This window comes from Strix uralensis, chromosome 1, assembly GCF_047716275.1.
Source record: "Strix uralensis isolate ZFMK-TIS-50842 chromosome 1, bStrUra1, whole genome shotgun sequence".
Lineage (NCBI taxonomy): Eukaryota > Metazoa > Chordata > Aves > Strigiformes > Strigidae > Strix > Strix uralensis.
Genome location: NC_133972.1, coordinates 164,385,977 through 164,458,065, shown reverse-complemented (window position 1 = coordinate 164,458,065; position 72,089 = coordinate 164,385,977). Strand labels below are relative to the sequence as shown.

The 72,089-nt window shown below is 38.5% G+C and overlaps 1 long non-coding RNA gene across 1 annotated transcript; it reads left to right on the top strand.

Annotated features, from left to right (window-relative positions):
- Positions 1-13,536: 13,536 nt before the first annotated feature.
- On the top strand, positions 13,537-32,107 carry LOC141954737 (uncharacterized). The gene is made up of 3 exons (XR_012632231.1): positions 13,537-13,660; positions 29,252-29,381; positions 31,882-32,107. It is a non-coding gene; the product is annotated as an uncharacterized LOC141954737 (long non-coding RNA).
- Positions 32,108-72,089: the final 39,982 nt, after the last annotated feature.

Genomic DNA, 72,089 nt, shown 5'->3' with positions numbered 1-72,089 from the left:
TTGTCCTCCCATCAGGGAGTTCAGCAAGGAAGCAAGCTGTAGGGTGTCTCCATCTCTTGTACCTTTGCTCTCCAAGTTTTTAGTCAATGAGCAGAACACGCTCTTACAGGACATGCTTTTGCAGTGACAAGGCATCATCAGAGCCTGAAGCTTCCAATCACAGATCACAAAGTCCGCACTGGTATTGTTAAATATGTGAATACATCAAATATATTTTCATACATTTGATTCACCCTTATGCATTTTAACACTGGACAAGCTGATTGGTGTTTTTCAGCCAAGCAAAAAGCTAAAGTATTTGGAGACTATATTGGAAAACTGTTGAGAAGAAAAGCAGAAATCTAGGATGAAAACTGCAAACATATGCTATTACTCTCTTATCCTTGCTCTCAGTTATGAAAACACCTCATAGCCCTTCCCTGCCATAGATGAGAATCAACTTTTCTTAACTTTGCCTCAGAGAAAAAGTCTTTCAGAGTTGACAAAACCCGAGTCCTCTCTTGCAGTTACACACAAAAGTAATTCACATTTTAAGCAGTCCCTGTGGTCTCTATTTTTCATTTCTTCTAACAAGTTAGTATTAATGGAATCTGCTGCCTTAGCTCTTTTGATTTGTTCTTAATCTTTATGACAACATGAATAAAATAACGTTTCAGATTACTTATTTCTGACCAGTCTTTGGAATACACTGACACCAGTGTGTTGTTTTCTTTCACTGGGCTTTTGTTCCTCAAGGACTGCCATTAAAACCACAGTTAGTAGACTGGGGTATCTCAGTTTGTTAGTTTGGTCAGTCTCAGGCTTTTGGCATGGCGTGTAAGGGATGGAAGAATTACCATCTCCAGTGTCAGCACTGAATTCTGTCTTGTCCCATGTCCAAGAGTGCTAAAACCAGGTCTTTTAGAACCAAATATAAGTAGATTCTTCATATATAATTAGTAAATCACACAAAATTGTGAAGCCAGTCTGAGGCTGGAACTGTATTTAATAGTTGAATAACATTTGAAAGATGCTTTTCATCCTAGCAGAACTATAAATAATTTCTATAGTCACAGAAACATTGAATTCTACTCTTTGCCCTCAATACTCTTGCCACTATGATAGACAAGTACAAATCTTGTACATAAAAAAGAAATTGAGAGGCTTAGAAGTGGAAAAGAGATTATTAAAATTAATGCGTAATAAATGCTTTTAACACACTAATAACTTGGGACTTACCTCTTGTAATAGTGTTCAAAAAGAGTCTTTAACCGTTTCATGGCAACTTAAATTCTCAAAATCAATGGGCATCATTATCGTGCTGTAAGACCACAGACGCCAATGATGACTCTCCCTTAGCAGTTGGTAGTACAGGTCTTTAATGTAAACAGATGCTGTTCTCCCCTGACAGACAGATGCAGTAAACTCACGTTCTAACTCCCTGACTCCAGGACACAAGTCAAGAAGTATGCAAAGTATTTGCAGTGATACATAAAATAAGAAATCTGAACATCCAAATGTTTTTGCTTATCCAAATTTGTCACCTTATCATGTTCTTGTCATACAAAGAAATTATCTTCTCTGTGAAAACACATGGGATAAACACCAGAAATCATTATGCTTTTGACACATATAGACAAACACACTCACAAAAGGGTCTCCGTTCTTCACAGACAGTCGATCATTTAATTCTGTAAGTCTAGACAGTATCAAAGCACTACCAAACACACTGTCAGGAACAATCTCACATAGTCAAAGTGATGGATTAGCAAATTTCATCACTCTTTTCTAACACCGCAATTTTATGAATTGTGCATTGTGGTTTTTGATTTGATGTTATGAAAGATGGACTTGATAAATGCCTTGTTTGTGTGTATTTATTTTTTCACTATAGTTCTAGCTGGAGCATGGATAATGATTTCTTTAGAGCACATGTGAAGATAGCACTGTTGAGGGTATCTAACAGTATGATATATATGCAAAGTGTCTAATTTGGGGGGGGGAAACAGCTGCTCATTTCAGGATCAATCTCAGGTATCAAGAGTGTGAATTACTACTTTCTAATCTCCTCAGTCATGCCCCTAGACTGTAAAACCAAAGGCTTTACTGTAGAATTACTCCTAGAGAACCATCTAATAATTATCTGATCTTTGAAATGGATACAAACTCACCATATCCTTGGGAGCAGCAGGTGAAGGTCACACACTGAAATTGCTTGCTAGTACACATAACCAGACATGATGACTATTGATAGCTTAAAGATATTTATAATGACTACTCATATCTTACTGAACCATCAAAACTGTGTAAAATATTATGGTTAGAATCTGGTCAGGAAATTACTGCAAGTAACCCTGATGAAATTAATGGCAGATATTACAAGAGGATGATACTATTCTGTAAGTACTTTCCAAAAAAATGATACTACATCTTTGCCTCTAGGATTCCACTGTATTCAAAGGAAAGAGTAAGGCTCCCACAAAAAATGGTTCAAAGCAAGAGCCTTCCTTTGATACTTTGAATACCCCTCTGAGAAGCCCTTCCCTCTGGATAGTGGTGTGTCGTGAATATTTCATTAAGTGTCTTGCAAAGCTGTTGTACTCTGTGCTGGGAACACCCACACCAAAGTGCAGCTAGTGCTTTTTAAATCCACACCCTTGCTCTCTGGTGCTAATTTCTCTCCAGAGCCAGCATAAAGCTTCTTGGTGAAGGCAAAGCTTCATTTTGCAGTGGTAGGGCTGATGGTTCAGACCTGGCCAGAAGAGCCAGACTTCCTTTTCCTATTGCCCCTGCAAGAACATGGCATGGCTGAGGGGGCTGAGACTGAGAAATGCCATCCCAAGTTTCACACATCGTGTAGATACTACTGCTTCAGGCACTCTCACATACGTACCTGACATGCGTGGTGGGGACAGACGAATCATGCTGCTTGGCTTTACCAGTCCCGTTTGCCAGAATGCTTTCCTTGAAACATGTGGAGCAGAGCTGTGCCCTTCTGTTTTATAAAAATCCATTCAAAGACAATGCAAGAAACATTCCAATGGTTTACTACAGCTGTGGCTGAAATTACCTCACTAGTGATAAGTGCCCCTTCCTTTACAGACTTTCCATTGGTTGGGAAGAGGGTATTACTGGGAGAAAAGAATTCACCTGACTAAAGGCTCATGATGTTGATTTTTGCTCATTAAGTTTTGTCCTCTGAGATTTGATCAACAGAAACTACAGACATCCAGTAAGAGAAAAAAAAAAAAAAAAAAAAAAAAAGAAGAGACTGTAAGAGATAAAACAATAACTCAAAGCACATGCAGGAAACATGTCAGAAGACTTTGATGTCCTGCTGCAGGGAAGCAGGCTCTGTTTGGACAGGCAGTGCACTAGGGAGAGTAGGAAGTTTGCTTCTGAGTATCTCTGTCTTGTAGGAGAATTATCTAAAATCTGTGTAAATAACGAAAGGAGGGGGCACGGTGAAAAGGGCAAAGTGGGGTAAGACAACTAAAACAAAGGGCCAGATGAGAAAGTAATCATTAGCTCACACTTGAAGAAGATCTGTGGGAGTGCTCTGCCCCTGAACAGAAAGTACACTGCGAGTCTCTTTTTATTGTCCGAGGTTTCCAAAGGATTTCTGAGCAAACAACCACGGGTAGTTCGACATCCTAATTATAGCCTGCTCACCATCCATTTCTGAAGTGTTGCTGAGTTCCCTGGCACAACAGCTGTTTGAGCATACTTCCCAGAAGTCTTGGGCTCCCTGCCACAGTAACACATTTGATTTATGTCAGACTTTTACCAGGAGATCTAGGGGAGACTTGATTGTGCAGCTGATGATGATTTTTTCCTTCAGACTCAGGAGCCGAGAGCTGCCCTTGTCCTGTTTGTTCCCGTAGGTGTCCGAGCAAAGGCCCTGGAATCAGCTGCTCCATTGAGTGCTCTCTGGGAAAGCCAAATCTGACTCCACGTGGGATGAAGAGCTTTTTTTTCCTCTTGCTAGTTCACTTGACAAAGTGCTAGACTTGTTAAAAAGGACTTCTTTTTTATGAGCTTATTGGAGGGTTTAAAGGTGCTAAGCACAAAACACATTTTTTTAAAACTATTTTTTTAAAGAAAGAAGTAGAAACATGGGGCCAAAACACCTCACAGTTCCCCGGGGTGCAAGCCCCTGGCCTCAGTCCATGGAGTGAACGAGACTGAGTCCCTCCACACTGGCAGCAGTGGGATTAAGAACAGTGAGTTTTGGCCCTGTGTATAGTGCAGCCCCTATGTTTTCTGCATGCCACAGAGCCAACCTATTGAAAAAGTTTACAGCTTGGATGAAGCTGGATAAGGCAGGTTTTCTTCTTTCTGTATGCGGAGTATCCCTTATGTTTCCACTGCATCAAGATTATTTGTTTCTAGGAGGCATGGAAACACATTCGACAAATAGTGCAGGCAAATGACACGGCTTGAAACTTTCTTGGCTGGAAGCTCCAGAGTGGGACTGTAACTGATTAATGTTTCTTTTATATTCTGAGAAGGCTCAACAGTCCTTAATCCAGCTTCATAAATAAGAGCTGATCTTTACTTTCCAGTAAATAAAATTGATTTTAAAGTTGTGACTATCAGGATTCTAGCGACCATAGCTTATTTATGAACACAATACGGGCTAAATGCTTCATTGCAAAGAATGTGTGTAGAATAAATATCTAAAATGTGAATGAACTGTGATTGCAAAGTGCCATCAATCTCAAAGCTAAGTGCTCTTCTGAGTTAAGCACCGTTCAATTGTTTGCTTCTGCACTCCACAAGTGGAGGTAGCAACTGCAGTGATGATGTAAGAAAAAGAAAACTGACAAAACCTTTTGGTAGCGGTTGTGTAGTTGACCTCAAAAGTAAGAGCTGGTCGTGATAGGCAGTCAAAAGCCAAGATGCAAGGAGGTTCAAATTCATGTTTTTCTCTTTCAGAAATATATATCAGTAATATCTAAAGCAGAAAACACAGGATATGAGGATTGGTGGCCAGATTTTTAAAATTTACAACTAACTTTGGGTGTCTACTTTAGGAATATTTGATAACCTGGTTTGGAGATGGAAAATATCAAATGCTGTCTGGAAAATCAAACCCAAGATAAGCCATCCAAACCTGGGTAAGTATCCAGTGAAATTACAGCACAGTTATCAACAGTCTGCCCTAGCATATGGAAGACCTCCAATATCTTTTCTCCAATCCCACCCAAATACGTGCTCCAGGGTGTGGTATAAAGATGGACTTTTCCAGAAAAATGTCATCATGAGAGATTCAGTCTGATCAGAGAACATGCTACTACAGGGTAATTCATTTTAGCAAGTATACTAGATTCTTATCCTTGAATAAGATCAATAAAACTTTCCCCTTCTTCTTTGGCTTTACAAACAAAAAGGAAAAGTTTCAGTCAGAATAAACCTCAATAATTAAATCAGATCCTTTAGTTAAATGATAAATATATGCATGTATTAGAGACACGCATGGTTTATACACCTCTGACTAGTACCAAAAATCAGTACTGGCTCCTCCATTACCAGCAGAGGGTTATGCCCAACACTTTTCTGTGAAAATGCCAACTGAAATACAGATGAGACCAGCTGATGTCAGTAACCTGAACATGTACCCTGTTAACAAAACTGAGAAGTGAACAAGAGTAATGTTAAAGGACAGTGATTGAATGAAAATTAGACTGTATTTTTCTTGACTTTCTATAACTGTACAGCTGCAGACTAGTAGAATGAATTTGAATCATGTAGGGATTATGCTACATTGTTTTAAATTATGGTAAATGAAATTATTAACAGCTTATTACATTACCAGTATTCTGTGTAGTGGTAACTGTTCAAATGCCCCTGAAGCACCAGGTGTAGGCTAATGCTGTAGGGAAAGATACTTACAATCATTGGTCTGTTTCAGTATGACGTCTTTCTTGAGTGCGTAACTTGAAACATTTATCTAGGATCATAAGACTGAATATCCTTAAAATAAGAATCGACAGAGGTCAAGTAGCATAATCTGAAGGAGGGTGAATGGAAAAAAACCAAAACATTGGCTTTTGTCTAAAAAATTGCTAAAGACATGAAATGCTTCAAAATGTTAGAGGAATCTACTGTGGGATGCATTTTAAGGGTGTTAGTGGTCGACCTTTGGTATTTACAGAGAATTAATATTTTTCCTCTGACAGATCAATCTTTAGTTAGCGAACTTTTGTTCTCAGGAAGACGTTAAAAACACCATTTGGGTGACATTCAGCACCAGCTGGTCCATACAGATGTTTATCAATGCCCTGTGGCCACCCATCTCAGAAATAACCTAGGTACAAGGCTACTGATGGAAGTACTGTCTCAAGTCTGACTACTGTGTTAACCTAATCATATGCCTTGCATTTGTGGAATCACAGTAGCTACTTCTCTGTAAGCATTTTCTCAGTCCACCTAAATAAAGTTTTCTGAATTGTCAGGTTACATTACATTATTTTGTGAGATCTTACAGGATATATGATGAAGTTTTCTCTACTTGAGTCAAGACTAGTAAAATTGTTCAAAGAGCAACCAAAGGTAGGAACATTTTTTCCCATGGCATATATTTTGGCATCAAGTTGTACTTGGCTAGTGAATGTTAGTGCAAAAGAATGATGGTGGAGAGAGCCAAAACATCCTTTTAGGAGAGAGATTTCCCAGTTCTGAAGATTGTAACTATACAGTTGCCTTTAACCACAGTCAAATTTCAGCTAGTAGAGATTAGTACATTTGAAAAACGGTCACCGATAAGGGCTAGATAAAAAATTTGGAACAAAAGGATTTCCTGTTAGGGTGGACCTGATTTCACTGTGCTGGGGATGTTTGGGGTCAAGTGGAGAGTCAAAATTCTCTGTTCTCTGATTCCAGTGAGCTAGATGACCTCTGCATCTAGTAGTCTAAAAGTCTCTGAAGTAGGAGCAGCTGTAGGGCTGGAGCTGAAGTCAAGGTCAGGAATAGTGAAGGACTTGAACACTTCTAAAATTGATTTCTTCGTCTTCAAAAAGTTGAAAAAAAATGTTTTGCTGATTTATTCAATCTGATGCACAAGAGAGGAAAATATTTATATCAGAGCTTCAGTCATTCAAGTTCTGAGTTATGTGAGTAGCAATTTATTCCTGTTAATTCAGTAAATGCATCAACTTCACAGAGATCACTCACATGACTCCAGATTTGAAGGATCAGGTCTTATTTATGTAATAGCTTGAAAAGTGAGAAAATGAAGAACTGTCTTTTCTAATATTCCCTTCCTGTATAATTTATTTATATTTTTTATAAACATTGATTAGCACAGATGTTCCTAATAAGATCTTCACATCTGATCTAAATACATTTTTCTATTATTTTGCCCTAGAAAAGCTAGAAAAGAGGAAAAAAGATTCCCTACTCCTCAATTTCCTTTAAAGAAAAAGAGAGGTTTTATTTATTATATGAAAAAAAATAAAAGATATTTGTGGGTAGATCCTGTGCATGTTCTTTGGCTGAACTACGTTTTAGTCAGAAACAAAGACGTAACTCCAGAAACCAAATCTTAATCAACACATGTATAGCATTACTTTACCAAGTTATTTTTATTATGTATGAGATGGAATAAATATTAATACTAACCCTGGGCAAGAGACTTTAAAATAATTTCAAAAATCACAGTGTAAGTAAGCACAGTGACAATGAGCTCATTGTCTAGCCTTAAGTGTCTTTTAAGAAGCCAGTTTAATCAGGAAATACTAGCAGGCTTTCCCACAAAGAAACAGTCCAAGGACTACTAGTGCAGCACTGCAAATTTCTCTCCTACACAGATACTGGCTCACTGCAACACAGTTCCCTCTGTGACTGGGCTCTAGCGAACACATGGCAAAATGGTCAGTGGATCTAGCTTCATGTGTGTACTTAAAAATTTGCAGGATTTTTTTTCCTATGGACTGTGTTAATCAGGATCAAGGAAAAAGGCTCCAGGGAATTTATAGCTCCTGGGTTTCATTTCTAGAAGAGCAGAGAAGTACCTTTTGCATTGTAAAAGTCTCTTTTCCATGCCTGAAAACTTATCTGCAGTCCAGCTAGGCTCAGAACATTGAATTGTAACTTTTATTTCTGAGGGGCAAAGAGTAAAACATATTATAAAGGCCACTACTTAGATTATTAGACTTTTATTGGAAACATCTGCTTAATTGCTAAATATCTGATACACATGAAAACAGCTTTAATTGTAGAGACATTGGAAACCCAGTTTCAGAACAAGTCATTATCCACGTGTTCTGCTACTCACTTGGGTAGACGAACATCCAAGATAAGATGAGGTCTGAACCATGGTCTGTCATTCCATATAAAGATTTTAGGATATTCTGGGAAAGTCCTAATGATTCTTCCAGTTTGGGCTTGCTTTGCTTATTGGCTTAAAAGGATATGTAGGGGCCTGTGTGAGGCTGAACAGATTGTGTTCCTCAGGACAGGAAAACTAAAATATCCTTGCACCTGAGGTTAAGTTATATGCACTGAGGGTCAACTAGTAGCTCAGACTTGGTCCTCCTCAAGATCTTCAGCTGGGCAACAGAGCACCTGGGCTCCATGTCCAGCCCTAGTCAAGGGTTAATTATTCATACAAAGTGGAAGGGACATCATTAACAATAGTGAGCATCAGTTCTGAGCCAACCTCTTCCTCCCACCCCCACATTATAATGATGTTTGAAATGAGAAAATGGAAATTAAAGTCAGTATCCACCCTTTGTCTATAACAAGCTGAAATCACTTCAGAGTGTAGAAGGAAATGTAGCAGGTTCTCCTACATCCAGGGAAAATGTTCTAACTGCTCAGCTAATAGACAATAAAAGGACAGCATCTTCATTGTACATATTTTATCGATCGGATCGAAGGATAAAAAATATTTGGTAAATTTAGACTGAATACAGTTTGATCTTTTTTGCTATATTGCAGACCTGAAATTTGCAGAGTACAATCCCTCATCTACCCCCTATATGCATGCATGCATACACTGAATAAAGCTTCCATTCAAACAAATATGAATCCTGAAAAATTTGACAGCCCAAGCTGTCAATGAACCAGATCAGATGATCATAATGGTTTCTTCTGGATAAATTACTTCTCCCCTTTTGACTTGTTTTTTGCATCCTGTGAGGTAGACAAAGGAGGCAAGTTTTAGTCTAAGTAGGTTTGGGATTACCAAAAAAAACTTCTTTCAGAAAACAGGGAAAATCCTTATTACCATGGTCATTTAAGTTCCTTACTGGACTCTTTACAGGATTGATGTAACAAGCAAATTATGAACTAAGAGAAAAGTGCCCCTTTCCTTCTAGATACAAGATAACGTACAGCAAAATGTGACACAAATAATCTCTGGTCAACTGAGGCATCATTCCAGTAATCAAAACACGTGGATATTCACAGACCCATATTCTCAGAACTTTTTAAATAGTTTTCTTGGGCTCTTTGTTAGCAAAAAAGAGCAGCAAGCTTCCTGCACTGCCCTTTGGAAGTGTTAGTTTTGCAGTAATAGCACTTGGACCTGGGACACTGATATTTTGTTTGTGTGCTTGGATCATGTACCTTAAGTTAGATAGTGTCAATATCTCCAGGATGTCCAGGCATGACACAATATGCCATTTTAGGATCAATATGTCAGCAAAATCAAGTCATATAACAAAGTAACAGTTTTAACAGTATACTAGGTAGTACACCTTCATCTTCTACAAAACCTAATTATCAAATGAAAATTAACATATCTTTCAGATTTCAATGAATTAATTTCAATTAATGAGAATTGAGATGGAGTTTATGCTTGCTGACTCTGGTCTGGCACTTTTTCTATATACTGGAGAAGAGTCTTGCACCTACTCTGGATTTGCAGAGCAATAGCTTAATATCAGGCTTAAACAAGTAGTTGTAAATCTCACTGTTGATCTCCATCTCACCAGCTGGCATTGACTGTGGGGCCAGGAGACCATGGCGGTGTTAATGGCATTGAGATCTAAACGCAATACAGAGTAGTCATGAGCCTGCCGACTTTAGAAAAAATAAAGATGACTTAATATTTACTTGAACAGGATCTTCAATTCAATGCCTGTATTTTTTTATTTGAAACATTATACTATTCCACCAGGTCAGCTCTGAATCACATGCAGTAATGTGTGAAGCTGAAATTTACCTTATTTTAGTTTTACTGGGACACAACTTGCACAGCAAGAGTTTGAAGTTCTAACTCAAAAACTGATGATTAGGGGAGCGCACTGAAGTATAACATTTTATAGACATCATTGTACTTAAATTGCTTCAGGAACAAACCAGGCTTCTAGGCTGGCTAAATGGAGTGGAAAATATAACTTAATTATGCAACTGAGGGCAAAGGCAAATTTACTTCACCTAATTTTAAACAAAGAGAGAAGAAGTAATATTTAAAATTTGAAAAGGACTCAAGTTATAAGCTTCAAACTTCAGTGTTAGGGTGCTTCTTAAATGTCTCTCTGTTTCTTAAGAAAGCACATCATTAAGCTTTCTAGTTGTCTTAATATTAGAAGCTAAGATTCACCCTCTGTTCACATTTGAATGCAATTTTTCTTGTTAATAGCCTATTTGGGAAATTTAGTGTCGTGCTTTCCAAGAAGAATGTGGAACCAAGAACAAGAGTCTCTGTGTAAATAAATACTAGAGAAAACCTGAAAGGCATAGAATTTCATGAGTATTTCTCCAACTTATTGTATTAAGAAGGTGAGGTCATGTTCAAAGAAACAACTCTTGTGTCTGTCTCTGCAACCTTATGCTGCTGACAGAGGAGTCATGGAAAGGAAGACCTGTTAGAAAATAGGGATGGAGGAATTAACTCCTAGCATCTGAGAAATACATACAGTATACAGCTGGGTCAGAAGCTGAAGAACAAGACATGAGGATAGCATAGTACCAGCATACATTTGCTGTTTGTTTATTATGATGCTCCAAAAGGCACGAGAGGTTATGTTTATCACAGGTACACACTACAGTCTAACAGAAAAAACTGAGCAAGATAAATGTGATAATTATTTAAAACTGTAGTCAGATAAGGAATAGGGAAACCTTTGCCCAGGCTCAAGATTTCCCCATTTTCCAAGCATGCAGTTTTGTTTCACTTTTTTAAAGGTTCTTACAACAAGGCCTGAAGTCCAGCTACAATAATGGAAACAAAATGTTTAGCAATTATTTTAAACTTCACTTACTACGTATTGAGGTAGATCCATTTATCTTTATGATTGAGGGATGACTACAAAATTCACAAGTGGTGAAGCGCAGAGAAACCATCAGTGCCAATTACACAAGGCTATATCCCTTGAGTGAAAATAAATTGGTTATTCCAACCACCTCACATTGCATGTTTGATTTATATCATTTCATCCTCACTTTTTATATTTATTATAATAGTTTCAATATTTTCAATTACTAGTGCTGGCTGCTGTCCTTGGGTTGGCATCTGAAATAATTTTGTATCTAACTGATAAAACATTGACAGGAGAGATTTACATTAGTAATAATAAATATTTGTGCATAGTGTTTTAACTGTTGCCCCCTGAAGACCTCAAAGCACTTTATAAATGTTGATTAAGCTTCATACTTGGACCCTTTGTGAGGTAGCAAAATTCATCTCACAACAGGCCTGTCAGCTTAACTTCGGTGCCCGGGAAGCTGATGGAGCAGCTCATCCTGAGTACCATCATACAACACATGCGGGACAACCAGATGATCAGGCCCAGTCAGCATGGGTTTATGAAAGGCAGGTCCTGCTTGACAAACCTGATCTCCTTCTATGACAGGACAACCTGCTTATTGGATGAGGGAAAGGCTGTGCGTGTTGTTTACCTTGACTTCAGTAAGGCCTTTGACACTGTTTCCCACATTCTCCTGGCAAAACTGGCTGCTCGCAGCTTGGATGATCGCACGCTTTGCTGGGTAAAAAACTGGCTGGATGGCTGGGCCCAAAGAGTTGTGGTGAACAGAGTTAAATCCAGTTGGTGGCTGGTCACGAGTGGTGTCCCCCAGGGCTCGGTTTTGGGGCCACTCCTGTTTAACATCTTTATTGATGATCTAGACGAGAGGATAGAGTGCATCCTCAGTAAGTTTGCAGATGACACCAAGTTGGGTGGGAGTGTTGAACTGCTGGAGGGTAGGGAGGCTCTGCAGAGAGACCTGGACAGGCTGGAGTGATGGGCTAAGGCCAACTGCATGAGTTTCAATAAGGCCAAATGCCAGGTGCTGCACTTGGGCCACAACAACCCCCAGCAGCGCTACAGGCTTGGGGAGCAGTGGCTGGAGAGCTGCCAGTCAGAGAGGGACCTGGGGGTGTTGATTGACAGCTGGATGAACATGAGCCAGCAGTGTGCCCAGGTGGCCAAGAAGGCCAATGGCATCCTGGCTTGTATCAGAAATAGTGTGGCCAGCAGGGACAGGGAAGGGATCTTACCCCTGTACTCAGCACTGGTGAGGCCGCACCTCGATGACTGTGTTTAGTTTTGGGCCCCTCACCTCAAAAAGGACATTAATGACTCGAGCGTGTCCAGAGAAGGGCAACGAAGCTGGTGAAGGGTCTGGAGCACAGGTCGTACAAGGAGCGGCTGAGGGAACTGGGGTTGTTTAGTCTGGAGAGGAAGAGGCTGAGGGGAGACCTCATCACCCTCTACAACTACCTGAAAGGACAGTGCAGAGAGCTGAGGATGAGTCTCTTTAACCAAATAATAAGTGATAGGACAAGAGGGAATGGCCTCAAGTTGCGCCAGGGAAGGTTCAGACTAGATATTAGGAAGCATTTCTTTACAGAACGGGTTGTTAGGCGTTGGAATGGTCTGTCCAGGGAGGTGGTGGAGTCCCCATCCCTGGAGGTGTTAAGAGTAGGGTTGACATAACGCTTAGGGATATGGTGTAGTTGGGAACTGTGAATTTTAGGTTAATGGTTGGACTGGATGATCTTCAAGGTCTTTTCCAACCTAGACAATTCTGTGATTCTGTGGTTTACCAGTACACACGAAACCCCTATACTAAGGAACCCTAAATTATGGTAACTCCTTGGTGGATACAGTAAATTGTGTATTATGCATGGACTTGTTATGATACACTGACACATGCTCTGCAAGGATAAATTATAGCAGAGCTAGGCAGATTCAAAGTAAAAATAGTCTTAGGAAAATGCTTGATAAAAAAAAAAATAAAAACTATTTGAGTATAAAGAGAATACTATTACCGATATTGACCAAATTTGCCTTCAAATGAGTAAGATGAAGTTTTCTGAATGACATTGGGTTTCTTTGGGGTTTTTTTTGTCAGCATAAACATCTTGTAAATTAGTTTCAAGAGAAATAAGAAAAAATATTTTGAAAAACTGGAAAACATCTCATTATATGAGTTACTTTTACAACTTCAGTCTGCAGGACATAGTCAACAAAGATACATCAAAGATGGAATTAAGCTGTTTAAGTGGTATTAAAGATTAACCAAGCCCCATGGCAAAACAAATATTTGGATACAGCCTGCTTTCCACATGACTTTGAATATGAGGTGTCCCAAAGAGCAGCAGTGAGACCAGTGTATTGTTTGAATCATCTCTTGCTATCAGTGAGGTTGGACTGAGTCAGGAACATCCTTGGGTAATAATTACAGCTGTGAAAATTTGCAACAGGCCTTAAAGCAGCATTGCAAGGTAGGTGACTGAGCAGTTGGTGGACTGATATATGTTCCTGTCTCCCTGATGTCAGTGGGACTTTTGCCATTGATCTCAGTGATGCCAGGAGTTGTCTCATCCTATTTTGTTTTCTAAGTTTTATCTATAGTTTCCATTAGGCTGGCTGCAGTTCAGGAAAATTATTGAACCAGTGGATGGTTTCTCATAGATTTGCCTTCCTAATTCATCTCAGTAAGACTGTTCTTAATAAAAAACTCTTGCAATCACTTTAGCACAGAGCAATACTTGTTACTAAGGCACTTTTTGTAAGAGAGAGAAGTATTCAAACTAAGATTCAATCTTCTTCTTCCAGAACAAATCTTTACACCTTCTGTCTACCCTTTCCTTTAAGGTTTATTCCCCTCTTATAGCAGTCCCATCTCACACTTCTAACTGACTGAGAATGATGTTTTTCTTTAGGAAAGGGGAAAAAAAAAAAAAAGTCATTTTGTCTTTAGAGTTGGGTCTCTTTATAAAGGGTTGGCTGAACTTTGCAAACTTTACCGAAGGGGGAACCCTTTCCCACAATCCATTTCAAGACCAACCCCTTTGATGTCACAGCTGGCTCAAGTAAACTCATTTCCTCCTTCCCTAATGTGTGTCTGATGCAATTTTGGCAAGCTGTCTCTCCCTGCTGTTACTGCTGCCTGTTTTGAAATAAGGCCAAGTGCAATGTTTAATGTGAATGTTTGGTTTGGCCTAATCATTTGTGCTTTGTTTCACTGGTACTCCACTTTATATATGTATATATCCAGATCTATCTATAGAGATCTATAGGCAATTTTTTCCCTCTTTCCTCCTCCTTTGCAAATAATTCACACCACATGTTTTCAGTTTATTCATTTGTGGTCTACTCCACCCAGTTCCTAAATCAGTAAATCATTTTCATGCTTCTTCCCACACTGAATGAAAGCAAGTCCTCAATTATAGAGACAGAATAGAGTTTTCAAGCCTTTGTGGTGAATATTGATTAATTTCTTGGTAAAACTTGAAGGTGCTTGAAAACAGTAGAGAACGTTTCGGAATGGCAAGATTTACCCAGTATTATACATACTGCTTTAATATCACAAGCAGTTGGAAGATATGAGGGGCAAGTCTGGAGGATCCTGTGAAAGAAATGATGTGGCTCATCAAAACTGTGGGGATCATTTGCTTTCCCTGACAGGAAGATGTTGATAACCAGGGGACCTCACCCACTTCAAGAAATGGACTGAGCAGCTCCAGAATAGGAGATATGAGCCTGCAGGGCAATGGGTGTTGTCGGTCATGGGGGATTCACACTCTTGTGGCCTCCTGCAAAACCTCTTTGAATCAATACATTTATTCAAATTTGATGCAGGGATTAAAATTTGACTCTAAAGTTAAACTTGTATTAGTAAATTAAACAGTACCAGGGGGTGTTCCCAGGCCCTGGGGCTTGATTGCTTATACTGCTGTACTGTTAGAATGGCCCTTGGCATTACTTTGGCCCAAGCCAGCCCAGGCTCTTCCAAACAATACTATGTATTGTTTAGGGAACAGTGGCCAAAGGCCATTCACATTAAATAAAAAGAATACAGCCCTTAGTGTTTTAAAAGATAAGGGAATTTAATACTATAGCCCTATAATCTTCCATATTGCTTTGCATCTGTGCCAGTGAAGGTGCTGGGAATGTTTAGTTTACCAACGCAGACAGCCTAAGAGGTATTTTTACAGTATCTGGGATAGAGTGCTCCCTCAGTAAATTTGCAGATGACACCAAGTTGGGTGGGAGTGTTGATGTGGGAGTTCCCATCCCTGGAGGTGTTTAAGAGTAGGGTCGACTTAGTGCTGAGAGATATGGTGTAGTTGGGAACTGTTAATGTTGGGTTAATGGTTGGACTGGATGATCTTCATGGTCTTTTCCAACCTAGACGATTCTGTGATTCTGTGATTCTGTGAATGAATGCTTCCCTCTGCATGTAGTTCAGAAACACATCCTCTGTCTCTTCTTCTTCTCTGGAAGGAAATTCTGAGTATCTGAGGTAGTTTGCACTGAATCACCAAGTCTGTTCTGGAGAACCCTCCTCCTCTTCACTGACTGGAGAATGAGTAGGCTCCAGCTCTCAGCCAGTAACCTTGGGATCTAAAAGACATGCTGCAATTGAAGTCTTTGACAAATCAGTAATGAGACAGAAAATAGGGATGTTCCTGAATATGGATAAATAATATGATACACCAATGTGGCAGGTTGACCTTGGTCAGCTGTCAGATACCCAGCCAGCTGCTCTCTCACTCCCCTTCCTCAAGAGGATGGGGGAGAAAATAGGGTGAAAAAGGTCATGGGTCAAGATAAAGACAAGGAGATTCACTTATGAATTACGATCAGGGACAAAACAGACTTGACTTGGGGAAAAATAATTTAGTTCATTGGCAATTAAAATAAGTTTGGATGGTGAGAAGCAAAAAAAAAATAAAGCCACACCTTCTCCCCACACTTTATTTCCTGCCCCACCTTTACCCCTTCACTCCTGACTCCTATACTATAGCTTGTGTTTTCTTCTGGAAGTCAAGCTAGCTTTGCCCACACATCCAAACAAATCTTAATACCATGCTCAACTGAACAGAAATAGCAAGTGCCCATCATGATTTCAGGGAAATAGGAAGGACTTACAGGTTCAGGTCACATACAAAAGTCTATCAATATTGCCAGTCTTTGATATAAAGATCATGAGTCAGAGCCCTAAGATTATTAGTTGGGTTTGAAGTCTTCTAGATTTCCTTTTTTAATGGGTACCTTTGAGGAAATACTGACACCACTAGTGCATTAGAGGATGCGTACAGACCACATTCCCAAGCTCTTCTGAATAACAGGAGAGAAAGGAGAGTGAAGGTGAGAAGCTGGGAGAGTTGACAGAAACTTATTACAGTTAGAAGGTCAGTGTGTTTACGTAGTGCCAAGGATTAGTTCTTAAAATAAACCAAAAAATCACGGACTACTGAATACCAAAGAACCAAAGAACAATACAAAGAACAAAGGTTAACGGTTGGACTAGATGATCTTCAAGGTCCTTTCCAACCTAGATGATTCTGTGATTCTGTGAACTGTGATAGAGCAAGGCACTAGTGCTCTACTTCAGGTCAACTAGCCAAATACATTTTCTATTATCTTTAAAGTGGTTATTTACATTCGTATACACTCACCATCTTCAGTTGGCATCAGGAAGGGATTAGTGTGAGAGAAATGTGAGCTCAGAGAGTGAGGTCCTCAGCTGTGAATGAAGAATATGAGTGCATATGTGTCCACAGAGCAGGCAGAACAAAAAGTCTTAAAGGATAAATATAGAAATAGTCACTTTTAATTGGCTAATTGCATCCGACAGATTATTTTTGATGAGTCAGTCCTGCCTGTTAATCTAATTTACTTTTCATTGGTTATATAAAATGTAAAGCGACACAGTGAATTTTTTGACTAGCCTCTACAGGAAAAAATACTTTAATAAAAATCACAACATTTAATTGGACATATCATTTTTGATAATTTAAATAGAAAAATTATTAAAGAGAATTGGCCTTTTCATTTTAATAAGGTGACTGTGTTTCTGATTTATGCACAGAGTATACTTAATGTATTTTAAATAATTTCAATTTCATTCTGACATTAGAACACCAACTGCAATAGAAAGATAGCTATTTTATTATATTGAATATTTGGATTTTACTAGATTAATAATATCAAAGAAAAAAGGTTTCCTGAATTAGGTTCTTGGGAGCTATTTGCAGCTGTATTTTAGACTTCAGCTTTAATTCAGGAAAAAATATTGAATTTTGGAATTTCCTGCAGAATAGACATTTCTGCTTTTGACAAGGCATACTGGGAAACTCTTTGGGACAGGAACTGTTATTTATAGCAGATTTGCTTAGCACATAGTGACTGCAGTCATACTGATCACTAGGAATGATTGGAATGGATATAGATCAAATAAGAATTTTTGAATTGGGTAGATGTTCAGCAGATGTCATACCTGACAATTTTAATTATCTGATGTAGTTCTTGTAACTCCTGTAAGTCAGTAGCAGTGACTGTATCATCCTTATTGCTGTTAAGCATGAGACATTTTAAAGAGACTTGCAGAAAGAAAAGTATATATGACTTCGTGGTGACATTACCTACATTTGTGAGGTTGGAATCAGACTCGGGTTTGTGACATAGAAGTCAGTGCACAAATGTGGTCTGTTTATGGTGTGAGGAAGAAATTAACCTAATGTCATTCTTGCACTGAAATCAGTCTTATTTGTTTTTCATAGACACGTAACTGATCACAGCCTGTGAAACAGAATTAAGGAAGATATGTTTTTGAAAGAATTTGCAGTTTTCTAACATATGATATTAAAGATACAAGAACAAGCTGTGCAAATACAAAAAAAAAAAAAAAAAAAAGGAATCTAGAGAGATTCAAACTTGGTTAAACCATGTGTTCTTCAAAGAACATGAGCCCCACAACCAAACAGAGAAAAGTAGAAATGGCATCAAAGTTCCCAAGACCAAATGCAAATGTGATGGAAGAAAAATCAGAAAAAATTCAGAAGAAAAAAGACAAGAACTAGATCCAACTGTAAATGAATGCAGGGCAATATTCCATAATGCGTTATTGTAAGAGAAGGGCATAATGTTGATATGATACTTGATAGAGAGGGAAAATGATTGGCAGATGGAGTTGGGAAAGCTTAAGCCCTTTTTTTCTAAATTCTGATTATGACACTGAATGAACTGCCTGGTCGGACTTGTATGAGTTGGGTACCTCCTACCCAGGCCTTATGAAATTCTTCCTAGGATACTCAGGTGACTGACCAAAGAGATTTCCAAGGAGGTCTCAAGGAAGTGGAAAATGATTTCATGTTGTTTTGTGAAGAATTAATAATATTTTAGACCTACCTACTTTCCTTTTACATTAGAAAAGAAAAAAAATATTGTTGTTGCCTAGTGGGGATGGTACAAAAAGAAACTCTTAAATCACAGTGAGGGTGATTTCAGTTTGGCAATAGGAAAAGGCTTTTAAGAGTAAGGAAAGTTAAGTTCTGGAATAGATTGCCTGGGGAAATTGTGATGTCTTCACCACAAGGAAGTTTTAAAGGATATGGAAGACATACCAGGAGAAATTCAGACCCTGTTAATCTGGCATTTGGAATACACCTGACTACATAATTTATAATCCTTTGTCAGCTTTACTCTACACTTGGTCAAATCATATTACTTTGTGTGCTGCTGGGGAACTGGCAGAATACAAATCTGCTTTATGTTTTCTAAAATGTATATTCCTATACACTTACAGAGAGAGAGAGTATGGGGGGAAATTTGCCAGGATATTGCTATTTCCACATATACACACACATATATATGTTTCCATATATATGGAAATAACAATATCATGACACAGTAATATTTTTACATGGAAGTGGCAGCTGCTTTTACCTACAAGAGGAATGTTTAGCAGGGCTTTCATTATGTACACATATATACCAGGGACTTTTAATAACTCAGTTACTGAACTTAAACAGCTTGGTTTATTTCATCTATCAGACACAGCTTTCCTAGTTTCATCATGTTTCTTTATTTTTTACCTAAAGAAAAGGTGGTTCTTTTTGAAAATAATACAGCATCAAAATTACTTTTACTCTGAACTTTCAATAAGACTTGAAAACTCCCAAACTCTGCAGTGGCTTAAGCCCTATTGTGTACAGAAGCTCAACATGAAAATCTCCAGTAGCAGCAAGAAATTCACACACATGTTGAAGAGAAGATCTGAGAATTTTGCAGCTTTGTCACTGGTGGATAAATTGATTTGGAAAAAATGGAAATAATCTGAATTTTCACCACTTTAAATTGAAATCAGACTGAATCTGTCAGTAACAGGTTCTAGAGAATTTCAGTCTCTTCATTTACCAGATACCTCAAATTGCCTGGGCAGAGCTGGCTTCACTTGATTCACATCTGAGCACCAGGTGGTATTACTGCAATGAAATAAATGAATTGTGAAATTCTGAGTGAAAATACATGTTAATACTAACAGTGAGGGGAGTAAAAGTGTAAAGGGAAAACCTGAAATGTCACTTAGATAACAAAAGTACCATCTAGGCAGGTTGTAGCCACTAACTTCAGAAGATCCAGCTCCGCATATGCCGATCCACTACAGTCCCTACAGCTGTGCTATAGCGGTGTCCAGCTGTGAGCCAAGCTGGGTACTAGGACTTCAAAGCATGGTCCTTCCTGTGAACACCCATGTCTGTCTCAGCTCTCTTGTCCTTCAAGTGGGAGAGCTGGCTCCTAGGCCTGTCTTTGGAGCTTAGCACCAGGAGGTCTTCTCAGCACAGAGTTTGCAACCTGCCTGTGCTCTTCCCTCTATAAGAAATCCTGTAGACCCACCCACTGCTTAACTTTCCGACCTCACTGCCATGTTGCAGTACACTATATGGAAGTTAACTGTGTTTTTGAAGATATAGCCCAGGCTCTGCCAATACCTGGATGCATGTCTTGAGGCAACTGAACCTCTCTGTATCTATTCCTTTATCTTTTACAAATAACAAAGAGCTTACCCACTTTACAGGACTGTTGTGAGACTGAAGTAGTTGTTACTTGACTGTGACTTTTAAGGTAAATGGTAAGCATTGTTTGAGCATCACTCAAGCTACAAAAAAACCCCAAACTCTCCTGTAGTCAGGGTGCTCAAAAGAAGAGATAAATGCTGTGATGAAAGAGAGGCCTTGAGCACAGATGTGAAATCACTCTTGAAACCTGTGTGATCTCCCCACCTGCACATCTCTCTCCACCTGCTCAGCAGCCCCTGCTGTCACCAAACAGAAAACATTTGGCTTTTCTGCCAGTGCAACGAAGTGAAACAGTGTGCGCTAACTATCCTCAACCCCTCCTCTACATCTGTCCTTACTGTCTCTGATATATAGACTGTGTAAACCCCTCTGAGGACATTTTTCTTACCTCCTGAATAGGTGTTGTAAGAAACGCTATGGACTACATCACCTCACGGGAATCTGTGAGTGTTCTCAGTATGTGCAAAGGGGGCAGCAACATCAACATTTTGATTATCACTGTGAGAACAAAATGAATTTCTATTCATTTTCAACAGGATTCAGACACAGTTGAAATCAGACCTCCAGCAAGTATTCTGCATAGTAGGTGATCACTCATACCACAGGTGCTTTAATCAGGATTATTGAGTTGTGAGTTCATTTTAATCCATCAGTAAGGACACATTAAGAAGGTAGTGACCAAAGAAATGGATACATAGCCATAAACATGCAAGGTTTCCCCATGGACTATTCCTGCTTGGGGTGAGATTGTCAAGGACAACAAATACACTGATATTTTGGCCAATTGCCATGCACAGTGAGGAGGCCACAGACTCTCTTTGGCCAAGTACTTCAGAAAGGGGACTATTTTCTGTCACAGTTATGGGGCAGTGTTTTGTACTAACAACATGGGAATATGTTGCCAGAAGCATGGGAACAGATCTATGGAAAAGCATTAATGCTGCCTGAGCTCCTGTACCATTAAACCATGACCTCAGACTCTTATGAGGTTATAACTTGATTAGTCCTCCATCACCACAAAGCCTTTTAAGGTAGACAGGACAAGACTTTAGTTGCTGATACAAAACATTTGTGTTTTCTCATCTCGTATGAAAGAAAACTAGAACAAAACCACACAATTTTTATTTCATTGCAAGTCATTTATAAGGGTTCAGCTGATTGCAATGAAATTAGAAAATGTATCTTCATCTATTCTTTTAGTAGATAACAGATTAAGGTTCTTTCTAGTATTTATAACTGTAAAATTAACTCAGTAATCTGGTTTCTTATCTGGGTCCTACCTCCCATGCCTACCTCTTCTTGTACATGGGAGAAGTCAATAGCACTTAACTTCTCTAATTGAAATCAGCCTGCTGACTGAGTCTGCCCATGGATACAGGAGCTGGACTGTAATAATCTGTTCTGCAGAGAATTAATCTCCTGGGAGTGAGGCAGACCTAATTACCAACCTCAGTGAAAAGTCTGGATTTGCTATCGCTGCTTGTGGGCCCAGCTGGAGGAAAAGGTCCAGCATACCATTTAACTAATCTCTTCCTGAAATGTTTTAAACATGCCTAATATTGCGTCTTGTGCAATTGGTTTTAGCAGCTCCAGTAACAGGGTAGAAGCTCTCTTTCAATCAACTCAACATTAAAAGAATCTGGGCCTCCCATCTGGCTCAGGGCAAACAGTCTGAAAGTCTCTAGAACTTATGAGTCACCACAGGCTTACGAATGGCATTTAGACCATGCGTTTTACAATTACAAGTCAGCATTTCTGTGGGCGACAGCTATTTTGCTAGAAAGAAAAGAAGAGTCTCTGCCAATGGCAAACTGGAAGCATAAACTGTTTCCCTTGCATAAATGGTGTATCAGCATATCTTTTCAGCTTCGGTCAAGTGATGTATCCTGCAGGATAAAAGACAGGGAGGGTGCAGCCGGCACAGGGTTAGCTGGGTTATTTTCCATGAAGGACTCACTTCTTCCTGAGTTTGCTTTCATATTTGTCCACAGTAGTCTGTTGAGCACTGTGAAGACTAATTGCTAACATTAAAAAAGAGTATTGAATCCAGTTTCCTAAGTGTAAAATGAGAAGTCAAATGCAAAAGCCAGTTTATGGCAGGCACTCCAGGAAATAAAACTAACAGCTTTTATACGAGCTACCCCGTGTCTTTTAGAAAGTATTGTCTTGACGTAAAGAGCCCAAATTTGAACTTTAGAGGAAACTAACATAAACCCAATGTCTTTTAAAGGTGTAGTAATGGTAAATATGACATCAAATGCCTCATATGTTATAACATATAATTCTTTATGCGAATATGAAATCCATGCAGGATTTATTTACCCTGTCTGGACTGTGAGAACCATATTGTTGAACACCTCATACAGTTTCAATATTTTTGTCCTGATCTCAGTTCAACAAATTGTAGACACTTAATTTTGCAATATAGTACAGTAGATGCAGGTGGCAGTGGAGCAGCACATCTGACATTTCTCTTGATCCTTACCTGCACTGACTTTAGCTAGATTCTGGGAAGTTTCTTGTACGAGAGGAACATGTTTTATCCCAAGCCTCCAGAGTAAAGATACAATATAAAATCAGTAGTTCTGCTGATCAGTTGTTAATGAAATGCTGGAGTCTGGCTGATGTTGTGTGGTGAGTGCAGTGGCAGTCAGAAACAATGACAGATGTCAGCTAAGCAGTATGCATCATGGATGTGTTCATGTAAGTATAGATGAACCTTTTTTACCACTAGGCACTGCTGTATTGATGAACTGACAGCAACCAAAGCCAGCGTTTTGGAATGACATGATAATTCAGAACACATTTTCTGCTGCTCTTTCCCCAGTGGTGAAATTGCCCTCTATTCTCCCTCTGAGGTCCAAGATCTCACAACCCCCCTGTTAGAAACAGGAACTCTGTGTGTGAATGGAAATCAGAGACTTGCATCCTGCTGTGGCCATGCAGAGGCTTCAGCTGAAAGCAGACAAGATGTCAAATAGGAGGCAGCTTGCAAAGCAAGGAAAAGAAAAGTAGAAGGAAGAGAGTCTGAAGACCTCTTTAAGTAATTGTCTTAACTAATTATGACTCCATTAGCTAGAGGCACTACTGAGCCTAAAAGCTAGAAACTCCTTAAGACTGCTGTATACAGCTACTAATGCTACTGGAGTTCCTTTTCCACATTTTGCTACAATGACCAGCTTGTGTGAGGATAGTAATATTAGTTCCCTTAATGGGAACTTGCAAAACGTCCACAGAACAGGGCACTGATCCACAAATCAGACTAGCATGTTCATTATGTCGAGTTCAGAATCAGCAAGTTTCGTAGTGATACAACTATGTAGTAAGTTTTTCCCTCCCCAACAGACATGTCTGTGAAACCAGTCTTTTATTTTTCCCTTAGTGAGCAAATACTGCTTTTGCATCCATGTTTTACTTAGTTTGTTTTACTTGGCTGTATGCAAATCAGACCTCAGCTACCTCAAGTGCCAGCTCTCATTTTACAGTCTGCTCTCCCATGTGCATTTATATGACTGCAGGTATCAGATGAAAGTTGGTTTTAATATTTTACTTTATCAATAAAAATATGACATCTCTTGTCACATGAGAAGGTCATAATTCATTCTGGATTGCCCTATTACTGAGTCAACACTCAGGCATCTGAAATAAACTTCAAACACCTTATTTATGAACTTGGAGAGATTTGCTTCCAATTTTAGGCTGGAGTGAGGAGCCTTGAGATAAGGCTTTGTCCAAGGTGAGCCAAGGCATGAGTTCTTTGATTTGTCCAGGGGTCCCAGTCCCTAAGATAGGACCTGTAGGTCTGAGTGAGATGTATTTCCCATTCAGGGCATCCTTGAAAGTTGCGACATGGCAGAAGAAGGTATCCCAGAGGGTAGCAGTTGGTAGCTTATGCACAGCTGATAGACTCAAGAGAAATATGAGGACTAAGAGACATAGGTCCATGGCAGTGCATTTTTTTTTAGATTGAAGACATACTTTGCAACAACAATGGTTCAGATTTTACTTTGATTTACAATGGTCAGATCTTGTTAAGTTCACTGAAAGTGCTTAATTTTATTGAGGCCATACTGATACCCCAGTTTTCTCCTCTTTATGCTGGTTCACAAATGTTCTATGATTTTACAGATATGTGGAAACACAGGAAGACAATCCTCTACATGTCCCAAGTTCATTACAGTCTCTCCAACCTCTTTCTCCTACACACAGAGATGCTACCCTGGACACATCCCTAATCTTTCCATGAAACAATTCAAATATCATTAGCAAAATGATCTTTTAAAGCAAAAATGGATATTAACTTGCTTCATGGAAGAGTATATTGTCCTAATAAACTGGTCTTAACCATGCTGTTAGACACAGTTGCAACACAAGTGATAGAAATGAACCAGTAAATTTATCATTTATTTTCTCTGGCTTCAAGGGAAATTGATTGTATGCTTTGGAAATAAAACCCTCATTGTGCTGAAACATGATCAGAGGAGACCATGGGAGAACACACTAAGGTTTTACTGAGGCTTTCTTCTGTTGAAGTCCCTCTAGAATTTAAGTAAAATAAAAGCTTGTTGCAGTTTTCTGGAAGAAAATGAAATAATAAGAGAAAATAATGTGACTATGACTGAAAGCAGGGGAGAGCTGACAGAGTTGCTCTTTGGAGGGTAAGCATATTTGTGATGAAAGAAAAATTATGGTCAATGTTTTTCAGCTAAGAAGCACATAAATTATCAGGGTTGTTGATAAAAGAAGTCTAGTGTTCAATAACTACCTGAAAGCCAACTAAAGCTCTTGTGGGGAAAAAAAATACAGACAATCCTTTATATCCTTTTACAAACATATGCATATTAAAGTCTGATTTTATCAGACTGAGGTAAATACTAGTTGAGATATAGAATCAAAAGTCTCTATCAGTGTCAATGCTCAAATATTAACGACTAGTGCTACAGAAATTCATAAAATAATTATGAAGATGCATAAATATTATAAGATTGAAGAGGACATGTGAATGTGGCGTACTTATACAGAAGTAATTTCAATAATGGCTTTTAAAGTAAAAGATCCTAAATCTAAAAAGCATACAGAGAAGACCAAGAAGATATAGATGTGGATTTTTATGAAGAAACAACAGTAATTGTTTTGACTCAGAAAAGATTATTTGATCCAAGCACTTTGGCCAGTGCTTTCTTTCCCTAGTAAAATCTTCCCCTCAGAACAGAACAAAAAAAAGAAAGAATATTCAGAATTCAGAAAGAAAATTCAAAACCAATGAAAAGAATATAATAAAACAAATAAAAAGTTCTGAAATAAAAAATTAAAAGATGATTAAAATTACTGAGTAGAAATGAGCCATTATCTTGAAGGACCTTCCTCTATCCCCTGTTTTCACAGTCCATTTCTTCCCTTTTTTTGTGGCAGAAACCACTCACCATTTCCTAATTGCTTCAGTGACCTCTGGAAACTGCATTTTTTTGTCAAATTACTATTCAGTGAAAACATATCACCGAACTCTAATTATAAAAGCATTTATTAATGTCAACTACTAATACCACACTTTTCATTGTTGCGTTACATCATCTTAAACTGTAAGGCCTTTGTAACAGAGACCATTTCTCTGTACAGGGACCTGAGCTCCCAAGAGCACAATGGGGTCCAGGGCTCCCATCCTGGAGACCTTGTATAAGGCTGCACAAATGGGAGAAAGATTGTCACATCTCACTTCCTTGTGGGATTTCTCCCTTGGATTTGAAAGGGGCTCTGATTGTGATTAAACCTTCTCACTATTTACGTCTTTCTGGTGTAGGTAGGAGAAGAATTGGAATAAAAGATTTAAATTTACTCTTGGCCTTTTGTAAGAACACACTAATCTTTGCTTAGTTACCTTTGGTTTTCTTCACTGACTTTCTCTGAGATGTGTCTGTGCATCCACCCTTCATTCCAAAGCAGACAAACAATGGCTTGTTGCTGCTTAAGCACAACGATAGAATATTTTCAGGTAGCATTTAGAAAACAGGTTTAGTGGGAGCTGAGAAAGAAAGGAGAGTCCTCTCCTTCCCTACTCCTTATCTTCGAGGGAAGGTGGGGCTGCATTTTATATATTTTAAACAATCTAGCTACAGCTGTGAAACTGGTGATAGAAATGCTTATCAAAGGACCTTGAAAATGCTTGCAATTTGTGCAAGTCTCCCCAAGGAGAGGAGGGGGAGGAAGGAATTCCATGATAATCCATGTTATAGAAAATGCTCAAATGTATGTAATGCTGATTATTACCACCTGCTCAGCCTCTTCTATGTTACAACCCTCTTGGGAAAGGCATACTTAAGGGTCTTGTCAAGAAATGTCAACTTTATTTTTTTCACCAGATGCAATAATTTTCCTTGAAGACCGCCTGCTTTGGATCCCACGTGAAAATACCATTAAGCCTTCAGAGAAGGGGTTTGGGGATGGCAATCGATTTGGGACTACTTTACGGCTGTTGCAGAGCTTTGAAGGGCCCATTGCTCTCCTCTGCCCCTTACAGAAAAGACAAGGTTGGGGAAAATACTGTCTCTGTCGTTCCTTCTTTATTAAATAAAATGCAAATAGGAAGCACTTGATTTGACTGTCTATGATTTCTTTTAATTAGAACCCTGAAGACATCCTTCTCCCAGAGGCTAATGCTGTTAAATAATCTTGAAAAATGTGTGTGTGTACATTACAAAACCAGCAATTCAACCACTTTTCGACTACGGTTATGTGTCACAAATGAGTTGACAGCAGGCATTAGGAGGTACCTCCCATGAGCCAGGAACAAGGATGTTATACGTTTGTACATAAAGAATTCAGGCAAGGTTTTTCTGGCCTCAGTACCTTAGAAACAAAGAGAGTGTGTTACCAGGATTTCCGGCAGCTATAAAAAAGTTCTTTCACCTTTGTGCTTTACAATGATGCTGTAAGTGATATTCACAGTGAAAACTGTTCTGTTGAAATCCATTGTTTTTCTTGCTTTTTTGCTTGGTAGTCCTTTTTGACTTCTGTAGCTGTTCAAGACAAAGAAAGTTGGAGAAGTAGTTTATGTCTGTTTAAAGAGTTTCAAGTAGTAGCCAAATTCCAAAGAATAGATCAGACAAGAGCATCTTTGGTGTTCACATGTCTGTCCCTAGCACACTGCATGCTATTGTTGATCCATGCTTCAGACCAGCCCCTTGCAAGGTTTTAGTTCTTTGGCTGGTTAATGTTTAATGTTACATGCATTTGAAATGAAGGTCAGGGTGCGGTCACTGCTGGTAACTAAGTGGGTTTTCTTCAGGCTTGTGATGGGTTCACACTGGCAAGCTTTGAAAAGTCCTTTCCTTTGAGCCAGGAGGAGACAACTGCAGGCGGAAGGCTTAGATCGATGTACCTGGGGGCCCCATGCTCAGATCCTGATGCTGATGTTTCATGTGGCCTGAGGCAAAAGATCCCACTGTCTCAGGATCATGCACATAAAAATCCAGCAATTTTTGCTTCTTTCCCTTTATATTTTGTCTTGCCAGTTATATCATCAGCTTCTCAGGTCTCAGATGGAGGCCTTGAAGTTAGTTTTAGCATCTTATACACTGTTGTAGTCAAATAGCAAATGGAAAGACAGGAACTCATAAGCTTTGAGGGAGTTAAACAAATTCTTCCATCTCTAAGCAGCCAGGGGACTTTCTGGCTTTCTTTTCAGTCTTGAGGGCTAATGTGATTTCTGTAAACCATAAAAAAAGATTTGTTGAGAAAGCTGTGTTATATCTTTTCAGAAGATAGAGAGGAGGAAAAGTAATTTCTGCATGAATGAGATATGTAAAAGGTCTTGATTGAGCAATAATGGTGAAGTACCTGATACTGAGTTAGTACACTCATCTTTATGGTAGAAGATGGAAATAGAGTCTGTGATGGGTTACTAACCACTGATCCAGTAACAATAAAAAGGTGTTCTCTGTTATTTTCTGCTAAGTACTGAGTGCCAGTGAAATCAGGTGAAATTGTGTGGGTAATATTTAAAAGGTTTAAAGTTTTCAATCATCTGGGTTATAGTCAGAGGTTGGCAGAGCCCTTCAGAAATCTACAGGAGCACTTCTTATGAGACAGTCTTCCAGAGCTACCCACAAATGCTTGGGAGAAACTTCAATGCGTAAATCAGTTAGTTACTGCATCATTACCCTGTACTGTTAGTTCAAGGTTAATTGTAATTTGACAATAAGTATTTCCTTTTTTATCAAGCCTCCCGTAAACCCTGACTCTTCTGCACATGCTTTCCTAATAATTTTTTCCATTTCAGCCAGCTGTCTGCAGTGTTGCCAGTTATTTTTAGAAAGGAAAGAAGGTAAGAAGGAAAATCACCCTTCCTTCATATAACCTATGACTTATGCCACTAGATAACTACCAGAAAGCTGATTTTCCTGGATACAAACTACAGCCAGAGACTGTTGCTGGGTTGACTGTCAGGGGTTTGCTGTGTCCTCTGAGAAAGGAAGGATGCAGTGTGTTGTTCAGCTGTTTGAAAGAAGTGGGGAAAATTTAATTTGATGCCTCCCAAAGAGCATTTCTGTGATCATCCCAAATGGCTTATGGCTAAATTACTGTGGGAATTAATGGAGTTCTCTGTGAACCTGGTGCCACACTAAATGTATTTGCTCCCCTCAACAATACAAGGAAGGAGATTTTCAACTGAGAATCCATCAGAAAAGGATTCTGTAGTTTTGAGACAAATAAGAGAAAAATAGGCATCACTTGGAAGAAATCATAGAGACGTGTCCAGGCTATTGGTGCATAGCACAGCCCCAGATGATCAAGTCCAAGGCCATTTCACTCAGTGCTGGAACTGGAGACCATTACACATAGGAAAGTTAACTTGGCAAAAAAATGATCTTGTGGATATGGCATGATAGGAAATAAACATTCGTAGTGTATGAACTCTTTGTTAGTGATCCAGGATACTTTCAGTGTTAGGCTGTAGATACTGAAATGAAGACTTTCAATGTCTATATAATTTCATTTTATTCACTGTAGAGGGATTCAGGAATGATCCTGTGGTTAAAGCAGAGACCTGGGACAGAGGAGATCTGGACTGAAGCCAGACCACAATTGAAAACTTCAGAAAATAATTCCAAGTACTTACATCAGGCACTCAGCAACAGAGGTATCCCAAATTAACTATCTCATTTCTAACTGATGACTTACTTAACTCCTCTTTACCTCCATTTTCCCCTGTCCACTGTAAATGAGTTTAGTAATAAGGAGGATAATTCTCTTCCTTTATAAAAAGTTGCTTATATATGGAAAAGAGATTATAAGACTCTTAGCATACTATCCCATAATAATACAAAATCATTGCTACTTATTTGTTATCCGTTACATCTGTAAGGTACATCAAGATGCAGAAGGAACACCCTAACCAAACACATACTTTTACAATATAGCATTTTACAAAAATATTTTGAAGTATTTGGAAAAATTATTTTATTTTCTTCAAATTTCAAATTTTTGAACATTTCTGCTGACACAAAAACCGTGTTGATGTTAGTTTTAACCTTATTAAGGTAACTCGGCTGTTGTAATGCCTTGGATTCTGCCACATTACAAATGTTGAATGTTAAACAGAATTGATGGGGGCTATTCTTACTAATTGCCACTTGTGAAAAGATAATTATATTCTCTGTCTTGGATAATATGCTGTGGCATTTGGGACTAGCTAAGCGTGACCTACCTGACCTTTCCTGTTGTCAGTTTTGGAGTGACTGGTGTGGAAAAACAAAGGCTAGTTGAGACTAGAAAAAGCGTTTGCAGGTCTTCAACCTACCATAATTCATTTGGAGGAAATACGTTTAAAGTTAACTCAATCAGTAAAAAATGATGGTATATGTTATTAGGAGTGACTGGGAGATGTTATCATGGAAAGCAGTTCTATTTTATTTTGTGGTACAGTTCCAGGGTGTTTTTGAAGTCCAAATACATGAAATTTATATGCTGATGTTGTACAAAATTTTTGTCAGCAAAATACTACTAAGAGAAAAATTTGCTGCCAACCTGCACTGCAGCCTGGTAAACAAGGACTCAGAGCAGGTGAAAAACCTTCTTTTTTACAGAACAGTAACCTGGTGAAAAATGACACTTCTTCAAAGCTAAAATGTCCCATCAATTCTGTGGACTGTTTTCCCCAGGTCTAGGATGACTCTGCAGACATAGGTGGACTGATTCAGAGTTTCAGGCCCTCATAGGTAACACTAATCACTCTAGTTCAAGTTCCCACTTGTTTTCTGGAATATCTATGAGCCTGGTCTCCCACATCACATGCAAGCACCTATTAGCAAGTCTTCCTGGGGCTTTCCTTTCATTTGTTTCCTCCAAGAAATTCTGAAAAGCTTTGCTTTCCTTCTTCATAGCAATGAAAATGCATTTGAAACTTTGATATGTTTTATGAAACGACTAAAGGACCTTAGTGCTCCATCTATAAATTAGGGAAAATTCAGTGCTCTATTTGTAAACTGGGGAGAGTGCCCCTTTCCCTCTTCTCCTTTTTATTTGTCCTGTTGTTTTTTTCTTTATTTGTCTGGTTTTACATTTTTGACACTTACTAGCATTGGGCAACCCACTTAAGTGAGCGTCTGATCTTTAACACTCAGCATGTTATTATTAAAATGCAAATAATTAACAAGATGCAGAAAACATTATTACAAAACTGCAGGGGAGTACAAACAAGAGCAAAAATTAAAATTAAATTACTAGATATTTACTACCATACCTTCATACCATTTTTTATGTACTGTAGAAGGAAGGAAGATAAAGAGAATTTTTCATTCATCCACTGGATTTTTGTTACAGACTTTGGCACTTTTCTTAATGCCTTGCAAGTTTGTGGTCCATTTATTTTTGATTAATTTCTGCACTGTTCTACTTATTGCTCTAATGCTTTGTTATTAGACTTCAGGCAAAACTTCACTTCTTACACTTCAGCATATTAGCCCTGTTTAATTTGTTCTTTCATTAAAGCTCTGCAGATTTACCACCACTGCTTTCCTTTACCTCTCTCTGCAGTCCTTACTGACAATTAGTATATGTTTATTCTATATTTTTTTTCTAAGTTACAGTAAAAATCCACAAAGCTCTGCAATGAAGGGAACTTAAAATTGTGCCTGTTGTAGGCAGAAAGAGCTAAGATTTTCTGACAGACATATATTTGACAGGATCCTGACATCTCCCCCTATATAATTAAGCAGTTCTAGATTTCATCCCTTCATAAACCATTAAATTCCCTAAAACCAAACTAGCCGAAGACATGAGTCAGCAATTTCTTCATTCACTTTGCTCTTATTGCTCTTTCTAGAGCAATGACTATTTCCAGCTGTGCATTGCTTGCCTCTGAGTTAAATGTGGGTGGCAGCATGTACCATTGCTGACTGGTTTATGAGCCCAAGCCAATGCTGAAAGAAACCACTTCAAACAATGCTACCACAACAACTAAGTGATATCAGATGACATTGACTCAAATTTGGTCTATTTCGAAACAGTTCCCAAAAATGCAACCCTTTTCCAGATCTAAGTGTGGTGTTCTTTTGTACAGCTAAATTGGGTAATTATGGGGGACATGTATCTTCATAGCTATATTCAACCAAAGGCTTTTCTTGCTTTTATTTTAACAGAACAAGAATATGTGAGGAGCACGAGGCCCTGATCCCCTGGGTGCTGAATATGGTCTGTTCACTCTCATATCCACATGAGAGAAGGGAATGATGCCTTCCAGGATCCATCTCTGAAGGTGTGCGGGCTATGGACAAGACCACTTTGTTGATCATTGCAGACTCTCAGTGAATATGAAACAGTAGTAACAAGTCAGGTCCTACCATATAAGCCAGACAAAAAGTTCCTACTAATGGTAAAGGCTGAGTAAAATCTTGAAGTGTTACCCGACTAGTTTGCCTCCTCTTCATTTTGGTTTAAGAAAACTCATATCCTAGGATGCACATCTAAAGTGATGTACAACTTCAGTAAGTGAAAATAGACATGCTTTGAAGCCTCCTTAGCGTCTTCCAAGTCCTCAGGCTGTTCCAAAGGGTGTTCTGGGAAACGATTAGGTGCAAGAGTTGGACCACCTGCCTTGGCATCAGAACAGCAACCTACTTGTCCCTGCCCAAATATATGAAGAAGGCAGGAAGCCGTTTGGCAGTCTGAATTCCAGTTTTGTAAAGGCATCTCTCTGCCTGCCTGAGTTCATCATCGCTGTTCAAGGGAGTGTCAGTTGTTTTTCACACAGTGCTTCTTCAGATGTTTCCTGTTGACTGTCTGGTGCAAGGCACTTACCTCTCTTCAGATGGTGCAAACAGAATTTAGATGTCTCTTTCAGTCATTTGAATTATACTTCCCCAGCCAGCAGCTCCAGATATCATGAAATCTAAGCCCCTCTTTTGTCTCCCATTTCCCAGCTTTGGTCATCCTCCATATTTCTGTGTATCAGAAAAAGATGCAGGGAAGTTGGGGGAAGAACAAAATAAGTGACACTGAATGGCCTTCACATACATTATTAATAGTAGAATGTGTTGGAAATAAAATCACTAGTAACTGAGTCAATAGGAATGAGGTACAGAGGGAGAGAAAAAGTGTTAGAAGGAAAAGTGAAGAAGAGAGCATAGATGGGAAAGACTTGGGAGAAACAGTAGAGAAAGGAAAGGACACAGAAAGATGAGAAAGCAGAACAGAAAAAAAAACAAGAAATAAGGTGAATCATAAAACAATATGCATAAAATAAGGCAAAATCAGTCTAAGGAATAAATGTCACAACTGAGCCTGAGCTGAGCTCTTTTGAAAGTCTGGCCCCTTCTCTAGATACTTGTAAATTTATCTCTGAGCTCTCTCAATAGTTTGACTCCACTTGTCTGAAGTAAAACGCTCTCCTAATACTATAAACTACTTCATATAGATGCAAAACCAGTTATTGGAATATCTGTAACTCTTCACTTTGTCCAGATTCACACCCCTCTACTTATTTCCCCATGAACTTTAGAACAATGACACAATCACATTTTAGCAGCATCTGCACAAAATCCCAATGTTGTCTGAAGCAAACTGATCTGAAAATCTCATATGCCAATTTTAGCTCTTTCAGCAGGCATGTAATGCATTTCTAAACATGATTTTTTTAGTATGCTTGAATTGTGCTCAGAACATGATGAGTGTTTATATCTCTTTTCAAAATATCATGAGAATATAAGCAAAGATGCAGCCAACCTGCTGCTACGCTATGATCCTCTGTGCCCACTAAATGTGCTGTTGTAATTTATACCCCTCCTTGTTTGTATCTATCTCCTCACAGTAATCTTAGCACTGCCATCTTGGAAAGTGATATATGTGAATCAATTACTAACTGAGGTTACTAGGATAGCAGCACCTGAGAAAATGCTTTGTCTGAAGCAGGAAGGTGAATGTCTTGAGACCTGATCAGAGAGCAAATTTAAAAAAAAAAAAATGAAAGAGAGAGAGAGGAAACAACAAAACAACTAAGCTGTAAATGGAAAGAAATAATGTGGTTTAATAGCCAGGATTAGGACAGGTCTTTAGCCTTTCCTTGTGAAATTGAACAGTTAAACAACAATTGTGTAAATCAATTCCTCCTATGAAACCTATGCTGACAATTGTTTGGACCTGGGCGGTGATTGACTTTGTTGCATCCTACTTTGTTGGGCCTTAATCCAAGAGTCCATTCTCTTTCAGCAACACACTTCAGCAATGACCTAACCTCAGTTATTCTGAAGTCCTAGTGACTGGTCTCAATGATTTCACAACTTTTACCCTTTGCAAAAAGCAAAAGAGGGATTCCAGCCCAGCTTGCTCATCCTTTTGGTCTCCATTTTAAAATGGAGGAATAGGGAACATCTGGACCAACATCTTGGCCTCTTTCTGTTATGATGGCTCTGGCCAAAGTTTGCGTTTCAACAATGCCTTGTAGCATTCAGTCACAAGGCACAGAGTGACTTTAGGTCCTTAGAACTGAAAGATTTTGGAAAATTCCATACAAATGAGGCCCAGACGTATAAGTCTTAGAAGCAATTATGGTGTTTCTTTCCACTTAGCTTTGAATTAACATTTGTTTGAAATAAAAAGGAGCTTTATTTTTCCCCCAACCCTGTTTTTTTTTCTGACTTTTGAAGACATTTTCTTTTTTGCATTTAAGAGATCAGGTTCTGGCTGTTTATGATTTTGTGAGAGGGTGCTATTGCTTCTTTTGATTTATTACCTTAACCCTGTAGTAAACTTTTTCAAATTCAATCCAGGTAAATATATATGTATATTCTGAAAAAAATTAAATGTTAACAGAAGTAGCCTCACTCTAAATCTGTAATAAAAAGGTCTCTGCAACATAGGTTTTGTTATTATTTTTCTGTGTACATAAATTAATTGGTCTCTGTATTCATAGGTCGGTGAAAAGGAATTTACCACGATTTTTATTCTTATTTCCTTTAAACTGCTAACTGGACTGACTACAAAACTCTCTTTAGAACTACTGTGAAATAGGTAGTAGCGAATAATGTCTTGTTGAAAGCAAGTTTCTGTTCTCAGTTTGTAAGGGTGGAGATATTTTTGCTTAGTTCCCAGGGGTGAAATTCTGCCCCATTGAAGTTTTGCCATTAATTTCAATTGGGCCAGAATTTCGCCCCAGGTCTGCAAAACCAGCTTCCAGATGTACAGTAAAATACCTGAGTTTTGGCCAGCTTTCCTCCTCTCTTTGCCAGCAGCATGCATAGAACAAATACATACAGAAAAGAAATCTTATAGGAAGTCTCACAGACCTGGACAGAGTTTAAGCACAAAGGATTTAAAGAAATGTGAAGGGTTTCTACATATACAAGAAATGAAAGTTTTGTAAAAGTTGTTTGAAGGAGAGAGCACAAAGCAGACATTCAGGACATTTAAGTCTTCTCCCAGCTCTGTCACTAGTGTATTTGGTGACTTTGGTCAAATCATTACGGTTTACTGAGATGTTCTTCTTCCACAAAAAAGGGAGTAATAGTTGTTTTCCTCTAGAAAATTCTTAAAGAACTACTGAGTAATATCACTATATAATTTGGCTTTTTTTTTTTATTCCCCCTGGTGAAAACTAGACATTCACAGTTCATTTCTGGCATTTTGCAACATGTAATTTAAAGATTTGTCTTTACCATGCATATAGTTAAAAAGTTATTTATTAGGTATCTTCATGATACATAGCAGAGATCCAATTCTATACAGCGGTCCATCCAAAGTGTCCTTGAGAGATTCATCCCACAAATGTTGAGTTCTCCTATAAGAAAATAAGGATACTCTCTGTGGAAAGAAAGCTATAAGGCACATGTCCACATCCAAGTATGTTGTGAAGGACCCATAAAGCGAACAGGACTCATACTCCACAACTTTTATCTGATTTTGTGTTCACTAGAATTTTTTCAACAGCTTTAAATGCAGGCTACGGTTTATACGAAATATAAAATAACACTTAAAAGCAGTTGTTCTGCTTTTTTTTTCATCTGCAAAAAAAGTAACTATTTACGGTACTGGTATCTGGAATGTGAATGGAAGATTTCCTAGAATTCTGCATTGTGTAATTACTTTTCTTTGGGATTTGCCTTTGCTCATTTGATGGAATTTTATTTTTTATAATGGTGTGTCTTATTAACAGCAACATATTTTATGTGAAGGAAATAGATATATGAATTGTGTCACTAAGAGAAGTTGAATTAACAGTTTAATTTACCTAGAACTCCAGTATATTACAGCCCTTTAAATATCACCTACTTACAGGAAAACTATAATTTCTGCTTCTACTTCATCTTAAAGATGTGTTCCAGAAAGACAATCTGCCCATGCTGTCAGTGGTTTGTTATACTGATTAACAATCCTCCCTCTTAAATATTTGTCTGTTATTTCTCGTATTATGTGATGCCTTTCTCTCCTAGATCAAAGTGACTTTTTAGTACCCACTCTCTTCTCCCTGGGAAAAGTCTTCATACTTGTAATCTCTCCCATTCTTCTTGTGATCAGATAAACAGATTGAGATCTTTTCAGTGCCTCCATGGACAAAATTTTCATCATCTTCAAAATATTTTAAGCTTTCTTCAGAACACTCTCCAGCTTTTCTACAATAATTAAAAGATGTAGAATACCAGAAAAGTGTGCATCATTCTTCTACAAAGGGTAGCAGAAGACTGTGCTGCACACAAGGCATGGTCACCTCTCTCTGCTGGTTCAGTACTCTTCACTTGCACATTAAAGATGACATTAATCTATTTTGTCACAGAATATATGTCATGCTTGCACCCAATGTCCCCTAGATCTTCTTCAGAGTCCTGACGCTTAGGAGCTTAGCTAGAATGTTGAACAAGCTTAGCTCAAGTATCACATCAAAAGCTACAGTTTCATGGCTACATATTTAACTTTATCCACCACATTCTAAGTAGAATAAAGACCATGGTTACAAGGGGTAAGTATAATAAGTAGTGATTATAATTTCTACTCCAGGAAAAAATTGGGGTATAAAAGGGTATTTATTATCACAGCCCCATTAGACTACTAGATTTTCTATAGGTTACAGTTTCCAGAGTACCTAGATCGCTCAGAAATTTGTTAAGGTAATCTGGGACTGCTACAGAGGTTCAGAGGAATTATTTGTAGCATCTTCTTGACCCCATCTCTGACAAACTCTCCTGGAATGCTACCATTTTCCTGGTAGTTATTTGTGCTGCTTTAATCAGAAATGTATGGGGTGGTCACTTGCCTCCTTTGCCCTCCTGCAACATTTCCCCAGAAGAGTGCTCACCCAGGGGCCACCACAAAAGCTTTGCACCTGTACTCCACAAAAGGCATTCCCTTCAAAGAAAACATCAAAGCTCTGAGAAATAACCACGAGAAACATTTCTCTGAGCATCACTCTAACTATTATCTTGACACAACTGCTGTGTTCTGGGTACTTAACCCAGGAGATTAAATCTTTATGCGCCAGTGCAAAAAGATCATATCCCTGTAATTTTTCATATATATAATTTCTCAGCTGCCATAGTTTAAACCTGTCATATTTATGGCACAATTGTAATTTAGGTGAACACTTTAAAATGCCATTCTCAAAGGACAATTCTCTCAAACTACTACAACAAATGCCTTTTCTTGCCAGTATATTGGGTGGTGGAACTGATCATTGCAGCCAGTTATATTTCTGAGTCAGTGACTTCTTAATATTCTCTAAGAGAAAAATCATTAGGGAGTCAGTGCTAATAAATTACAGTACAGTGTAATTGAAGTAGGAACAAAAACTAAGACTCCATACTTAAGTGCATTTGCCAAAGAAGTGAGTTAGACAGGAGTAATTCACCTTGGATGCCTAGAAAAAACTGGACTGGAGGAGGTATATATAAAAATTGATTTAGCAGCTCCCTATCTGCTTTTGGTGATTCTGTATCTACTCTTCAAACTGTCCAATGATAAGCTAATCATTTCCATGTCTCCTATCAATCACTGCAGTGTTTTGTGTATTGCCCACTGTCAAGAGCCTTTCTGCACCCTGAGGGTCTTTGAACAGACCACATTTTTGGGTTCTCAAAATTGCAGTCAAGCCTGTGCCATACTAACTGAAAGTGGCTGAGATGACTAATGTGGCTAAAGGCAGCTGACAAGAAGCCTGTGCTTAAGTCTCACTAAATTCTGTGTGATTTAAGCATTTACTTATGTGCAGTGCCAAAGTGAGGCATTTGTGTTCCTGTCAACACCGAATTCTGTATTGAGCTGATTCTGCTCATCAGTCCCTAGGGACCGCAGTGGTCAGGAAACCACATAACTGAGCACCTTTAAGCACACTGAGAAACACAACCTCAAAAGTCAACTGCTGTTAGACACTGAAGTGATGTGGGTAGCTACCAGGCAGCAAAATGCACTTCTGGAAGAATGCTGTTGGTGTATAGGATGTTTCTGGTTACCCTCTTGTAAAATCTTTAAAAAAACCTTGGAATTTCCAAGAATACAAGAGAATAAGAAAAGCATAGACAGTTTTGGAGCAGCAGAGAGGGTACACCACATCACAGAAACCTCCACCACCATTGGCATTCTTGCTGTTGGTCTTGGACAGCAGCCCAAGGACTGAACAAGCAAACAAATCTGAACTCCACCCTTTGATTCTCTCACCAGGCTTGGAGCCCATGTGGAGACCAGAGTCAGGTAGCTCTCATTGACACGGTTTCTCAGGCTGCTTTTGAATAGCTCGGTCTCCAGGTGTCTGGATCCTCAAACTTATCTAATTGAAGAGCGGTCATCTTTCTGCACAGGCTTCTCTGTAGGCATTTCCCTGAACCTCAGTTAGGTTCCTTTTTCTCTTCTGATGGAGCTTTCCTCTCCATGCAGCCAATTTAAGAGGCTTATGATCTGCAGACTCTCAGCTTAGACACCTAAAACACACCAAAAGTCAAATCTTAAAACAGAAGTGGATCTTCAAGGATTTTCATGGAAAGACAACTTAATTCCCATTTAGGCCACTAAAATCATTAAACTCTTCCTTACCGGCAGCTGACTATTTTGTTTCAGTATGTGCTATCGTATTTTCTGTTCAAAGGATCATGGAGTCTGAGCACAAACTGTATATATGGGCTTTACAAGGCAAGATTCAGTTTAGTATTTTCTGAGAACAAAATTAAGGAGGAAACTAAAGTCCAGCCACCAAACAGAAAAGCAGTGAACCACTGTGTTAACTGTATGGCATGAGGAGTGGACTGGCAATGGAGTGCCTGCCTGATACAATGCTAAGATCAGTACTAAAAAATAAAGTGTAGTTCTCAACAAAGGTTCTGAAGTTGCCAATCTCTATATGCTCTCCCCTGCATATGCTGTCCCTCATCCGCAATGGGAGCCGATCAGAACAGCTGTACTGGGCTTGACTCTGGCCTAAAAAGCACTCTTTGGTATAAAACAACTTCCTGAACTTCAGAATTACTCTTTCTGTAATCTCCTCTCTGAATTTTGTGTATATTAATATTCCAATGTGACTTGCACTGTGCACAGGTTGTATTTCAGGTGTGGATCTGAAGCTGGGCCTGAGTTGAGTTAATACTGCTGTACGGGGTGCTGGACTTAGATTTTATTTGCTGGAGAAGCAGATGAGACAGCAAAGTCTACATCATTAGATCATGGTGCAGCAGTACACCCATCAGAGCATTTGTCTTGAGGTGAAACAAAGGCATCACATTTTTCAGCTCTCATTTCAGTGCTGATCAACACTGTGTGCATCATGTGCTTTGTTGCCATGTAAAGATTGCATTCACAACTTGCTAGGTCAGCAGGAATGCCTTCCTTTGAAGTGGACAATTGGCTCACAGTTTTTTAGAAAGCAATATTTGGAATCCTCTTGGGATGCTTTTAAAAGAGATACCTGTAGTTACAATTTACCAGCATAATCTCTGAGAATATTGCTGAGCAAACAAATATTCATATTTAAAAAAAAAACCAAACCAAAACCCCAGAAAAAATAATGTCAAGTCAGCAAAAATAATATCTTCGTAATATGTAACAGACCCACACCACCAAGCTCACCTTTGATTTTTAGTGACAGTCTTAGTGTGCAATCCGATTTGTCTGACTTCTGATTATATTAAGTACTAGCTTTCAAGATCTTTCTTTATTCTCTGCAGGACTGTTCAGAAAGATTCTCCTGAGATTCAGGAGACTGGGCCTTGTATTACTCTTCTGCCAAATCAGTGAATGAAGATTGTAGCAAGTCCATTATGCTAAGAGTTTTTTCAGGTAGCTATCAAAGTTAAGCATTCAGCCTAAGCTAGTCACCCAGGCTCTATCCAGACTCAGTGGGGTAAGAAACGTAACTCTAAGGAGTGATTTGTCTCATCTATCTCAGATATTGAGATGGGATGAGTCACATTTTTGGAGATGTCCATCGGTTTTCCTTGGGGTGTTCCTCAGGTTGATACTTAGATACTGTACAGCCACTGGAGCATGGAGGTCTACAGGAGTTATTCCTAAACTTGCTGGAGCTTTGTGCCTCTGTGACTGGATCTTTTCCATTACTTATTTAGTTACTTCGGGCTACCTCAATTATGATAGATTTTCTCTGTCTTCTCCATCTGCAAATACGTCCCAGAAGACCTTGAACATGTAAGTACTGCAAAAGTTGTGATGTGCTCAGACACCTAGTGCTGTAACCTCAGCTGTGGTTGTACAGCCATCACCATGTATCTATGGCAAAATAAAAACAAAAATAAACCAAAAAAACCTGGTGTGTTGGGCATGAGACCATTGTAAAAGGAAAAATCTTGATCCTCTAAATTTCAGTCAGGCTCCAAATTGTGAGATTTCTTCTGATTTTAGTGGACAACCTTTAACATTGATGAGGAGATTTAATTATAGGCATTCAGTTCTTACAAACATTGACAAATTGTACCCAAGATTTGCGTATTTTCTTTGTTCTGAATGAGCTAAAAATTCTACTCTCTCTTTACAGCTGTAGGATGCTGCAGATTTTGCTTAGGCAGCACAGGTGTAGCTGAAAGATGAATTTGGTGCAGAATGTTTTCCCACATTAACAATTCATTTGACATTTTAAATAAACCATACAATGGCAACAGATTAATCAAGCCAGATACTGTAGATATGCCTGGAGCACAAAGGAAAACAACCCTACTGAGCTCAGAGCTGCATTGCCTGAACTATAAAGCAGGATTTCATTAAGTGCGTATGATTCAGACAAATTAGGAACTGAGCACAAGGAGAAAAAACCCTGAAACTATAATCATTCCTGCACACTAAATTAAGATTAAAAACAATAGAGCTATTTGACACATTGCTGACCATGTGAATTTCCATGTCTTGGTGCTCAGACTATTTTGTGTCCACCAGAATCTGCCAATGTTTTTTGTTGTTGGGTATTTTCCCTTCTCTTCTACCGCATTGTCAAAGACTATTCCTTAGCCCACAGAGTTTAGGCACAAATTAAGATCCCCTGTAAAGTAAGCATACTATGTAGTCACTAAATCACCAGGATTTCCCACATGCCAGCATTTTAAAATGTACCCAGCTTTTTCAGATGTGACCAAAAATTACATCCTCCAAAGATGCTGTTATTTTATACAACGCTGAGAACAAAGAGAGTAATAATATGTGTTTTCCATTCCTAATTTGAGAACTTTGTAGTAATATAACTATGTATTAATATTTTAAAATTTATTTTTCAAAATGACATTAAATTTTACCACTACAGCAGTTAAGATGAAAGATGTTCTAATGAGTATGGGAGTAATTTAGTTCAGGTCCCTATTCTGTTACAAAAGCTGTTTGACCTTGGTTAAGACATTTAGAAATCAGTAGGCTACAGATGCCTAAGTTTCATTGAAAATCTGGAGCTTTTTATCCATCTGTTTTCTTGACTCTTTTTTGTAAGATCAGGGTTAATAATATATCTCTATTTCCCAAATATCTTGAAAAGGTTAACAGTGAGCTGTACGAAGATTAACAGTGAGCTGTAGGGCTTTTTTTTTGTTTGCAAGATAAACCAAAAAAATTGGAATTTTTGCCTTTTGATTTAAGTGCTTCTTTTTCAGTGAAAATAATTAAACCCAGTCACAAATTATTTCAGTCAAAGATATTACACAGAAAGATACCATCCAGGGTCAGTAATGTGGGTCACTGCATTCTTTCAGATGAGAGTTATACCAAGAGGAAAAGGATTAGGTAAGATACTCTTTCTTGCATTTGTCTTATTTGGGCAAATAAATCTTTGATTTCTGTCTTTTTATTTCTTCTTTTTTTTTTTAAAAAAAAAAGATACTAATTATTTCCTTTTTAAAGGAGATTTATTTCTGGGTACTTTACAAATCTTTTTGGCCACTGAAGCTGTTGAATCTAAAAGACTATTCCTGTTGTGAGTGGCATCTTTCTTTGGAAAACGTCACTTTTTTTTCCATCTCTGAGAGCTGCAAAATTGCAATTGCAAGTCTGCAAGTTCAGGCAGAAACCATTGTTGCTTTTGAGGCCTCTTAATGGAGATAATCTAGATCTCAACTGCAATGCCACGGAGCTGCCACACACTTTATCTTTTCAGATTTCACAGTATCCAGTAGCTGCAGATCTCACGGTGCGGACGTATTGCACTTCCACTGAAGGCACACCTCCATAAATGCATATGCAAGTGCAGTTCCAAGTTCCAAGTTCCAAGAAGGTTGCTACTGTAAAATAATTGAAACCCCATGCTGTATTCCCTTCCTGAAGGCTTTTAGGATACTTCAGATGAATTTAGCAAGAGCAATAGCAGATTACTCTTGCTAGAGTAATAAATTGCCCTTTCAACCAGAATACAGGTCTCAAATCAGCCTTTGGAGTCTCTGAACCCAGTGTCCAAGCACCACAGGCAACAAAGCCAGGAGGTTACTTAGAAGGATCTGCAGAACACTGGCTCCATGAACCTGTTCAAAGCACTAGTCACAAAACACTTCTAACGTAAATATACTATAAGACACTTCCCAACTGTCTAAGGCAAATCAAATGCTACAGAAGTAAAAAACTCTGCCACTGTCTTGGCACCTTAAAGTATAAACATTTTTAGCTCATGGTAGCCATGTTATTCTGGGGCTTCCTACCCATAGAAAGAGAAGATCCAGTGGCTTTTAACAGAGCATGTTGCAGGGTGGATGAAACCAAAAATCACCACAATCATTTGGAAAAGGTTTAAACCATGGTGGAATATTTGGTTATTTAATCACTGCACTAGGCAGTGACTAGCAGCAGATCTCAGTTATACATCATAAAAGTAAAGCTGTTAATTTTAACATGACAATTTTTATGCAAATGCTAATAAACATCACTGAAACTTGCGGTAATTATTATTGTGGTTTTATTCAAGAGATAAGACATAATGACATAATAATACTGAGACATTCACTTAAAACTTCTTCAGACGCTAATAAAAAAGCATACTGCAGAATAACACATCAGAAGAAACTCCCACTGCGTCTACTTTTCATCATCTCACAGTTCACTCCAGCAGTCTTGTTCTGAAGTAGTCAGCCACAGCAAGCAAAGGAGCTTCAGTCATCTGAGAAGAGGACACACTGAGGGCAGATGGAGGTCAACTGTTATATTTTAGGAAGAGGTCTGAGCCACAGTGTTCAGATATTGATTCAATCTTCCCTAAATTACAGAGGTTTCCAGATCCAAAGTTTGGCTTCAGGCTCAACTCTTCTGATTTTGCATTTTTCAAAATAGAGAATGTGATGTTCACAGTGTGTGTTGATCTTGTGGGAATACTCGGAGGAGAGTGCATACAGTGTTTGCAGCGCAACTGGTTTGTTTCCTCTCCTCCCACGTCCACTTAGGAAACTTCCCTTAATGTTAACAGACTTAACATATGTTACTGAGTATGAAACTGGAGTAAGTCGAGGGAGTAAGGACAGGTAGTTATAAACACCTGGGATTTTTTTCACCTTCAAGAGTAAAAAACCAATGTTGTTTATCTGTGTTTCTTTATGAGGTTGTACTTCAGGACCTCGTTTTGGGAAAGAACTGCTACTGCTGTATAAGTTGAGAAGGTCTAGTCACAGTCAGTAACCATTTATGACCCCATACTTCTCCATAGTTTGTGTGTTGAAGGGTGTCCTGGATGCAAGTACTTTTTTCCTTTAATGCACTTGGAATTCACAGGCCACTTTAAGATAAGTGGTTGATGATTGGAAAGTATGTATCTTCCCCATCATTTTTTAAGCCTGACGATCTCTAGCCTACCTAGTTGATGTTCATTAGAAACCCTTGATCTTTGACCGCCTATTTCACCTTTCAGTGTGACTTACTTCAGTCCACTCTTTGATGAGTTTACTGAACTAAACTATGTCTTGACTAACCCTGGTGCAAACCATGTGTATTTGAAAAGGGGCAGCTGAAACTAAAACAGGGCTTTAAAAAGGACCATTCAGTGATCTGATGGTGATGCTTGTTGATCTGAAGTTCTCAAATCTGGCTGCTGTTCTGAAAATCTGGAGTGCATTGCTATGACTATTGCTTGGGCAGAGCCTTTACCACAAAGGATGGCCTGGCGATGAATGACAGCTAATGAGCTGTTCTCTTGACTTCATTTCCACCCTCTTTTAACATAATTTCCGTTGTTTGACACTGATAGTCTGCCTGGAGGCTTACCTGGTGCTCTTAACTAGGTGCAATTCTGTTTCCACCACCTGCTAATGTTTGAGGAGCACAGGTTTCTGATGCTCCCTTGCTCTCAGCCTCTCAGAAGCCACCAGCATATCTACATCTGCTGTCAGCAGCAGGAGCAATATTTACAGCACAACTTCTCCTCCACTCAAACACCATCAAGTCATTTCAGCCTGAGGGACTCCAATGTATTTTTTTTCCCGTTTATGCCAAACCTCTGATGCCTATAGTCTAGAACGGGGCATACCACAGTGTAATTAAAGCTCATTCTTCATTGCTAAGGTCCTACTGTACAAAGACAGTGTGAAGGGCAAAGGTCAAGATTATTGACATGTTGGGATAATGTCACCACCAGTAACTGATGTCAGAGAGGCAACATATAGATTCAAAGAAATTTCTTTCACTACTTATAAATCTTATGGCCCACAGGTGCTGTGAGATGAAGCTGTCAGACAAGTCAGAGTGGTTTGCCTCCACAACTGCCCAGTGAATCTCATCTTGTTCTCTGGAAACTGGGCTGAAACTTAGTACCAAACAGAAGCCACCAAATATATTTTGGACTGGGAAAAATAACAGAATGACCTTTTATTGTTTTGGTCCCTGGGAAATTATTTGTTAATTAGACGACTTACTAATAGTTTGATATTGAAGTTGTACTGTTACTAATAAGATTATTTTTTTTCTGTGTGGTTGTGGGGAAATCAGGGGAAGAGGTAGGGGTAGGTTGATAGAGAGAAGGCTTACTTTATGGAACTACTGAAAAATACTTTCTCTTCTAACCAAGTGTCTCAGGGGTCAAATCCTTATCTGGGGTATGTGCAGAAGGAGCCCATGTTCTTTTCTCTCCTTCACCTGGGGGAAGTAAACCTGTACCTCTATAGCAAAACACAAGTCACCAGCCCTATATTAAGCACTCTTTGCAGTATTTCCTCTTAACATTGACCTGATTTGTAAGAATATTTACAGCTGACTATACTATGGCTTGAACTCAACATGCTACCCTAGGTGAGGAATCACCTCTGTCACACTAACTGTCTTAGTGTTTTGAACCAGCTGAACACCTCTCTGACAGGTGAGGAATTTCTCATGAAAGATGAGAAAGCAAGGCTGGGCGTCTCATGAGAGGGTAACCATTTTCTGACTAACTGTCTTTCTGATTCAAGTCAGGGATTTGAACTACAGGTTATGATTACTTGCAACCTCATTAGCACATTTTAACAAGATTCAGACCCTCTTCTGAGATGCTGCAATTTATAAAAACCCTTGGAGTTTCCATTCCAAAGTAAAGTCTATTTTCATCTTTCCTGCACCACAGAAAAGACAAAACACAGAAGTACTGAGGCTATGGCTCTCAGCAGAAAAACAGCTGAGACGTAGTAACTTTAAAAAGATGCTAACATGACCTCACTTTGTTCAGTTTCCCAGGTGAATTTTCTTCGCCACTGACTATCACATACTATAAAACAAAGACATCATTTCCTTTTATTTTTAGGAGTTATTTCATTACTGTCCTGAGACACTGAGACAGAGATGAAGAAAAAATGTGTAACCATCTTCATCTGACAATTAGGATATATATAAGTGCAATCCTTAAACTTCAGACTTTTCCCCAGTGAATAATTAATAATACAAAGTATCTACAAAGGGAAGTGAGCCAGTTTGCATGCAAAGTTTCATAGTCTTGACTTTCCATTCCAATGCAAGACTGATATTTTTGTCCTTCCCCAAAAAGGGTTTCTTTTTTTCTAACAGGAGGATTCCTGTTTTTTTGGCCAGTACTAATGTATGCATTGCTCTACTGGAATCCTTATTCTGTCTCTTCACATAATTTTCAGAGGATGCAAACTGAGCTGAATAAAGTCAGTTGATATTATTGCTGAAACACAGTTTGAAACACTAGAAGCCAGAGATATTGGCAGGAAAATGTCAAGCATTACAATGTGGGGTTGTTAGGCACTTACTTGTAAACCAGGATATCCAATAAAATATTAAAAAATATCTCTAAATATTTTAAAGAGCAGTCATACTCTGAAAAGTGACTGTAAAATGGCTTTATAGGCACTGTTTATATTCTCTCATAAATTTGCTTATTCTGTCTCAAAGTGCAACATATTATATAGACCCACTTTAGAAGCTGCAAACTTTTCCAACTTCTCCATAACCCACTCACACATCTAAAAAGAGCCGCGAGACAAGATTTTTCTCCTTAGCTGAGAGCTCTGCAGGAGAAAGGAGAGGGGTGATACAAACTCCTGGGTCTCAGCTCTGGCAGCCTGAGGGTGTGAGGACAGCACATAGCCAAGCGCAGCAGGGCGACACTTGAGGGAATCAGTGTAACTAGCAGAGCACTGTGCCCAAGCTAATCAGCCTGAAGGCTGTCCTGCTTTCTGGGCTTGAAACCATGTCCTGTGAAGGTACTAACCTGTGAGGAGCTTGAGTGGAGATTTCTGCACCTCACATATGGTGAATATGGACCCACTGCTACCTCAGCAAGGTACATTAGTGGATATAAGCAGTGCTGTTCTGGTGCAGTCACAGTCACTGTGCACATACATGGATTGTATGTACACAAAGAAATGGTCATACATCATTACATCTGGTCAATTATTTTCCCAATGTATGACCTATTCATTTTCATTTTAGCTTGTAGCAGCTCTTGGACAAGAATGTTTCTAAATTAAACGTGAGCTTTGGGATTGTGCTGAAGGAAACAGTGAGCTGAATTTGCAATTTAACATTTACATAATTAAGTATCCAGTTTTTAAATGCATTTGTAGTTGTACCTCCATATGTAGTTGTAGCTGGATAAGTAGAAACATGTATGCTGTTGCAGACATACTTATTCCTTTAATTAATCTTTATCTTGCCCATTTATGTGCTAACATTTTCCAGCTGGGGCAATTATTCTTAGCCTCCTATAAAAAAAGCAGCACTAGGTGGAAAGACAATGAGCTGAAGATCCTTCAGTCTTCTACAACACGAGAACAGATTTATTTCAAAGCAAAAGATCTGATCCTGCTTGGGCTTAGAATGTGCAGAAGTTGAGTATAAGGCATGAGTCTCCACAAAACTATGCACCCATTTATTCTTTGTAGGACCAGACCCAAAATAGATTTGAAATCCTATTTCTACATACCCATATTTGAAAGCTTTGTTTGTACTTCCTTCCATTTTTAAACATAATTAGAAATAAAAGCCACTCTTCAGACAAATGCATACCAGTCTGCAAAATCCCCCCTTTCCCAGGGCAGTAACCCAGAAAGAGACAATGTTTCTTCTCCCCAGAATAGGTTCTGGTTGCACTAAACCGAATCCAGCAAGAGAATTAATTGTCTGTGGTCACAGATGAATCAGGGCTCTCTTTTGGTAATTTGGCTGAGGATATAGGAAGACAAATTTACTAAGTGGAATTTTAGTGCACACATTTCAAAAATAAAGGCTCTACAAAATGCATAACTGTAGGTGGCATTAATTGCACAGGGTGAAAGAGTCAAATAGCATACACATATGAAAAACGTATGTGCAATCTATTTTGTGGGAGTTTGTAACTTTGCGCTCACACACAGATATTTCAAGTGCTAAATTAACAGCTACATCCTAAGAGGAAACAAACACATTTTAAAGTTGGGGTATAAAGTGATAACAAATGAAGATGGAAATAACAAGCTGAGATGTGGGGATATAGCTCATGGGTTTGGAAACTTTACACAAACAGGATTCAGAGTTGGGAGCTTGCTGAAAGTAGAGGGAGAGTGTAAGAGTAGCCTTTTTGGGGGAGTTTATGTTTAGCATAAAGACAAATATGGCTGTGGGCTTAACTTCATGGCTTGACAACCAAAGCAAAGCTATAATGTTGAACAAAGGAATCCCTCTTCTGTGTGGGAGAAGAAAACCTGTTGACCAGCTGATAGCTGGAGCCATGCATTATGAGGAACTAAATGCTCATAGTTTGTAGATTCCTTCCCACAGGGAGCTAAGATGTCCCGCTCTCTCTCCATCTGTCCACCATGGTGAGCATGAAAATAGTTTCCTGAAGCTCCTGCCACTATGCTGAGCCTTTTCAGTCTTTTTCTATCACCACTTGAAATAAGAGTATGCTTTTTCCTTGTTAAAGAAGATTAATCTGCCATGATGTCAATGACTGAGTGGACTTCATGTATTTGGTCTCAGTCATGGTATTTTTAATCTAATTGGAGACAATGTTGCTGATTTAGACCATCTGCTGAAAGATGACATCCTTTTGAGGCACTCTCAGACCATAAACAATAACTGCTCAACATACATGGCGATGTTTTACACTTCTACCCACTATTTCCATCAGAGGACCTCAAAACTCTCTACATACTAGTGAGTTTATCTTCCCAGAGATTTCAATGAGTGGACAATACTCCTGCTTTACAGATGGCAAGATGAAAGCCTGAAGAAGACAAGGAACCTGAATTCAAGATCACTCAGCAAATCTTTGGCAGGATGGGGAACAGAAACCAGGTCATCTTACATGTGGTTCTGCACTTTATTCACTCCCCTGGTGCTCTGACCTCACTGTACTCCATGAACCTCATCATAAGTATATGGGATATGCAGCTGTTAGTAATAATACACTACCTGTTTGAACTGAAAACACACCGGCAGATGGGAATACAGTAGGTTAATAGCTATTCCAAGAAGCAATCATTTAAGGTACCAAGAAATTGCTTCTGTTAACCTTTTCCCATTGTGACATTTGACCAGTTTATATGCAGGTTACAAAGGTCACCCATTATCACCATTTTATGAGACTTGGGTTGCCTCTGATCTTTCTCCACATTCTGCATTCAATAGCCTTTACCTGATCTGGCGAATGGTAATATTAACCAGCCACAATAAATTTTTTCCTTTATGACCCAGGGTCCACAGCCACAAAGTCTAATGTAGCTTTCTTCACACTTAGATTTTTGCTCTTCTTAGAGTCTTATAGCAATTTTATGGCAAAATCTTATTCCCCTACACCTTTGACCCACCCTCAAATTCATATGTATTTTAGAGTTGGATATTCCATTGCTAAATAGATTTTGGATGTTCTGTGTTTTTCAGTTATGCCCATTTTGTCGATATACCCTTCTACTGTCAACCTAACCTGCCTGTTGTACTACTTGTGTCAGTGTCCAGTTTTTTACAGCTTCTACTTTATAATAAGGTTTGCATAGATCTGTGTGCTATCTAACACAGTTGTAAAATATTAGGGTGTGTCAGGCTTATCAATTCCTTTTGAGGTCCAGGCAATCAGCACTGCTAACTTCCTTGCCTGATTTGTATGCCTTCAGGGACAAAAGTCATTCATGAAATCATTTTCCAAAGTGATATAACAAAGAACCCTTAGGGGACAAAGGGTATGTTTTGATCTAAATTCATATCATACAGGAAGTTATACAGAGAAAAAGGAATGTGGTGATGATTTAATTATTCTCTTCAAAGCAAAACCCGTGTTATTAGCAAGAAGCTGTGACTCAGAGGTTTATACTTGGTTTAAGTTCTTATTAGAAGTTCTGAAACAAGGGAGAGTGATTGATTCTTGTTCACTCATTAAACTCATTAATTTATAAAGATTCATTGCACTGGTGCTAATTTGAGAGTTGCAGGAAGTTACAGAAAGAAAGTGAATATGGTGGAGATAAAGTTATTTCTTAAAGGCTGATCATTGATTCCATGTAAGGCTTCCTCTGAACTATGTTTTGGAGGCTTATTTTCTGTAGTTTTAACATGTTTAACTAGTGAAGGGGGATGGGCATGAGCACTCACCTCCTGACCCAAAGCATTTTATAAAATTGTCTCCAGAAGCAGTTACTTTAAGAAATAACATTTTGACATCTAGTAGTTTTATTGCTGTTATTTCTACCTTCTTGAGCTTTTCTACCATGAGAAAACAAACACAAGAGTTTGAATCATCAACTGTTCCAACATTAACAGGGCAACCTAAGGACATTGTGGAATTATCTTTCTTTGAGTCAGGCCATGCCCAGTACATTTTCTTCCTTGGATATCATATCAGCAATAAAAGATGTGAATACAAGGTTTGTCATGCAGGAAGATATTGAGCTCCTTCACAAGGCTAAAACGAACTAAGGTGCAGACTACAGGAGATGAAAATATAAACAGTATTTCAGCTTCTGCCCTAAATCAAAACCAAACAGAATCAGCACGTGTGTATGACAAAAAGCGTCAGGTTAAACCACCTTCCCTATTAACAACTGCCTGTAATTTATTACAGTCTTGCTTTACACTGTTTAGTACAAACTATTGGGATTTAAGGAACAGTCAGTGATTCTGAATATCCCAGTTGGGATCTGTTTGCCAGAAAGCAAGTGCTCAGTGCTTTTTCTAAAAATGTAGCACCTTTTAAATATCTCAGTTTGGTTACAAAACAGCAAATATCCTCCATTCCCTACAAAGCTCTGTTTCAGAAAATATTGGCTGTGGTGTGACAGTTAAGTTGCCCATGATGAAAAGAGTCTGTTCTCTGTTACACTCTTAATGGATTAGCATCTTGTTGGTCGAGGCAACACTTCTCCTCTCCAGTCCTTGATGCCGAAAGGTCAGGTAGGAGCGCAGGAGGTCAACTCTGTTACTTTTTATGGAGGCAGAAAATGGCATAAAATGAAAATAATTTCCTGTGAAAGCTGAGGACATTCCTTCATTAGATTTGTTTCCTGTGCTAGGTCATATGGCTTTTTTCCTTTCTTTCTTTCTTTCTTTCTTTTTTTTTTTTTTTTTTTAAACATGCATTTGCTGGTTTCCTGTGCCCCAAGGGCCTTAGAGATCTGCTTTTATGAGACCAGGCCCACCAATGCTGTTTTGTATAGTAAGAATGAATGAACAAAGTGAATCAAAAACATCAGAGGCATGCTTGATAAGGGACAACAGGTGATATACATTTGATAGAGGCTAAACTATTCAAGTTATAAAAAAATGACTTTTACAAAGCCACCTTCTAAATCGCCACTTCATCTTGGTACCTCACAACTACAGGCGACACATCCTCTTCCAGACAACACCAGCTGGACTTCAAACAGTCCTGGTTAGTCACCTGCCTCTTTTTTCACTATTAAACATAAAATGTTGAGCAATAATAAGATCCAGAGATTTTTTATATTTTTTTTCACTCTCATAAAAGCTGTTGTTGCCTGGCAGGAGGGAACAGCTGGTCACCTCTTTCCCCGGCTTTGGTGGAATGCAGAGCCAAATGGTGTCCTTCATTCCCACCACCAACAGACCTGAATCTGCAAATTGGCAAGTTGTCACAGAGATATGCTTTGGACATGGCATGAGCTAGACCAGCGCAGAGGAAGGAGATGTTGCAACATGTCAGATTGTGCTGACTGGCTGATTTCTTTGCAATATCACAGATAAAGATTACTTTTTCATAGTTTTTTGTGACTTTAAGAAAAAGCACAGCAAAGGTGAACAAAAAAGTAATCTGTAAACAGGGCAATGGGGTTTGAACTGACTACTACCACTGAGAGACAGAATCTTCTGGTTATAATAAATAGCCTGGTGGAACTGTCAGTTCCTCACTTAGAAAGGCAAACTGAATATCAGGATGTATTAGGAAAGGAATAGGGAACAAACCAGAAAGCATCAAACTACTATAAAATTCGTGTACTCCTGCATTTTGGTTATGATGCTCTATTTAGGATGTTTTCTTCCCTCCCCCCACACCTTCAGTAAGGATGTAGTGGAACTAGGAAAGATTTCAAGAAGGACAACAAGGGTAATCAGAGGCATGAAATATCTTCCATATGAGAAACAAATAAATAGATCGGTACTTTTCAGCCTGGAAAAAGAAGATGAGTGGAAGGGGATCTGCAAAAGCATGAATGACATGGAGAAGGTGAATAGGAAATTATTGTTCACTGCCTCTTCCAGTACAAGAACTAGTACATCAACCTCCCACGCAGTATGTTCATAGACCAAAAGGTGATTTTTCTTCTCCCAGACATGAAGAACTCCTTGACCCCTGGATATTGTGGATGCTGGAGGCTTTCATAATTTCCAAAAATGATTAGAAAAAATCATGAGAAGAAAAAAAGAAATAGAGGAATTTTTATTAAAATACAAAGACACCACTATCCATCTCAGTCACTGGGTTGGTCTAACCTGATTCAGCTCTTCGTATGTTCTTACTGTGTTCTCAGAGGGGGGATTATGAGATTTCTTGTAGCTCACCTCTAGGTATGGACTATTTTGATTCTGAATCATTCTAAGCCCAAAAACCTTTTCTCAGTTCAAGTAGGAATTTTGTCTGAATATGGGTTTATTGAAGACTAGAAGAGAAAAGACATCCCCAGGAATTTATGTGGAATGAAATAGCCTATCAACACAAGTGGCTGTGGGTAATCTCAAAATCCTGAGTAATTACACCAAGAAGCTGTGTGTAAGACTTCACTGATTTTAGTGCATGAATACATACAGGACTGTTTCTTAAGAATTTTCAATTGATTGTTTCAGGCAGATCATACAAAAACCAAGGACTTTGGGAAATGTTTGCCTTATTCTTTTTTTTTTCTTCCTCAGTAGGCTAAAAATACACTGTCTGAAGCAGTGCCTCTGAGGCATTTAATTCCCTTTAACTTCAGATACCTTACCCATCATTTGAACTCTTGAACAAAAGCTGCTGTAGAACTCAGATCATTATTTTGTGTCCTACTGTACATTAAGTAAATTCACTTCTTGCTCAAGGAATGCAAGACCTGTAATCTTGTCACTGTTTTTGTTTAGTAGCTCTTTTTCTTTCCTCTGAGAGCTTCAGTATTATACAGAAAACATGTTACAGCAGTTCCTAATGAACAATTTTCCTTCAATAATTATGGTAGACAGGCCATAAGAACATAGGGTGGTCAGAAGCAGAAGAGTTTTTATGTTCTCTGTAGCTGGCAAACACTAAGTGCCCCCCCAAGAGATTTTAATATGACAGATTAGTTTATTATCCAAGGAAAAGGCCTCAAAAGACAATGCATTTTGTTGTTAACAGATGACTTGTTATCCCTACCAGCCCAATTCCCACATTTCTTTTCAGTGGTCAGCTGTTTATGCCATTTTTAGCAGCAATTTGTAATACCTTAATTTTCTAAACTTGTTGTCCTAAAGGGACAATGATGCTGAAATACAAATTATATCACAAGCTGAACAAGGGATCACAAAAGAAACAAGAGTTAAAACAAAGCGAAGGTATATTAAACTACAACTAAAATACTGCTATAATGGTGTCAACCACAACCTTCCAGAGAGTCTTAAGAAAGTGGCAAAAGAACTGAGTAAGCAAGCTCATGTCTAAACTGAATATGATTAAAATTATGTGATATTAGTATACATTCCAATGTATATCAAGAAAAGAGTCAATTTGATGTAAACCTCACACGAGGCTATAATCCAGGAGATGAATTGTTTGAAAAGGTCTGCTTATGTCTAAAATGAATGAAATACCAGTGGAAAGAACAGCCAGAGACATGATGAAAGTGGGCTGGACTGACACCAAGTACATCATGGCACATTGCTTTCAGGTTGTAAAAGAAATCATACGAAAGATACAGACACAGATCTCCATTCAAAGATTTAATACTAGGTAGGGAAGAGTTATCAGGGTATAATGAAGAGGACAAATATGATGAAGCAGTTATTATTCTTCCCAGTCCCAACAGTGGACCTTCAGGCACTTTCTTACCTGGAATTTGCATCTTAACCATAAACATCTGCAAGGTGACCTATTTTCCAGGTTTTTCCTAGAGAACAAATTAAGTTTTTGGCTTCCAAATGTGGTGAATTAAATTTGTAGGTATATTATTGACACAAATAATCTACATCTGAAGCAATCTGCACTTCTCTAAGGATAGAAATTCTTGAATGTAACCACTCATATACATCTGTGGATAATTTGCATCATCAGGTTGTTTACCAAAAAAATTCATTAAAGAACTAATGGTAGTATGAAATACTATTAACACATTTAAAATAATTGCTTGATGAATAAATAGTGCTGTAATTTAATATAATTTTAGAAAATGACAGAGCAACTCAAAATTTCAACCATACTTATCAAAACGGAGTCAATTCTTTTGGTCCAAAGCATTTGCTGGAATTTGTCGTTAAGAGCATTGCCTCATATTCACTGTTGGCATTTGGAGATAGAGCAAAGTTTCATCAGTTGAATTTTCTGAAGTGTTGGCATGATCTTCCCTTTTGAATTCAGCCTGTGTGTACTTAGGGAACTTCTTTCTTTCTTTTTCTTTTAACAGATTTTCAAGTACTGACAATTCAAGTTTTCTGCAAATTTTCCTTATTTATTTTGCTGTAGATGTGGGATTTTTTTTAACTGATTCTTCTTTTTTTTTTTTTTTTTTTAATATTCAAATCTATTTATTTGACCTCCAGAAAAGGCCAGCCTAATTCCAACTCAGAGAGATTTTCTGTCATCTTTTCCACTAACCAAGGTGAGGCAATTTTCTAGTTAAAAGTCCCACTATCAGTTTTCAATAAAGTTTGTCCCCATTTCATAACTGAACCTTTTTTTTTTTTTTTGGTTAACTGTCACAAAATCCTTCCGGCAAAGTTTCAAGAGGCATCACTTCATGCTTTTAAAGAGTTTATATTTCTATTAGAAGAACAACTTGAAACAAGTATAAAGTTAGTTTTCTGATGTATGGTGTTAAAAATAATCATGCTTCTTGCATCTGCTTCATCAGCTGGTTTTCTTACAGGGTTTTCAAACACAGGGGAATTCATCAATGAGGTACAAAGTGCTTTCTGCAAGATTTGAGTTCATTGTTGGGTCAGTGATATATGAAGAAAAGCTCGTCACTTTTTCTAAGGAGACGTCAAGCACCTTCTTGCCTGAGGTTTTACAAGTATTCTTGGATGACTTCAGTTTCATCAGTGTATGCAGTAATTTGGGCCATCTTTAAAGTTGCTGATTTGTATTTTTTCAAGCCTTCACCTGAACAGTTGTTATTACAATTCAACTATTGTTCAGCTGAATTGTAGCAACACACCTTTTCAGATGTGTCTCAATAGTACTTTTCTGGCAAAAACATTTCCCTGAGATGATGTATGCAAGGGAGATTTTTCTCTCTGTTCTCTGCAATGAGCACACACTTGGCCTGTGCTAAATTCATGTTTCCCCATTGCAAGGCATAGGCTACAACTTCCAACTTGAATTCAGCTGGAAAAGTTTAGCATGTTGTTTCTGATGTCATTGAAACCACTGCATCCTGCTGTCGAAGAGCTGGATGCTATTCATGAACAACTTGTGCGTCTCTATAGTTGCCACCTTCCCTTACTAAGGTAATCTTGTGTAGCTAGTAGAAGGGGGACAGAGAACTATTTTTCAGAAATAAGAGGCAGGAATACAGTGCAAGGAAGGACTCAGGCCAGAGAGAGGTGATGATGCCCTTGTGTAAATCCGTCCTTCTCAGGGCAGCTGCCAAGTCAGAGAGTCCTTCACTTCATCTTGGAGGCTTTCTGCTACAGGGAAGGAGAACAAATGTAATGGGGATGCGTAGATCTTAGGGGTAGAGAAGAAAGTTACATGGAGTAAGAAGTAAGAGGCAACTAATTGCTGTGCTGAACTTCCTTTTGTGCTATCCTCCTGTTCCAAGAAAACACCATGATTGGCTTTTATTTTTAGATGGTTACACATGTTGTAATCTTGAAAGTACCGTATGTGTGAAAAAGGTTGTCCTTTTGTTTATTTTAGCAGCAGTGTTACTATCTGTGCATTGCTCTGTGAACCCTCAGTTCCTTTACTATGAGAGAGACTAATCACTCTGTATTCACCCTCTCCACCAGTCAGTTCTTTGTAGACCATCTTGCAGAAGGTTTCTGTGCTGTTATTATGACTGGACAAGTTTTTTCTCTCTGAACATGCAGTAGGTGAACTTTCCTCAATGGATGGGTTAATGTGGGGAAACTGCAAAATGCTTACACATATCCATGCACAAGGAATAGATTAAGCATGTCAAATCAATTATTCCTCACCTACGACTCCTTTAGTATTCCTCAGAAGATTGAAGGATTCTGGTAGCCATGGTGGGATTTAGATTTCTGCTCTTAAGCAATTTACCCCCTTCTCATGTGAGGCCCAGAAGAAGAAGGAAACATTTCGTTGGAGGGTAAACAATAATTCCACTGTCTACAATAAATGACTCTAGTCAGCAGTGCCAAGGTTCATTCCTGATCCTGTAATGAGAAGTGTTCAAAACTCTAGCAGTGGAAATTCCAAAATGTTATTTTTACCTCAGGCTTGTAAGGAAATAAGGCTTGTTTGATCATACTCTGTGTGCGTGCATGTGTCTATCTATCCGTCTGACCTTTCCTAATAACATTTGAGGTCTTTGTCTAATTTCAAGAAAATCTGATGAAGAAGTAGAAATCCCAAGCAATGTTAAGTACCAAACAGCTTCAGGAAAGTCAGCAGTTGATAAAAAAAGGATGATCTTTTCGTGTCTCCATCAAGGGAAAGCAAACATATTTGACTAGCTATCAGAAGGGGCTGTTGAAAGCCAGGCTATATAAGCTATTTTCCTTGAGATGACTTGAATGACTGCTTCTAATTCAGTTTTCTTTTATCACTTGACTTTTGCCCATAAGCTTTTTTGCAGCCATTACATGTGAGAGTAGTAGCACACTACAGACATTTAGCCAGAGCACCCCATGGGAAAAGAGCTCAGTCAGAGTAGCTCAGTACTACATATCTCCAGTTTGTGGCAAATGGGAACTTACACCTTCTGGCCTGTGCTGCTTACAATATTGACAGCTCTCTTCTGATTCAGCATCCTAATACCTTGTCCATGAATATAAAACTGGGAAATGACAATGGAAAACCATGGCAGGGTTGTCAAATTCAAATATTCAAATGTCAGAAGTCAGGCCACAGGAAAATATGAGATTTGTTTAAAGGCTTTGCTGCATTTTGTCTTCTTCCACTTGTCATTTGGTATAACACACTGAAAATTAAACATACATTACACACAAACCAGATGATGTACATATACAGGAACACCAGTGGAAAGATTAGGCAAGTGGGATTTACACTTTATCATGTCTGTCAAAATGTCTGAATTTTGATCTAAAAACCTTAGAGGTTCCCCTTGTAGCAGTTTCGCTTCAGCAGATCTGAGCCAGAGAATGCCACTCCACTGACTAGTCTGGTCCATAAAGCCTCCATTTAGCTTACTTCTGTTAATTTTGAATCAGTGCTACACTGACATCGATATCAAGACCAAATAAACCACATTCAGGTACTTGGATCCACTTACAACTATTACTGTTAAACAGCAACTAAATTTGTAAAAAATCCTGAAATACAAATATAAACAGAAGTATCTTATTAACTAGAACTAAGTAAATCATTACAATAGATTGATAAGAAAAGTTTAGGGTGCTTATTGTAAAAATACAGAAGAGATAAAAACAGTAATATAGGTACTGTTGTAAAAGGGTAGATATGAAGTATTTAAAGTGGTTAAAAGCACATACTACAGAGTAAACATCTACATTTATGATAGTAGTAGGTTATCTTTCTACTTAAATTAATTGTCTCATGCCTTTTGAAACAGAAACAGTAGAGAAAGTTTAATCACTGGATATTTCAGTTAGCTTTTCTTCCACTACTATGATGTTTTGCAGGATTTTCAGGAATATTAAAAAAGAGATATTTAAGAAAAATTCTCCAGAGAGCTTTGAAGAAGCCTAACTGTTCTCACTGCAAGCCTAAAGAGCTGTAAATCTGTTTTGTTTCTGTCCAGGACTCTGCGAGCTGCTGGACAGGGATGTGTGTATGGGCTTGGTGTTTCAGATGCGTTAAACTTCTCAAGGAACAAATGTCTTGGGTCTTCTGCTGCACGTGAAGTCACTTGGGAAGGTAATTGGACAGACAACACTTCTTGGCAAGATTCTGCATAGTGTAACACCAAATCTAGTGCTCAGTGAAGGGGCTGCCTTCATGTTTACCCATAAGATAGTTCATCTGCATGTTGGAGAAGTAGGTATTTACAGTTATAAAGCATCTGAATCAGATGGACCACAGTCTTTTAAACAGGTTGCTGTTTGTCCAGAAAACTCTGATAAATTTTACAAACTGCCTGATTACACTGGGACAAAATTTCCTGGTGGAAATGAGCAACATACTTGAGAAAACTTAGTCATCGGGCAGCTTTTAGCCATTGGCTTCTGTGGGAAGGGTAGAGCTGAATGCAAGCACTTCAGACAGCCTTACCATGATCTGCATTTCTCTCACACACTTGTTTTAGTTTTGTTTGGACTTGTTTCTTCTTCCTGTCCCCAGGTATAAGGACAAAGGGTAAATCCTCCCAAACAACAACATGATTACAGAATTGTGTGAAGGTCTCATTCACAAGGGAACCATGTTGCAGAAATACACAACATGTTTATTTCATCCCCTTGGTGGACAGAAAGAACCATCTAAAATGGGAAGGGTGAAGAACAAAAGAGTTGGGAAATTCACTTTTTGACAATTTTTTGTTTATAATGAGTAACTTGGAAATCTTACTGATTTTGATTATATTTCTTTTAAAATCAGTAGAAAAGCATGCAGAAAAAAGATATTTTCTTATTTTGAAAGGCCATATTAAAGGTCTGCCTATGAGCTAATATTTTCAGTTTATCAGAATAAAAGATTTTCATTGAGAAGAAATACTTTTTTTTGCATAAAGTTCTATTAAAGAATTTTGTAAGATTCTGTTTTGTTTCTTTTTTCCTCTTGGTTGGAAAATCCATTTACTGACCACCTATACAAAATAGTCATGGAACAACATCTTCTCTTTTTTGTCAAACAAATACTTACCTGTATTTTGAGAAAATGATATAGTAATTTTGGTGTCTTATAGACACAAAGCATAAAATATTTACCATGCACTTAGTGTATATCACTTCTTTCAACTCAGGACCAGTAGGCTCCTCAAACTTTAATTAATTTAGTTCAGAACCCCTTGTGGATAAGAGAGCAATCTTCAAAGTGGGGGTTAGCAGGTATAGGAGCAACCTGAGATGTCGGAGAAGGGTGTCCTGTTCCAACCTTGGTTGGATAAGTCTTTTTGTTTCTCTCTGCACAGCTCCTGCCCCAAGTCTGAAAAACAAAAAATAATGCTGCTTTGTTAGTAATGTAGTTTGAGATTGATGAATAAATATGTTACCTAGGAACTAGATAATACTAACAACAGTTTATTACTGAATCTCTTTAGGAAATGAGGGAAGGACATGAGAGTGCCTGTGATCACAAAGCAGGGTAAAGCTTGGGATTGGAGTATGAGATTTGTACTTCCTAAACCTTTATTTCTTATTTTCTCTCATTTTTAAATAATACTTTACCTCATTTTTAAATATTCTAGCATATGTAAATACTTTCTCAGATTATAAAAATAACTACATTTTTTTCTTATCAGGTCTCACAACCTTCCTGTATGATCTTCAAATTCAAAGACTGTGATTTCTTCGTATCTTGATCTATGCCACAGGATTTAATAATAATAAATCCATCAAGAAATAACATAATGAAAGCTAGAGCATCCATATTCTGCAATGGTAAGGGTAAATCTTACCCTTACCCTGCAAGGGTAAATCTGGCAAATGAATCCAAATGTTCCAGCGTGGTAAACATCAGGGACCTCATGGTCCAGCTGTAAGGGGATCTGCGTGCACTGATGAATGAGGCACAAGATGTACTCAGAAGAACAGAAGGAGTTGTGAGTGATCTTATCCTCTAGCATTTTCGTGGGACTTTGCCTCAGGTGACACTACTAGTCAGAAGGTATTGACATCATCAGACAGAGCTGGCTTTTTCCCCTCTATAGTCAAAGGATAAAATCATTTAGCTTACTTCTGTTAATTTTGAATCAGTGCTACACTGACATCGATATCAAGACCAAATAAACCACATTCAGGTACTTGGATCCACTTACAACTATTACTGTTAAACAGCAACTAAATTAGTATTTAGTATATAGTAAATAGTATAAATACTATAAAAAGATTCTTCTAGAAGGTGATTCTGAGCAGATGTCTGATTTAGGTGCCTTGAATTGGCTTCCAGGGATGCTGTTTTGTCTTTGTTGACCAGAGATACAGTCGGGGAAGACTAGCTGGAGGAATAAGTCGTACAATATTCTGAGGAATAAGTCATCTCTGGTGCTAAAATTTGACAAGTTTCCTTTTTTTCCCCACTATTCTTGCCTCTGCAACTCACAGTACTGACACTATCCTTCCTGTTCAAGCCCATCCTAAGAATAGACTAAGCAGCTCCTTCAGAAGGTAACATAGCAGAAATTGTAATTTTAGCATTCCCTGCACGGGCACTTACTGGAGATGGCTATGCCAATGAATGCCCAAAGTAGTGTGACCTCTTTGCAAGAAAGAAACTGGTATCTTCATTCATGGTGCAACCAGAATCTTTAAAAAGCTTTATAATTTTTCCCATCATCATAAACTGAACTAGTTGGTTCAGGTAGTTTGTTTCCCATCTAGAGGACACATCAATTTGTCAAAGTGAGTTTGAAAGAGCTTGCATTTGGTTTCAGTACGTATTCAACCTCCTCGGAAAGGTCCAAGACAACCATTATATAGCTGGCAGTCACCTTCATGCAGTACTCTTGAAGTGTTATCCTTCAAAAGCATGATCAAATCAGCCAGCAAAAGGAAACAGAAGAGAGATGAGTTTTCTTTCCACTGAAACCAGGGACGATTCTAAACACTGGGAACATCTCATCAATGATCCTTGCTTTCACCCTAGACTGTGGCTTTGATATGAATATCTCAGTTATTCCTTGCTGCAGAGCGGGAATAAGAGATAAAATTTGCAAGCTGGGAAGAAGGTGGTGTGTGGTCTGCCTTTAAAAAAATAAATGAAAACAACTTTTCCTTCTGTCACAATGAAGATGCACTAAAAGACAGAATGTCTTATGTGCATACCTTAAATTATTTCTCCCTCCTTTAGTTTTCCCAGACTGAGCACTGGCTTCATGACTTATCTTCTCAGCTTTCCAGAATTTGTGGTGTGCTTCATTTTGTTTAAAAAACTGGGGCAAACCCAGGGAAATTACTTCAGCTGTGTGGTGAGAATTGCTAGTTGCTAACTCTGAACCACAGAGTAGTGCTGGGAAACTGTATACTTGCATCTGATAACCATTTTATGGGAATGTGTGCTGACCCACAGCTGTGGTTCTCCGCAAAATGCTGGGAGCATGAGTCCTCTTCTACCAAACATACTTTATGGTCTATTCTTAGCCTTTTTTTTTTTTTTTTTTTTTTTTCTGTGGCAGACTTGTTCTTTCCTCAACGTTGAGATTAAGTGGAAGGAAATAAAGAAATCAGTGACAATGTTTCTTGTGCTTGATTGTGTCTGTAAATGATTTGTAAATGGAGGTAACTCCATTAACTGCAGGTCTGGTATATGTTGTGTGAGTTGCATAAGAACTGAACAAATTGGTTTCTTCTGTCACATCTGTAACTTCTGAAGAATGATTATAAATTTCAGTTATAATATTTTTCAATTCAGTTTGTACAAAGATTCAAAGAAAGAAAAAGCTAACCTGTCCATACTAGAAATACCCCAGCAATGTTAGGACAGATGTTCCTCAGCCTTCCTTCTCCCCAGAATGCACTTTTGTGAGGTAAAAAAATATATATAATAAAGAATACTTATGGGTAGTTAATAAGACAGTAAACAACTAAGCTGCGATAAGACCTTATACTTGACCTCTTTGGGGCAAACATTGCATATTGAGTTTTCCTAGTGTCTTCTGCTCCCATGTGATTACTGGAAAGATTTCATTGTTCACAGCTGAAAATGACACGATACTTCAGTATTTTCAAAGAGATTGAGTCAAAGCTTACTAAATCATGCCTAAATGCATTGATGTGTCAGATACAGTCCCATAAAATCAGCATGAACAGACCTTCCTATCACTTCGCAGGCATGAAAGACCAAAGCAAAGTGTCACAACTTGAACTTTTCTGCCACCTGTTTCAAAGAATGTTGAAGGTCCCAAAATTCCACTGAACATAGAAAACCTACCTCAGGATACAGACGTCTTCCTTCTCAGCTGTGGGAATAGTTGTATCTCTCATTTTCAGATTAGTTTAGATGAAATTAGTTGATTTAATCATATCATATTCTTCTGAGCAAAGATAATCAGCATTAGAGAAGAGAACAACTGGATATGTAAGTACAATCTAACCACACATGCAGTCATACATACGCACAAGCACACACACACACACTTGCATTTATATAAGTGACTATATATTAATCTGGCAAAGTAAAACAACATGCAGGAGAAGGTCATTAAATTCTACTTAAAGGATCTTTTCTTTCTTCCCCCTTTTATTGCCTTGAGAAGTTACTTGGCTGCCTTTAGAAGCAATTAATCTCTGCTCTGATAACATTTTGCACAGCAAACTGGAGAGTTCTATCCAAACAGAGTGAAGACAGCTATAAAGTTTCCCTCCTGAGCCCCCCATCTGACCTAGGTAGGCTCCATCCTGTTCTCTGCTTGAGAATGCACTGGGGTCTCATCAGACATTTTCACGGTCCCCATATCTCATGGGATTGGACACTGGCCTGCAATGTTTCTCCTTTCCTCTGTAGTCCTATTTGTCATCTTTTAAATACCTTCAGGCTATTGTCATGTATTCACCCCTTAAACAAAGTTAGTATTGTGGAAATATTGTGGTGATGAATACTGGCAATACATGCTGAGTGCACATGCTGCTTCTCAGAGATGTTGGTTTGGAAAGAAAATGAAAGCCCCCAATGTGTATCATAAGGGTGTCTCCTGAGATATGGACCTTTCTTCCTTGCTTTGTTTTTCTGGAAACTAAATCCCACCAAATACCTCACTTAAGAAACTGAGACACAGTGATTCTATCAGAAACAAGCACTTCCATTCCTTCAGAAAACTGTTTTACACTGCAAAAATAATTGCAGTGAAGACTAAAGGTTCTCATGTACCATAGTGATGGGAACACTCAAGACAGAGAAATCCAACAGGCAATCACTGCAGCTGTCTTGCAAAGACTTTGCAATTCTACACAGTCTAATTAGGAGCATGAACCTGCTCTTCTCTCCATGTGCAGTGTGAAGTCCAAGTTACTTGCGTGCAAGCTGGAAAGCTGAGGAGCTGTGTCTGTCTGAACCATTTACCGCCTGCTAACAGAATCACTGGAGAGTGCTTGGGCTGCTTTGCTCTGGTGGACAGTGTAGATACAGCAGGGCTGAGCCTGGCTGCAACCTGCCTGCACATCAGCCGTGGCAAAAGAAGCTGCTTCCAATGGCTTCTTCACCTAAGTCCTTCTCTCAGGGCATTTAAGGCAATAAAAGTTTGCCAATTTGAAGTAATTCATGTAAACATTTCAGATCACTTGTCTGCTTTGGAGTCAGTAATTTCACTTGCATGACAGTGTAGTTCAGTGAACAAATGAAATGGCTTATTTATAAGCTTACTTCTCACCAGGGAGCCAATTTATGTTTAAAATTAGCTAATTGTCCCTTTGATGGATTTCTACTTGAAGTAAATAGAGGTCATTAAGTTTCTCTGTTAAGCTGCATTCAGAAAATAGCTATCTGGCAAGAGGTTGACCTTACTGAGAAATCCCAGGTAAAGTCAACTATTTGGAAGAGCTATTTAGCTTTACATATTACTGAAATGCCTAGGGAGAAAAGGGATGTCATTACCCTGACAGTCTCCTGATACCTCTTTCCTTTTATGACTGGAGGTACAAGTTAGAATAACTTGAGATATAAACAAATCACTTTTGGGGGTACAGAATGATTTTAATTTTCCTCCTCAGAAACACCAGTACTCCGCTGATGAAACATTTCTCATCAGACCTCCCGAATGACCATTGACTTCTCTTGAAAAGAAGCAGCAATGCTAATAAAACATTAGGCATTCTCCCAAAGTCAAACAGTTGGCTCAATCTGTACTTTCCAAGCTCTGCCAAAACTGTTAATATGACTCCCTTGTCTACTAATATATTGTACACCTGCATTTCAAGCTTCAAAGGTACAAGAAAACTTCTGAAATACAGCTGAACTAAGCCCTAGATATCAGAACATTCTAGTCTGCTCTTATCTAAGATTTTACACTACAGCACATCCTCAGCGCTGGGATGTACGATGCAAGGGAGAACTCACTGCAGAAGAATTTACACAGCAATGCATGTTGCTGTGTGGAAGTGCGGTAAAGATGGGAATTTGGCCCAGCATTTTTCAACATTTTTATTAATGATATTGAAGAAGGACCACACACCACATTTGTTAAATCTGAAGATACTGCTAAATTAGGAGGTGCTGAGAGCACCAGGGAGGATGGGGAAGTAACAGTGAAGGACCTAGAGTTGTCATACATATGGGCTGGAAATACATACTTGAAATCCATCCCGGACACAAGGCAAGTCAAAATGGAAAAAAACCCTCCAACGTCTGTACTGTGCAGAAGAGAAATGCTGGAGACCTGTAGAATGAATGGAAATGACAGTTGGTTAGATAAAAATGTACAAATTTAATATAGATCAGTGGAATCCCAGCTTTGACAGCAACTTTCTGTGACCATAACTGCTTTGTATTTGTGTCAGAGACTAAGAAATGCTTCCTGCATCTCATACATGACACTGATGAAACATTTATGAGAATGATCTTATTAAGTCAAACTACTGGTCCATGTAGTCTAATATCCCGTCTTTAGGAGGGACTAGTCCTACATAAATGATGGTAAGATGTAAGACATTCTGGAGCAAACAGTTCTTGAAAGGATGATGACATGGCATGACCAGAAATGCCAGAGCCTGGATAAACTCTTCCGGAGACTGGGAAGACATGAACTAGTCCTGGTGAGACTGTCAAATTGGAGCACTGCTGTAAGATGCTATAATCCTACTAGTACCAGAGTCAGTCTCTGTACATGGCTCCACACTGGGGCATGGAGACTGGAGTTCTACTATACCCTAAATGACCTGCCCACAGGGAAAATTCCCTTCCCAACTCTACTAGTTAGAGGTTCCTCACTGTCCTGAAGAGTGACAGCTTCCATCAATTCCAAAATTCCTTAGGTAAAATGTTAACCTTGTGGAAATTATCAGTAAATTCCCACTGAGTTCAGTGGGAGCAGGATTTCTTCCAATGGATATATATTGTATGCCAAAGGCTGTGGAGGAATTGAAAAGTCTGCGTAGGCAGTCTACTTAGATTCTTCCTCTTATAAATCTGCTATCTCCCTTTTGCTACTCCAGTAACGACTTACTCTCCCCAAAGGTAATCTCTGGAAGATATCAGCTATCCGTGAAGAATTATATATTATTTAATCAGGAAACTAGCCATGGGAATCTTTCACAGAACTCCCTGAATATTTTGAAAGCTCAGTGCAAAAGCAGCTTTGTGGAGAATAAAATGAAGGCATAGGAAATTAAACTTTTTTATTTGATCACCTTTGTTTTAAAATACACAAACAGAATTGGCAAAGTTACCTCCTCCATTACACGGAATAAAAATGCTGAGTACCCATTTGTAGTTCTTTTCTCCCATCCTTTGATTTAACTACTGCTGGGAGATACAATAGGCAAATGTACTTTTTTCTACATGGAGGAGAAAAACGAGAGAAAAGTGACTTGCATTAGACAAGCAATTTCCTGTGAACTCTTAATTTTAGGATGCTGAATTTTGCCCCAAAGCATCATTTTCTACTACAGACCCCACAGTATCTGGAGGAGACTATGAAGCTGCAAACCAGGTTCAGTGTCCTTGCTAAGCTTCATGCTGAAGGAGGTTGTCTCACTAGAAGGACAGCAATCCTGGGACAGCCTTTTGATACTGACACTGACTGTTAAATTAACTTACTATGCATTTTACAGCCAAACTGAACTAACATATCCAAAAGTCCTGATATCCTCTTTTTTTTTTCTTCATTTTTTAAAAAAAACCCATGACTATGCTAGGAATTTGTCACAGTAATAAGGCTGCAAAACTGACCAGAGCCTTAAGTGATAATAATCTAGTGCTACACAGTTTTCTTCACAGTCTTGTTATTTCTGCTTTTCTGGTGCTCATGTATCATCTGTGTTGAGACTGTATGAAAACAATGTTGCTTATGAAGTGCATCCTCTATGCAGCACATTTAAGCAATAACTATTATTTGATTTGCATCAGACAATGATTACTTGCGGCAACATTCCAGCTTCTAAATTGGCCGACTGTGATTTCTTCCCTTACAGGAGGATGAACTGACTTCAAATCTAATTGTCTGGAGCTTAAATTGAGCTGTTCCGATCAGCTACTAGAACCAATGCAAAGTGAAAGGCATCAACTTAGTTTCATCTGATTTTACTTTCATAATGAATATTATAATTGATTTAAAAATTGATAAGAAACTTTATTTTTAAACTTTGTTTTAATTGCAGACAATTTCTCTTTAGTACTATTATGTTGAAAATCAATAAATGTACAGAAAATATTTCTTCAAACAAATTATTAAAAAATATTGACAAGACCATTATTATAAAGCAGCAGATTTGAGAAGGAAGTATTTCTAGGATTTAGTGCTACTAATGACGTTTAAAATTTTTGGTAAGTGAGGCATATAAACTAAGATATGTCTTGCTTTCCTCACCCATAAAACTCAGATAATTATAGTTCCTTTCCTTATAGATGTGGTAGGAATTTACTTTTCTGAATATTTTAATGTGCTGCAGGTTATTAATTAATTCTGCATACAAATTGAATTATTGGACTCCTATTTTCTGTCTGTTTTTTTTTAATATAGACCTTTGCATTTTCTCTACCAATAATGGAACTCTGTAGAGAATGAGACTGCATTCAAGTGTATTCTGGTGAAGAGTTAGAACTTGATTAAACTTATTCTTCTGAATGAGGGAAGCTGGACATACAGCTTGGAAGTTGTGGTGCTCTCTGGAGGGAGTCCAAATTGATGGATGGATTGTAGAGTCCTGTGGAAAATGGCACTCTCACTCTTGCTTGTTATAATTGTTGCATCTTTCCACTGAACATTCAAAATTTCATGGGCCTGTTCGAGTGGGTCCAGAGGAGGGTCATGAATATGATCAAGGGGCTGGAGCGCCTCCTTGATGAGGACAGGATGAGACATTTGGGGTTGTTCAGCCTGGAGAAGAGGAGAGGAGAGGAGAGGAGAGGAGAGGAGAGGAGAGGAGAGGAGAGGAGAGGAGAGGAGAGGAGAGGAGAGGAGAGGAGAGGAGAGGAGAGGAGAGGAGAGGAGAGGAGAGGAGAGGAGAGGAGAGGAGAGGAGAGGAGAGGAGAGGAGAGGAGAGGAGAGGAGAGGAGAGGAGAGGAGAGGAGAGGAGAGGAGGGAAGGGAAGGGAAGGGAAGGGAAGGGAAGGGAAGGGAAGGGAAGGGAAGGGAAGGGAAGGGAAGGGAAGGGAAGGGAAGGGAAGGGAAGGGAAGGGAAGGGAAGGGAAGGGAAGGGAAGGGAAGGGAAGGGAAGGGAAGGGAAGGGAAGGGAAGGGAAGGGAAGGGAAGGGAAGGGAAGAGAAGAGAAGAGAAGAGAAGAGAAGAGAAGAGAAGAGAAGAGAAGAGAAGAGAAGAGAAGAGAAGAGAAGAGAAGAGAAGAGAAGAGAAGAGAAGAGAAGAGAAGAGAAGAGAAGAGAAGAGAAGAGAAGAGAAGAGGAGAAGAGAAGAGAAGGAGGAAGAGAAGAGAAGAGAAGAGAAGAGAAGAGAAGAGAAGAGAAGAGAAGAGAAGAGAAGAGAAGAGAAGAGAAGAGAAGAGAAGAGAAGAGAAGAGAAGAGAAGAGAAGAGAAGAGAAGAGAAGAGAAGAGAAGAGAAGAGAAGAGAAGAGAAGAGAAGAGAAGAGAAGAGAAGAGAAGAGAAGAGAAGAGAAGGCTCCATGGAGACCACATAGTGGCCTTCCAGTACTTAAAGGGGGCCTACAGGAAAGCAGTTTTAAACTGAAAGAAGATAGATTCAGATTAATCATAAGGAAGAAATTCTTTACTGGGGGAGGGTGATGAGATACTGGAGCAGGTTGCCCAAAGGGGTTGTGGATGCCCACTCTCTGGAAGTGTTCAAGGCCAGGTTGGACGGGGCTTTGAGCAACCTGATCTAGTGGAAGGTGTCCCCATGGGCAGCAGGGGGGTTGGAACTAGATGGTCTTTAAAGTCCCATCCAACCCAAACCATTCTATAATTCTGTGTTTTAAAACAATCAAATATTCATTTAGGTGGCTCTCCTCTTAGCATCCTAGCTTTTCTGAATTTTTTTCCTTGTCACCATCTTTCATGGGTGTTGAATAAGTGAGTACAGGTACCTGCTGTAATTCTCTGGACACCACCCCATGGCAGAACATCCAAAATCTAAAATCTAGTCCTTGGTGGATCTAACGCTTTGAACACATCTCTTTTACAATAGGTAGATCAAATGATTACATTTAACAGTTATGGTATATAACATGACACACTGTGCTTGTTGAAACTGTTTTTACTACAAAGCGTTAGATTATGATGTCTTTGCTTCAAGCATTTCTTTTGGTGAAAATAATGTTGTTACATTGACTTTTATCACAGTATATTAATTTCCAGCTGCTCAAGTTGATTAGCTGATTGAGCAGTATGTGAATGTTGACATCAACCACAATGAACTGAAGAACTAAGAAAAGATTTATTGTGAGAATTGAGTAGAATCTGGCTTTGTGGAAACAGTGAGAGATGAAACTTGCAGCAGAAGATAAGCAGCAGACTAACTGCATAAGAGTGCTGGCAGGTAGCAAATGGAATAAATATCTATGAAGCCTGGGTCCACTTAGTAGCTAAGAATAGTTTATTTTCCTAAATATTTTATTACTATTATGTCTTTAATTCCATAAACAAACAAACAAAAAACCAAACAAAAAATAGCCAGCTGTTTTATTGAAGCAGCAACAACAACAAAACATCAAGAGGAATTAGGTATTTCTAATTTTCTCCTTATGGTAGTATGAGTCCGGCAGCTGCTGAACTGGCAGTAAAGTCACCATTTCAAAGAACTTATTGAGCAGTAACTGTTAAGAAATCCAGGTTGCCACTAAATCACAGTTCTTCACTTGGTTCCCACACTATTGCAATGCCCTAAGCTATTCACAGCTGCCATGCATCTCCCCAGAGGTGGCTGCATTTCAGTGATACGCAAAAGAACACCAAAATTACATCAACAGACAGATTAATACACTGTTTAATTCTACATGACAAGGAATAAACAAATGCAAACCATCATTTTATTCAATAGGTGACACAATTCCTTCTTAGACAATAGAAGCTAGTGTCCCAGCGTAATACTAGGAAACACTGAATGGCTACAAATATTTGACTACTTCTTCTGCTGCACTGCACTGTGTGTGGTCACTTAGAGCTATTTTGATGCAGTCTTGTAATGTTACAGAATCAGTGTGGTTTTATACCATTTTATACCATAACATTTTATACTAACTTTATTTTGATTTCCACAGAGGCAAATAGTTATGCGATGTGCAATGCAATGTTCAATGAAGTTCAGTCCCGTTGAAAACCCCGAAATATCATATGTGAATGGAGGGCAGAATTCTAAGATTTATTTTTACTGGGAAGGAGTTTTATATACAGTAGAAATATGGTAGGTTCAAAGGTACATAAGGAATAAGGTGAGAAGTGACTTTTATGAACATAGCTCAGTAAAGGATGCTTCTGATGTATACATACATTCTCAAAGAACAAAAAAAGTCGGTATGTAGAAATATAGACTATTAAATATGAAAAAAAGTAAATAGCGCATGTTGCTATAATAAAAGCATTTTGACCTAATTATTTATCAAACTCTTTTTCTGTGCCTGAAAGAGAAAACAGTAACCAGCACTTGACTTTCCAGTAGACACAATACAGTCCTTTTCCCATGAAGTAATGATACAGCAGTGTTTGTGATAAATCAGAAACAGAAAGGGAAAAGAGTTCCTGAAGACAGAGGTATGATGTCAAATGCAGCTGAAGAGGAAACGAAAATCAAGTTTTTGTACAACTCACCAGAATTTTAAAAGTTCCCTTAGATATCTCCATAATTACAAAGTGTCAACGTACTTAACACATCCCATAACTGCTCTAAAATGAGTAAGAACTTATTTATACAAGATATTTCACAGACCCTTACGCAGCCTTTAAAAATGATATCACAGCAGCCCCAGTATCATCCCTCCTGTTTTTCTATACAGGTTTTATTAACTTTATATTAGATTATTACAGCTCCAGTCTGCTGGGCAATTTTCCACAAAGAGATAGTGTTCATTCTCCCTATGTACTTCTTCCAGAATCTTAAAAAAAACCCTACATTAGCAACAAGTCCACAATTATTAAAAAAAAAACCAAAAAACAAAAAACAAAAAAAACCCACAACCATGCTCAGTCTAACTTCTCTTAAATCAGGCTTTAAACTACTGGTACAACCTCAGCAGGAGAGATTTATTTGAGCTGCTGCCATCGAGAACATATTATTTTAATAGTGTGTATGAGCTGAGTGTTGAAATTGTTTATATAATCTCAGTTTGTTATTTTTAGAGTCTATTTTTTGCATCTGTGTGTTTGAAGTGAATATCTGTAAAGACCTGCCTCCCCTTGAACTGCACTTAGTAATTTGAACTGTAATGAAGCAACTTTTCTGCTCTGTTTTGTCCCTTTTGGTAGCCAATGAACAAGAGTAGTTTAATGTTGATCACACACAGCCAAGGCCATGTATTCACAGAAACGTTCTTTTTTCCAGACTCTTTTCCTTCCTTTACAACATGGGTTGAAGAAGAGGTGTCTGCAAAGTTAATCTGATTTGACAAGCTTCCTTCATATTTCATATGTGCCTTAAACTCGTACTGGTACAAAGCAGCCGCTTTCTGCTTAGAGTGTTAATGCAAGAATGTCTTCCCCTTGGTCACCGAGTAAGTGTAACACGACTGTCCCTGGCAAACAGTGGAACAGCTAAAATCTGCAATTTGTACACAAGCTTTCTCAGAGGCCAGATGCATAAGAAAAAGGTGCAGAGGGCTTTGAAGTACTGGTCAGAGAAGGCTCTATGCAACCAAAATCCACCCTGTCTAGTCACACATTTATATTTTTACAGTGGTCATTTCAGACTGGGCTTCCAACCGTGGAAAAGATTTTTCTTAGATGATTGGGGTAGTTCCTGAATGTGCCTTTAGAGGCTGTAGCCAGGACCGGCTACTCTCATGGATATAGTCAAATCACTGATAAGATTGGAAGAATAATGAAGGGGACATGTGAATCATAAGGAGGGTAACTGGTGAATTTGAAATGGCAGAAATATTGTTAGCCAAAAATGTTCAGTCCCTTAAAATCAATGATCAGTCAGTTGCAAGGTCCTGGTTAGGACCTTTTAGGTAGAGTTTTATACTGCCTGTGTCATCAGTAATTCTATATGCTCACACAGCCATGATACTTTCATGTTTTTCTGCATTTGACTGTCCCAATCTGTTTTAACCACATACTGGAAAGTGTACAAGAAAACATGTCATTGCACCATTATTTCTTGTTCATATCACCAGATCACATAAAGACAGCTCAAATCAATTCACAATTCCAGATGCCGCAGTTATAAATAATTTGAAGGGAGAGCAGGTGGAAGGAATAAAAGCATGTGCAAGGTAAATATATGAGAATTCTACCTGGAAAGTCTTAAGT